Raw genomic sequence first — 65,666 nt, 5'->3', positions numbered from 1 at the left:
ATCCAACATACACTTAGTTACAAAAAGAGAATTCTAACCTTAAGGCTCAGTCTCTAGGACTCCTTGCTATATGCATGCTACATGTAAGAACACAAGTTCGTCTAAGCTTGGACGAATTTTGGCTTGATCCCTCTTTAACTTCTTATAAAAAAATTTATAACTGGAAAACATAACAAAATCTAAGTTTAAATGAACTTAGTGAGTTTTCAATATAATATACCATTTATGAATTATAAGTAAGAACTTCATGGGTTTGATCTCCTGCTTGATAACACTTGCACAAGTAAGGTTCACACAATCTTCCTGGCATACTTTTGTCCTTCATTATATTAGCTCATCTTCAGAATTTGTACAGTTTCTGCATTGACAGAATCCTCCATTTCTATAGGTCATGCTATAGGCTAAAATGCCAATTGATTTTTTACTTACTTATTTGTATTGATTTTCTACAAGATGAAATATTGCCTCTTTTTCTAGCAGAACATATGTGAATTACGTTAACATTCATTGTTATTCTGGATTCACTTACAGTGTATTAATTCTAGAAAACTCATGTATAGAGATTCACATTTGGAGAATTTCTCTTACATGCAGATTTACATTTAAAGTCTTATATACGCGGACTCTAGCTTGGTGAACAAATACCTGCAGACCTTACTACAAACCTTTATAAGCAGAATCATAATCGCAGATTCATACATATAGGTTCCTACTTGGAAACTCCATATTAAATAATAACTACTTCTAGACTCTCGATTTAAAAGATAATCCTTGACGAACTCCTATATGAAAGAAGATCATTGCGGTTTTGGCTTAAGAAAAATAACTTATACAAATTCTAGTAGCTTGAACATAAAGTCGAGCCCATGCAAATTCTTCTTTAGATAATAGTCCATACCAATTTTTATGAAAAATAGCCTCTTTGAACACTCAACTTGAATCATAGATATAAGATCAGCAGATTACTATAACTTGAATCATAAATATACATCTAGTGGATTGTAAACATATAGATTCATACTGAAGATTCATGGGTGCAAACTCATACATGCGGATCTATAAATGAATATTTATATATATATGCGAATTCTTGTACACGGGCTATTCTGTGGATTTTCGCATGAAGGAATTCCATGTAAAACTTTATCATGAAACATAAAGAACAAGTCCAACAGACTTTCATAACTTACATATGTCATGGGCGTGGACTTGCTTACACATATGAGGATTTAAGCCTTAGACATCATAAAGTCTCATGTTTTGGTACCAAAAACTGTGGTTTCAAAACCTTGTTCTTTGATGATCGAGTCCATAAATATTAATATTTAATAACCATTGGTTTAGAGAATTAAATTAATTAGAGAATTGATCATAGTACAGGGATGAAATAGTAAAGGAGGTAAAAGTTGACTATTATGGATTTCTATTTGCTAATACGCTAATTGATTAGGAATTAAAATGATAATTTAACCATTTTTTATAAATAGTGGCCAGACAAGTGTTGGTTTTACCTATAATAATGTTAATTTTAATTAATAGTTAGATTAGATATATATATCATAACATAGTGGATGGAAAGAGGGAGTTCATTTTCTTTCTTTCATCCTCTCTATCACTTTTTTTCTTCTTGGTTGAGCTGGAAAAGTTCAACCAAGTTTTGCGCTCTTGCATGGTAAGTTAATTCTAGCCCCTTTTTGCATGGATTTTGTGTTTTTTGAGATTGTTGTGCTTCAATCTAGCTAACAATGGTGTTTGTTTCTAAAACTATTAAAGATTTCATGAGATTTCCATTGTTGAATGCTTGAAATTGTAGTGTTAAATGATTAGATTAGAAGAGAGGTTATGAAAAAGGATCACTTGGTAAAATGAAAATTTGTTAGTTTCGAATATCAGGACTAAAGTGCAAACATTTCAAAACCAGTTTAAGAGTTCTATAAACTTTGTTATAAAAGGGCTTAACTGTATAATGTGTTAGGTTTAAGGGAATTTCGAGTGATAGAATTGAACTGGCTTATATGCTTCATAAGTTGATGAATAATATTGGTTGATAAAAATTGAATTAAATTGTGTTATAGATCAAGGTTTGAATCTGCCAAAAGAAGATCGTGGGAAAGGAAAAGTTGTTGAGTAGACTCTACCGTGGCGTGTTAACATTCCACTAGTTAAGTTCATACTATAAACATCGTTTAACTTTCTTTTCTTTTGTTCTTTAATTGTATAATTGAAAATTTGGTAAGTCAAATTTGGTTTGTTGAGTATATTCAATTATTATACCAAGGAAATGAGAATGAGTTTATAAAATGAAAGTGTCTCTATGAACCTAGTAAAAGACTCATACATATTGTTACATGTTTTTTCCTAATGATTCAGAAATCCAACATTTGTTGCGAACTTGAAGATACATGTGACACAGATTTGGCCTAGACTAGTAATCTAATGTCAAAAATACCTGAAAACTAGTACAGATTACACATGCTTAGTTTTTTCTTATCACCTGAGCTTCCTCCTTCGCGGTTAGCAGTTTACTAAATTCTTAATCACTTAAGCTAATACACTAATTTCTCCTTCCATACAGAGCACTTCTTAACTTTTCTCTCTTTTCAATCAAAGTAGAGAAGAAGATGGAAGAAAGAAAAATGAATATCATAATGAAAGAATTCCTCCATATATAATCTTTCCACTACCGTTTCTCTTAATGCCAAGTTAGTCAATATTATTAATACCCTTAATCATAATATTTCCCATTAAAAGAAAACTCTTGGTTCTAATGTAATGAGACTAAGTGATACGAGTCACAAAAGCCCAAATTCTTGAGGGCAAGGCCCAATAAGAAGATTCCAAGCCCAATCAAGAAATCCACCCATACTTAGTTGAAAATCAGGCCAAATTGTCAAAGTGGCCCAAGTTGTAAAGTTTTATTTTTATTTATTTATTTATTTATTTTATTTAGTTTAAATTTTTATATTCAGTCCAAGAGTCCCAAATAAAAGACCCTTGGCCGAATTTCCATATTAAAATAATTAGGAGTTTTTTTAGTTTTAGTTTTAGTGTTCTAATTAAATTAGGAAAACATTTGAAAGGCCTATTTATATGGCTTGGCCAGCCACCCTACATTACATTACAATTACATTGAAAATTTCAGATTTGATTTGAGTGAAAATTCTCTTTGAGTTCTTCAAGGATTTTCTCTTGAGTTTTCTTTAGAAGTTGTTTTAACAATCTTTTTGATTGTGGGAGCCATCTTCAACCTTCTTCTTGCCATTGATATTCTTTGGAGGGGAGATTAGAGCCGTTTGAAGGGAGTTGTGAGATTTTTCGAGATTTCAAGGCTTCTTAGGACTTATCTTTTAATTTCTTACTGTCAATTCTTTCTTTATTTCTACTTGTGCTGAATCATTATCTAATCTATTTTCTGTTCTTATTGTGTTTTCAGCCTTTTTCTATCTTAAGGAATGAGCCCAAAAATCCCCAATTTCTAGGGTTTTTCCATACTCTTTTTGGGTGAAATTAGATTGTCGAAATTTGGGGAAAACTATCTTGGTGTTCAATTGGGCAGAATCACAATCTCCTTGAGGGTTTCAAGAACCCTAACACTTATTTCTATTCTCAATTTGATTCTTTGCTGATTTGGGGATTTTATTTCAAATCTGAAAATTCAAAAATCTAATCTTTTAATTTTCTGTTTCGTTTCAGATCTAATTGTTTAGGGTTTTCGTAGGAGTTTCTCGTGACTTGACAACTCGATCTTGGTCCGCGCGCAACCCCGTATCATTTGGTATCAGATTTTGGGCGTTTTGGGTGTTCTTGGTTGATTTCTAAACTGATCTCTATTTTTTAAATTACAAACAGCAGTTTTACCCAGAAAAATTTTTGAAAAAAAATTCATTTGAGTGGGTAAACATTTTCTTATTGATCTGAAATTTTACATACATATTTTTGGCACTGTTATTGAATATACAAAAATATTTCCCGCAAAAAAATAAGTCGAAAAAGTCAAAAAATTGAAAAAAGACGAAATCCAATAAAAAATTTAAAAAAATATTCAGCGGGTTGAATTTGGTGCCCAAATTTTCCAGATCAAAAATTAAATATATAAGGACACTCCAGATTTAATTTCGTGATTTTTGGAGATCGGGAACACCTCGAACGAAGTTGTCAAGTTACTCCGCAGTTTTTCGGGTTTTCTGTTTTCAGCAATTTTTATTGATTCTTAGCTGTAGGTTTTCATTTGTTTACCTTTATTCTTCCTTTACGTTATCTAACACCTTCTTGTTTCTTGTGTTAGTAGGATTTAAACGTGTGCACAACTTCTTCCTCGGTGCAACACGAATCAATTGGTGTCTCGTCAGTTTTTGGCATCCTAGTGCAAATTAGGATTCTTTGGTAGTTTGGTTCACACTCTCTAATTGGTTGATATAAACTCTGATAAAGAACTCACAAGATTGAATTTGACCTCATTGAGAATTTGAATTTTCTTTTTGAGTGATTAATGGTGAGGTTTGCTAACTTTTATTTTTGAGTGTTGAGTGTTTATTTTTTACAGGTTTTGAAGATGTCTAAAGGTGATAATAATGATGCACTTATGAAAGTCCAACAACAGTTAGATGGACATACTGCTGCAATCACACAAATAAATGCTACACTTCAAGCATTGAATACTACTTTGAATGAGGTACGAGTGAATCAAAAACATCAATATCGAGATCCAATTAAGGAAGATAGGGATAACCAACCCCAAAGGCGCGGCCCTCGACGTGTCACTAGAATGGATGATGATTTTCATGATCGTGGACAATCATCTTTGGCAAAACCAAGGAGCGAGCAGCAACGAGAACATCTCTTTCATACTCGCTGCCATGTACAAGGTAAGCTTTGTAGAGTTATTATTGATGGTGAAAGTTGCTCGAACATAGCCAGCACGACGATGGTGGAAAAGCTTTGCTTAACCACTACCAAGCATCCACAACCTTATCAACTACAAGGGCTTAGCAACGAAGGCCAATTTAGGGTCACTCAACAAGTGCGCATTGCCTTTTCTATCGGTAAGTATCAAGACGAAGTTGTGTGCGACGTAATGCCTATTCAAGCCTGCCATTTGTTGCTAGGAGAACCATGGCAACTGGATCGAAAAGTCACTCACGATGGTCGTACCAATAGGTATTCTTTCAAGCATCAAGGAAAGAAACTTACCTTAGTGCCGCTCACTCCGGAACAAGTCCATGAGGACCAAATCAAACTGAGAAATTCTGTTAAAACAAGTGAGGAAAAAGAAAAAGAGAATGAAAAAGAGCAAAAAGAGATTGAGAGTGAAAAGGAATGTGAAACAGAAAAGAAAATTGAAAAAGAAGTTGAAGAAAGAAGAGAAAATGAGTTAAAAAAAGAAACAAAAGAAAAAGACGAGGAAAGGCTAGTGAGGAATGTTTCCACTAACCAAGATATGAATTTTTCTTGTGTTGCTACTTTTCAGGTTCCCGAAAGATCGAAAGATAACTTTCAACTTCAATACCTCTCAAATGAAAGACGCTTTCATACGATCAACTTAAGCAAAGATGAAATCACACTACATGATCCCGAAGGTAAGCGAGGTAAGGAAATTTTAGAAACCGAGTCCAGTGCAGATTTGAAAATTATTGATAAAACTTTTGGTGACTTAGTTCTTAAAAGATCCCATCATTTTGATCCGATTAATTGTTACTCTTCGATTGTGGTTGATAAAGTCATTACGAAAAGAAGCGTGATTTGTTATTCTCTTGATTTACCTTGTGTAAAATCCTTGAATTTGTCCAAATCTGTTTTGGAGAATAAGGTAACGAAATTTGCCAAATTTGTTTTCAATTTATATTCTTGCCTTAAACAGTTTATGTGGTTGTACATGAAGTTTGAGTTCCATTTGACAAAGGTTAACTCAACAACGGAGATTCGACTACACTATGCCCCCGATGAACGAAGGTTTGTTTTAAATGAAAAAGGTAAAATCGACCCTTATTCTTTTGCTTATCGAGGTAAGATGCTTGAAACCTTTGAAACACTTTTGTACTCCTCGGATAGTGATAAAGATCGTGTTGATGAACACTTAGATCGAAACGTGCTTGACTGTCCTATTTTATTTATTCTATCTGTTTTGATGGTTGATAAAAAGATTCTTGTTTTTGATAATGCATGTGTGAGTGAATCTATAGACCGTCGATTAATGCATGGTATGATTATGCAACTCTGTGAACCATGTGAATCTTTTCAAATACCTACTTGTGACGATTATGTTTACCATTTGATTTATTACTCGCAATTTATTCATGGTTTGTGGGAACAATGTGAGACGACTGAATGCCTTAAAACATGTCCATCTTTGTTTCAAATATTTGACGAGGCAGTGGTGAGTAAATTAGATTGTTTGCATGGTAATCTGAATCTGTCCATTCACATGCGTTATACCTGTTCTATTATGCTTATAATTGGACTACAAGCTTGTTTGTGTTGCTATTTACTATTTCATGGCTATTCTTTTCAGTGGACTCAATTGCCATTACTCCCGTTCGATAGAGGAAAGTCGAGTTCATTTGATTTTTCAGATTCGAGGACGAATCTTTTTGAGGAAGGGGGGAATGATACGAGTCACAAAAGCCCAAATTCTTGAGGGCAAGGCCCAATAAGAAGATTCCAAGCCCAATCAAGAAATCCACCCATACTTAGTTGAAAATCAGGCCAAATTGTCAAAGTGGCCCAAGTTGTAAAGTTTTATTTTTATTTATTTATTTATTTATTTTATTTAGTTTAAATTTTTATATTCAGTCCAAGAGTCCCAAATAAAAGACCCTTGGCCGAATTTCCATATTAAAATAATTAGGAGTTTTTTTAGTTTTAGTTTTAGTGTTCTAATTAAATTAGGAAAACATTTGAAAGGCCTATTTATATGGCTTGGCCAGCCACCCTACATTACATTACAATTACATTGAAAATTTCAGATTTGATTTGAGTGAAAATTCTCTTTGAGTTCTTCAAGGATTTTCTCTTGAGTTTTCTTTAGAAGTTGTTTTAACAATCTTTTTGATTGTGGGAGCCATCTTCAACCTTCTTCTTGCCATTGATATTCTTTGGAGGGGAGATTAGAGCCGTTTGAAGGGAGTTGTGAGATTTTTCGAGATTTCAAGGCTTCTTAGGACTTATCTTTTAATTTCTTACTGTCAATTCTTTCTTTATTTCTACTTGTGCTGAATCATTATCTAATCTATTTTCTGTTCTTATTGTGTTTTCAGCCTTTTTCTATCTTAAGGAATGAGCCCAAAAATCCCCAATTTCTAGGGTTTTTCCATACTCTTTTTGGGTGAAATTAGATTGTCGAAATTTGGGGAAAACTATCTTGGTGTTCAATTGGGCAGAATCACAATCTCCTTGAGGGTTTCAAGAACCCTAACACTTATTTCTATTCTCAATTTGATTCTTTGCTGATTTGGGGATTTTATTTCAAATCTGAAAATTCAAAAATCTAATCTTTTAATTTTCTGTTTCGTTTCAGATCTAATTGTTTAGGGTTTTCGTAGGAGTTTCTCGTGACTTGACAACTCGATCTTGGTCCACGCGCAACCCCGTATCACTAAGCTTGAATTCTAACTATTTACCAATCAGTCTGTAAGATTCTCATAATCATACTAGAACTCGCTTAAACAGAAAGTTTTTTTTTAATTTAATTCCCATAACTATCATGGAACTTAACCTTTAACATTTTCGGGTGTGACAATGACTTGATGATAAACCGTAATTTATACATATTTTTATCCTATACTTAGCACATTTATGGATGATTTCTCCTTAGATTTGGTGAATTCGACGCTCCTAATTCTTTACTTTCATGTTTTATACTTAGGTGAGCATAGGAGAGTAAAAAGAGCGAGAAATGGGCCAAAAACGGAGAAAATAGACCCACGTGAGAAATCAATATGGCCTGGACTTCCTTACACGGGCGTGTCACACGGTCGTGTCTATTTGGCAGGATCAAAGCACGACTTACACGGGTAGATTATACGCCCGTGCCTATTCAACAGCCTTGACCACAGGCTGGAGTAATAGCACATGGGCGTGTCCCTGCCGAGCCCAAGTATAGTCCTATTCGAAAAAGGCCACTTTTGAGGGCTTTTAGGCATTCTAAAGCCTATTTAAACACCGAAGAAGGCACTTAGAAGACACACGGAGTAGGAGGCAAGGAATTACTCAAGGGAAGCCGATTGATCCATCTCAGAAGCCGGATTCATCGTCAAGACTGAAGATCTCCTTTCAATTTCTATTTAGGGGTTTTGGGTTTTCTTTATGTTTTGTTATCTTTATTCTTTTGAGATGTTTTCTTTCATAATTATGAACTAAACCCCTTAAATACCTAAACGGAATGAAACCTAAGACAGATCTTGTTATTATTATCTGAATTGTATGATAAATATTTGGCTTGTTATTAATTATGTGTTCTTAATTCTTGTTTTAATATTCCAGAAGAGGAAAAGACCCTGTCTAAGAGTAAATTTGTCGTAATTAAGTGGAGTTGATTGCACGCCTAGAGATAGGGTGATAAGATTTTGCCGGATTAGGGTGAAACCTAATAAGGGGATCCATAGATCGAGTTAATGCAACACTAGGACGTTAATTAGAAAGAGATTTCAATTAATCAACCTAGGGTTAGACGTTATTAGTCTCAAGAAAGATAATAATATAACTTAGGGATTTCTACGGATCAAGTCAGATTAATAAATCGTCTGATTCAGAGTCAAATAACAAGTGAAGTCTGGGTAGATTTTTCCTTGGGTATTGTCTTAATCAATCGAGTTCTCCCAAAAGTTTTTCCCAATTTTCTATCTGTGCACCCTTAGTTTAGTTAATTAGTTTAGATAAACAAACCCCTTAATTTTTAGGCTAGATAATAAAAAAGAAGTAATTACTGGTACTCTTGGTTCCTTTTTTGTTCGACAATTCGGTCTTGCTAAAGCTATACTATTGTTCGATGGTACACTTGCCTTCATCGTGATAATAGTTAGTTTCAAGAATGATTAATTATAAATTTTTAAAACCTGTCGTGAATATCACGTATCACTTAATATAATATAAATATAAATGTTGGTATTCAACAATGAGGAAAAAGTAGTGGTGATGGAAAAGTTGGTTCACCTATGACAGACGGAGAGTTAGAGTTAAGGAGTTCAAGGAAAAAGAGAAGGAGAAGAATGAGAAAGGGGGAGGAAGTTAGGTTGATACTTAGGTTTTTCTTAGGGAAAAAAAAGGAGATCCTTGGTCTCTCTTTTTTAGTTAAATTTGACCATCAACCTTTAAAAAAAGTCAAATCATTTAAAAAAATAAAAATGTTGACTAAAACATTAATTTTTGTAATAATGTTGGTGTGCTAAATTGCATGGTAGTTCACGTGTACTTTATGTTGATATGACATTATTTTTTATATATGACACGTCAACAAATAATTTTAAAAAAAAAGAATAATCAAAAAATAAAAATTATAAAAAAAAGTTAATAAAATTTTAAATAATAGCACGAAGTACACATGGATTTCCATGCGGGCATATTTAAAAATTTAACATTTTAATTAGTATTTTCAATGAAAAACAACAATTCAACTTTTTTCAAACGGTTGATGGTCAAATTCGATTCTTTTTTAAAGGTCTAGGGCGAAATTCAATTCAAAAAGAAGAATAAGAGGCAAATTGACAAAAGATGTAAATATTAAGAGCTAAATTTGACATTATAGCTTAATTTAATATAGTTATAAATGTTAGTATTCAATAAGGAGGAAAATGTGGCGGTGATGGAAAAGTCGGTTCACTTGTGACAAGTGAGAGTTAGAGTTAAGGAGTTCAATGAGAAAGAGGATAAGGAGAAAGGAAGAGGAAGTTAGGCTGATACTTAGGTTTTTCTTAGGGAAGAAAGGCAGATCCTTGGTCTCTTGTGCTCTGGGGTATATATAAGGGCTACCCCTTGTGCTATAATGCCACGTAGCCCACAATGTGGAGGGTAGGCATGATTGTGTGGTCAGTTAATTGGAAGTTGTTGCCATATGGTGTACTATATGGTCATACTCTAACATTCTCTTTCCTAGGGCTGTACAAGGTTGTTGCACCTTAGTGGTCCTAAAGAGGGTAAACATCAAGTGGTTCCTTAGTGGTCCCTGGGGGGTGTGCAGTGGATCATCTCGAAGTTGATTTAAATAACAACATCGAGGGTTTTTATGGATCGTACTAGGAAATAGGTTGTTATAGATGGTACCTAATGGGAGGTTATGTATGGATAGTTCTTAGTAAGGGTCATCTGTAAGTTGTTCCATGTCTTGCCACGTGTCTTTTTCTTGTGGGGGTACAACAATTGCCCCTTGACTGAGAGGTATGTTATAAAGTGGTCTAACTCGAGACCTTTCAGATAGCTACTAGGCATGAGGGGTTAAACAATTGAGTTACATTATAGAAAGTTCAACAAGTGAAAACTTGTATCGTTTGTGTGTGTGTTGGAGACGTTTCAAGGAAAAGGGAGGTGCATCGAAGGTTCTAGAATGGATGCATTAATGATGGAGTGTTATAGTTGTGCATTAGGAAACAATGCCAATGATGGAGCTGGAACGTGTCCAGTTGAAGTTGGCCCGTGAACCATTGGGTCTATTATGCTCAAAACATAATGTTTTGAAGAGTCCTTTTAAACAACCTTGTTTTTAGAGTTTTAGGGTTCATTTGCTTTAGTTTAAGAATTTTCTAAGTGTTGGAAGCTTGACTTTCCAAGTTTCTTCTAAGCTTTTCTCTGGCTTTCTTCCTTTTTGCTAAAAGGTTTCTTCCTTACTCTTTAGATTTCTTCTACATTTTTTTCAATTTATTCTTCGCCAGTGTTCTTTGTTTGATGTTGAGGCTTTAATCAAGGTAAGGATTCAATTTTTAAGCTCTTTTCATTCTTATTTTTTTTCTTTTGTTCTCATTGTTCTGATGGTAAAAAATAATATAGGTGGTGAAGATAACACTTCATAGGTAGCTAAGAAGGTGAGGAAGGACCCTAGATTGGAGAGGGAGTAAATGGTGGGTGACACTTTTGAGTGCACCACTAAGAAGAAAGAGATGACTCAACTGCTTCGGTGTGGATTGTTCTAGGCAAGGGGTCATTATGGACTATTCCCAACAAAAGGTTGTGTGTGGATTGTTTTCAGTGAAAGGTCATCTATAGGCTATTCCACGTCCTTCCATATGTCATGTTCTTGTGGGGGTATAACAATAAATAAGGGTAAACTACAGTAAAAATCACCCAACTATAAAAAGTTACAAAGTGTTCACCCAACTATTAGTAAATTTCTTTTTTGGTCATCCAACTATGAAAAGTTACAAAATGGTCACCCAACTATTAAATTGTGTCTTTTTTATCACCTAGTAGTTAACATAAAAATAGAAACACTTAAAAATCCAATATAATTAGGTGACCAAAAAAGACAAAATTAAATAGTTAAGTAATCATTTTGTAACTTTTGACAGTTGGATGACTACTAATGTAGTTTACTCATAACACAAATACACCTACTTACATAATTGAAGAGAAAAAAAAATTAATCTTTGTATGATTACGGGATGCATGACAGGAATTAAAGAAAGTTCGATAGGTTAAATCATACGAAACTGAATGAGAAGTACAGCCAACTGGCAATTTAATGGCTGTCCATGAATCTCTAGAGAAAGGCATCAAATTGGGGGAGATTGAGGTTTGCTTGCCAACAGCACACGAAATGAGAAAAGAGTTTAATGTTGGTTGATGCACGTTAGAGTGTCTGTCGACCAGACTAGCCCAGCTGATTAATGTTGTTTGTTTCTGTCTTCTTGTTTTACGACAAAATATTGGGCAGGCTTGGAACATACCCGCTGTTTTCCTGCTCTTTCTAACAAACTTGGACGCTATTTGTATATTTCATCAATTGAATTTGGCATTGGGTTCATTGCTAGCTGGTAAGTGCAGTAAATATTCCATTCGACTACTTAATTAATCAGGGATCTAATAGAATTAGAATCAACTCAATACAAAGCATAATCGATTTGAAAATAGAAATATAATTAAATTTAATTCACATGTAGTTTTGCATAAGATGAAACTTAAAATTGAACACTTAAAATCTTAAAATCTTAAAACCTACCAAAACCTCTAATCTTAGATAAAATTTAGCCAAACATTCCAAATTTAATCACGATTTTGAATGATCGAGATATCAACTAGTTTTTTTGTAGGAGTTTTAACTATACTTTTCAATTTTGATCCGAACTTAAAAAGTTAGTTTATTAATTTGAATCTAAATTGATCATAAAATATTAACAATTCAAATCCAACCTAACTTGAAAAAAAATGACCCAAATTTAGAATGGCGTGAGTACATAATTTGAATAAAAAAAAGTAAGAAGAATTTGAATCTAACTTGAAAAAGAAAACCGATTGACAAACCTAAATAACTTGAAACTAGAATTACTTAAATTAATCTAATCTAAATTCACTGAATCCAAAATCAACCCAACTTACCTAATTTATCAATGTGGTTTTAATCTTTTAGGTGATGGAGGAGAGTAGCTTTTGGTACACGAAACAATTGATTTTAGTTAAAGAGAAGATGAAATTAGATGACGTCTTCACCATGATTGGAAGATTAAAGAGGATGATGACCTTGTGGCATAATCCAAGAATTGAACTAATATATCATTAACCAATAAACCAAATGCTGGATTGAATATTATTGGTAAAGGAAAATTAAGATCCCAAAGGCAAAGCCAAATTTGGAGCTTTTGGACATCGGATAAGTATCACGTGCATATACATTAATGTGATATACATGAATAGGGTTATGTCATAACTTAAGCGGTAAGAAGATTTGGTATGGGTTAGATCATTGCCTAGTATCCTTTTTCATTTATTAGAAGCATTTGAGGAAAGAGCTTTCCAATGCAAATACGACAATAACCCAACAAGGTCACTATGCTATTCCCCTCCAAATGTTGAACCACACAGGCTCTATTATTTGCCACCCAAGTGCCTTTTCAGAAAAGAAAAGGCTCAAATTCACCCAACCCCAAGTTGGAAATTTTTAATTTCGAGTTTAAGTGGACAACAATTTCTCCCTTTTCCTTTGCCTTTCCCTTTAAGTAAGTTATTCTACCTTATCCAATCCAAGACCCTGTTAAACAAGATTAAGATTATAGTGGGGTATTGCTATGCTGCCCCTTTCATTTGGGTCAATTCCAAACTCAAGCTTTTAGGATTGAGTATTTTTAGCTTAGTTCATGTTAATTTCAGGTTTGAGCAATGTTAGTTTTGGAACAATAGATCAAACGAGTCTGGGTTGATTTTTATAGGTTGAATCATATTGAAATTTTAACTTCGAGTCAATATCAACATGCCTATGATTCCATTTATCATTGATGTTAAAAAGTCAAACTATGATTTCGAACAAAAAAAAAGGTAAACAGAGAGTTTTTCAAACCAAATCATGTCTGTAAACTATGATTTTAACCTAATCAATCACAAAAGTACTTTCTACTGGAATTACATTTTTATCTTCGTTTAAAGAATCCAACATACACCCAATCTTACAAAACTCCTTTTAACCTTAATGGTATACTCACACAAGTAAAATAGTTAACTAATAAGAGTAGAGAGACATTGATGAGGGGGTGGGGGTCAAAACATGGTATGTCCTTAGGTCCACAGACTTTTTGACAAATCATTCAAAAGAACTAAAAAATTGAAAAAGAAGCACCTTTCCTAATGAATGATGATCTCAATTCACAAATGCAGGGTCTACTCTTCAAATAGCATCACCATATAGCAAAGGCAAAACCAAAATAATCTAATGTTCTAAAACAATGGGTATCCTAAATTTTTTTGAGCTAAATTTTTTTGACTGTCACCATCCTACTTACATGACCTGAATCTAGGCAAAATATCATTACAAAATACTTGATTTTCTGGGGCAATGCCAAAAAGGGTATCTTCATTTATCGATTAAAATTTCCTTTTAATCCTATCTCACTTGACCCTTAATTCATCTAGTAGCTAACTTGGTGTTACTTCTTTTATTAGTTAAAAAAAAGGAGATTAGACATTCCACTAATAACTCTTCACTGCAAAAGACAAACGCAAGCATCTTTGGGAACCAACATCCTCATGTTTTCCTTTCTTATTGGTGCCACGTGTACGTACATTTTTTGACACGTAATCTGATAGTTAGACCCGACATTTATATTTGGGGGGTGTGGAACCCATACTGTGTCCCATTCCCATCTAGTGGACTTGCATTGTTTTACGGTTTCGGCCACCAAGCTTCAACTTGGGGCACCTCCTAAATATTATATTCCCATTGTTAAATCTTCTTACTCCACAACCACATGTAACTTCACCAATCATCTTCAATTTTTTAGCTTGTTAGGTAAATTTTTTAAATGGTTAAACTACTTTGTGCTTTCCCATACTTGGTCAAAATAAATCCTAGATAAATTCACTTAAATTTGAGACTTCAAAATTCTCAAAGCTTTTTTTTCTTTTTCTTTTCATTAAGCTAATGTTTTATAGACAACAATTAAACATTTTTTAACCATAAATATTAGTACTTTGTACATAATCATTACTTGAGTTATGGGTGTATTTAGTTAGGTGGAAAAGTGAAAAAAAAAATTTAAGTACACTTGAAAGAGAGGGACAATTATTTTTTATTTTAATATATAAAAACCAGTCCTTCCAAATTTGAATGATGAGAAGAGAAAAAATAAACGAGAAGTGTATACTGGTTTAAGATTATATATTTTTCAAATGTTTTGTTTTTTATTCATTTCTCAAGTCTATCTAGTAATGGAAAGAAAATTATTTTTGTCCTTACAATTTTTTCATCTTTCTTACCAAACACTACCTATGGAAAGTAAATTATGTTTTCCATCTTTTCATTTTTCCAGCCATTTAATTTTTCATCTTTTCAATTTTTTTTCACTCTATCAAGTAAAGCCTAAAAGCATGCTCTCTCAACTAAGAATTATCACAAAGATCCTATTGAGGTCCGTGTCACATTCATTAGGTCCCAACACACATTACAAAAGACGTTGCCACTAGCGACCAACAACATTGTCCATCGTATCCTAGAAAGGTTGGATTATATTTTGGTAAGACAATTCATATCTCTCTACCTAATAGAACTACTACTCGCAATTTCGGGGATAAATTTGACAACAAACACTTTGCTTATATAAGAGGGATTAAAGACATTTCTACCACTCTTTGCTCTTTAAACTTGCTCATGCAACTCTCGACATTATCATGTGAACATTTTAATTTTATTTTGAAATAAAATAATTTTGCTATACACTAATGATCACCAACTTGAAACCTGGATAAGATCCAAGTTGCCTACCCATGACCTAACTAGGCCCCACCAAATGGATATATGTGAGGCGTACAACGAAAGGACAACCAAGGGAGCTCGCGCTCGCATACACCCGAGAAGTTCACATGTAGGGGCTGCGAGGTCTACCAAGCAACCCAGAACGGTACACGTGTTCAACATGCCCTATGCTTGCTTAAAATGTTAGTTCTATGAATAGTAGGGTCAAGTCCATGAACAATAAAATCAAATTATAAATAGTAATAATATGTATAAATATTTGAATATTCCTTTTAAGGAGAAAAAAAAATTACTCTAACAAACTTAATAATCAAAAGCAAAATCACCCCAACTAAAACAAGGGGGTAGATGAAGTAGAATTGGGTGTGGGATAAGGATAAAAGCCAGAATCATCGTCAACTCTTCCCAGTTCCCACTGTCGTTGATATGTCAAAACACATGCCCAGTTCCTAACTCAAATAATAATATAATAATAACAAAGTGACATAATCAAACAGTTTTCCCATTTATCTATCTATAAATTCCACGTAGGACTCAATATCATTCTAGTTTACTCGGATATAAATACCCGCATTTGGGCCCTCGAAAAAACAGAGAACCATAAAAAAGAAAATAAAAATTTGAGTTTCGAAAAATGGAGAAACAGAGCCATACCCAGAAAACTTCATGGACACGAGGCAAGTGTATAGGCAAAGGCTCCTTTGGTACCGTTAGCTTAGCGATCAACGAACTTAACGGCGCCGTTTCCGCGGTCAAGTCCGTCGACTTAGCAACGTGTCTTCCCAGCCAGTTGGAGTCTTTGGAGAATGAAATTCGGATCCTCCGTTCGCTTTCCTCTCCTTACGTCGTTAATTACCTCGGCGATGACGTCTCTCCGGCGAATTCTTTCCGTAATCTTCACGTGGAGTATTTGCCGGGCGGCACCGTTGCTGACGTGGAGATTGTTAAGCGGCGGGCTGCTGACTTGGACGAGAGGCTTTTGCGGTGGCACACGCGGTGCTTGATTTCGGGTTTGAAGTACGTGCACGACGAAGGCATTGTTCACTGTGATGTGAAAGGAAAGAATGTTTTGCTTGGATCGGATTCCAGTTCCGTAAAGCTCGCGGATTTCGGCTCGGCGATTGAGATCAAAAAGGGAAGGTCGCTGATTAAGCCACGTGGAAGCCCTTTATGGATGGCGCCAGAGGTGGTTTGCGGCGAGTATCAAGGGCCGGAGAGCGATATTTGGTCACTAGGATGCACTGTCGTCGAGATGATTACCGGGAAGCCAGCTTGGGAGGATCACGGTTTCGACTCGCTACGTCGAATTGCTTACTCGGAGGAACTCCCCGAGTTGCCGACTCAGTTATCCAAACTTGGTAAGGATTTCGTGGAGAAGTGTTTGAGAAGGGATCCAAATCGAAGGTGGAGCTGCGATCAGCTGCTGCAGCATCCATTTATATCATCGGCATCGCCGCCGAAAATGATAGGAGAATCATCTCCGCGTTGCGTTCTCGATTTCGCCGGGTCGGATTTCGAAGAGGACGAAAACACTGCGAATTTCGAATCGTCGGCGAAGGAGAGGATCAGTAAATTAGCGAATGAAGCAGGGGCAATTTGGGAATCGGATGGTTGGGCGACGGTAAGGAGTTACGCTCGTGAATCACGTGTGAATTGCGAGGAAGGGACAAGTACGGAATATCCGGAGTTGACGAGGACGCATTTGGAAATTTTCAATTGGCGGCAGTGTGGTAAATACGTGCGTCTTAGAGGGCTAAAATCGTCGTTTGGTGGCCAACGGTGCGATCCGTTGGCTGGTTCAAGCTGTCGGTGTTGGCCACAAAAGGAAAAGGTGGAGTTTGCGGTGGAGAAGGGAAAGTTGATATTCTGCAGATTTTGTAATTTATTATTACAATTAATTTTGTGTGATTTCAAATTATTCCTATATATTTTATTGATGTTTTTAAATTACTTCTTTCTTCCTTCATTACTTTTATCCTTTACCTCCACCATTCTTTTTGGTCCAACCTCCAATCGTTGCAACTTAAATTTTCAATCTCCGGTACAACCTGATTGTTGCAATAACAACAACCATCAACTGAATTAATAATAAACTATTCAATATTTAAGCTAGTTATAAACTTACCAAGAGTATATATACAGGTTGTTACAGATGCTATTACAGCTCATGATAGGACCTCCACTATTTTGTCTTGATTCTACTGCCTCTAGTACTGATATTCTCTGCGGAATTCAGGCCTGCTGGACACATGTCTACGGAACAAGCGGTCATTTCTGTTCTTGGGACTGACGTTCCAAGTGGGTTTTGTATCTGCTAGACATGTGTCCGGGTGACTGCGAGCTCCTTAGATATATGCAAACTGAAACTGTGATAAGTTGAATCCATGAGTTCCTTGAGTATATGCGAACTAAGACTGTAGCAAGCTGGATTGGTGAACTTATCCTTTCTGCGAACTCCTTAAATATATGTGAACTCACATTGTTATCCTATCGCGATTGGTTTTAAACTTAATATTCTCGTAAAACCTATCTAAATTATATATTGATAATCTAGATCCTGTATAAAATAATTAATATATTTAAAGATGCTAAAAACTCACATCCTCTATATTCAATGAGCTTCAATAAATACTTTTATTTAATGTACATAAAAAAAATCAGACTCTAATGCCTTAAGATATTTTCTAATGCTATGCACATCAAATTCAATATTGGTATCTCCATGTCCATAAAAGACATCATGGAATTCAAACTGTGTTTTTTTTTCTAGGACATTTAGAATGACGTGTAAGACTTAAAAAATCTTATGCATCAAAATCCTCTATCATTTGTCTCCTAGTTATATTTATTATTAAAGCTAAAGCTAGTAAGGATTTAGGGTTAGTGTTGTATTGACGGCTACTTTTTGGTCATTGAGAAAGACACCTAAAAGATGGCATCTGTTCAATGCACAAGTTGCTGTGTGGGATATAACACAAACTCCATTACTTTAATTTCATATTTCACAATTTTGATTAAACAAATTAAATATCAATTGCATTTTACAGATTCTTATCCTTTTAACAATATGCTTGGTTCTATTAGTCAATGTTGAATCAATGTTGTCAATTTTTCCATTTTGTTTTAGCATTCATATGTATTAATATGATGTGTTTTACTATATTATTTTGAATTTATTAATATTTATTAATTCTTTTCTTATAATATAATTTCATCATACATTTTTAGACTTTAAAAAAATTCAATTTTATCTTTAAACTGAAGTAACGTTTCGTGGAGTGCGACTTATATTTTTTTGTTAAACTAGAAATAAAGTAGAGGCGACGTTGTGATCAGAAATCACGTGACGTCACAATAACAAGAAGAAGTTTGAAGTGAATACAAAACAGAGACAACGTCCTAACAACGCGACACAGGATGTCATCACAACAGATGACGTCCCAACGATGCGACCCATGACGTTGTGGCGATGCAACGAATTCTATCTCAAAACAACTGCGTAATTAGACTTTTAGCAAGATTATTTTTCCCAGTAAAATTCTGATTATACCAGTGATATTTTAGTCTAATTAGAACTCTAATCTTAACCTATAAAAGGAGGGCTTTAGTAACCCTAGAATAACATCTTCATCATCATAATACAACATTAGAGAGAAAATTAAGAGAAAGCTTTAAGGAAATTTCTCCATCTTGTACTCTTCGGTTATTTGCTCATTAGTGAAATCTTCTTTTCTCCGTGATTTTTTATCCTCTTCATTGGAGGAGTTTTTTCACGTAAATTTATGTGCTCAATTTTCTCTATTCCTTTTTTTTCTTTGTTTATACAGGTCAATCCCCAAAATGTTCTAATGATATCACTCAATAAGTTTAACTATCAGTTCGGATTTGACATGAGTTATTTTTATTAATCATGTATAGAGTAATAAATATTTTTATACACCTCATATTCAACCTAACATTTAATATCAAGATTAAGTGAAAAAATAATCAGAAAAGTTAGAAAACCAATTTAGATTTTGACCAAAAGTTGAGCACATCCGGTTGAATTAACCCTTCAATTTAAAATTTCACAATTGATTAAAAAAAAGCATAAATTGGCATTTACATATTCTTATCCATTAAGATATCTTAGGTTGATAAGAAACAATTGTAATGAAAGATTAACAAAATAAAGAAAGAAAATGACCCAATTTTGCTTAGAAAAATGAAGGACTTTTGATTCTCTAAAATCTTTTCAAGGTCATATGGTAAGCTACCAAGAAGACGTTCAACACTTTTTCTAGAAATTTAGATATATTTGCTCTTCATAGTCTCTCCTACAAGATTATTAATTTGTCAACAAACGACATGGAAAAGTTTCAAATGTGAAACCACAAACTAATCCGACAAGTTCTTAGGATGCTATGCTACATTCCTTCCTTGGTTTGGATTCTCATTCTCAATTCGAAGCTTCCCACGAATTTGCCATGTTTTTTCTTTCTTTTGGAAGATTCAATGTATTCCGTAGAAACACAGCATACTTTCTGAAAACAAAACTGTAGTAGGATTAAAGAGGTTATAGGACAGAGACAAATATAACCCCATTATAGATGACTGAATTAAATGGTAAAATTATTGATTGAGTCTTAGTTGGATTGGTATTGATTGGGTTTGAGTGCGCTGAAGCGCATTATCCTCTTATTTAAAAATTTAGGAAGAATTATAAATAATTCTAAATATTGTATAAAAAACAAAAATGATAAGAACGAGGATTTTGTTGATAATTATATGTCTCCATGTTGAGGCTTCTAGAATAAAATTAAGGGGAAGAAAGGTACGCGGAATGGAGGTTTCCTATGATCACATTTGCATTGAAAATGAAAATTATTAATTTCTTTTTCTTCTAGGTACAATGTATTAATTTCTATATCATGGAAGTTTTCAAATATATTTCTTCTAATTTTCATCCTTTAAATAAAATTTTAATTATGTTATTAGTCCTTGTATTTTATAGAAGTTGTGAATTTAATTTTTATACTTTAATTTACTCATTTTTAATTTTTGTACTTTTCAAATTTTGAAATTTCAGTCCTTATCAAAAGATTTTTTTTTGTATTCTTTATATCCATTTTGTATTCAACTTTCAAGATTTGTGACCACTCTTTTCAACAATGTTACCTCCAAAGTTCGAAATCGTGTCTCTCCTTATGAATGCAATGTGCCATTTCGAAAAACATAGAGACCAATGTTTTCAGAACCGATCAAGCCATCGGTGTCTGATTTGATTGGTCCAACTGACAGGGCCGAAGCCAGGGGGGCTGGCATGGGCCTCGGCCCCCCCTAAAATGTAAATTTGCTATTTTGGCCCTTAAAATTTTTTAAAAATTTTAAATCAGTAAAGGTAAAATTATACTTTGGCTCCCCTAAAATTATAAAAATTCGATTTAATCCTTTACAAATTATAAAGATATAAACTATAAAAAATTAAAATTTATCCGCCACCCCTAAATATTTATTCTGGCTTCGCCCCTGCCAACTGATCCAACCATCAATCTAACCAATTCATTCTCTAATAATATAAAATAATAATAATTAAAAAACAGTTTAAAAAAATAAACTTAACAAGAAAGTTGGACCTGACTGCAAATCTATAAAATACATTTAAGCCCGTCTATCTATTTTAAGCCCATAATACTAATGGTAATAAACCCTAGAAGAATAATGTCAACTACTCAGCCTTACTTTCCTATTTTCCCTTTGCCGTAGTTGTTGTTCATTAGTTTTTTTTCTTCTTAATTTTCCTATTTTTCTATCTATTTTAAGCCCATAACCAAATAATAATAATTTTAAACCCTAGAAAATTATATGATTTGTGCATAAAAGAGAGGAATGGGTTAACGGAAATGTACGTGAGTACGTGAATATATACAAAAAAATGTATGTGACTATGAAAATGTGAAATGTGAGATATGTGAATATAAAAGGTTTAAATTATTACATAAATGGGTTAACAAAATTTTATTGGTAATAGTGAATCAGGTGTGAAATTTTATTTAAATCATTTCTAAGCCCATGTAAGCTTGGTAGAAATGTTAGGATATGATTGGCATGCCAATTAAGATCATATGTATATGATTTTCATCGTAGTTCGATATTGGTGATATGTGGATTCGGAGTTCTGTAATGATACCCTTGGTCGAGCATTTGTTGTTGACCATTGGGCTCATATGATCTGGAACTTTGTTGTCTCAAGCATTCCACTTTATATTTATGGGAGTATGTGTATCTCATAATATCCAAGTCTTATTTTATTATGATTGCAGTGGACATAAATCTAAAATTTGTCAAATACGATAGAAAGAAATAATGGAATATGTATTTTATAAGGAAATCTAGAGGCCATAAGTTATAAGTGGATTAAAGCAAACTTATAAGAGATTATAAAATTCAAGCATGAAATGAACTCTAAGGGATTAAGGATGACATTACAATAGGCCATGTTAAAAGTAAGTTAATAATAAAGACATATGAATTTAAGTAGATGAAGAATGAATTCTAAAGGCTAATTTAATTGCTCAAAATAAAAATTGAGTACAAGGAATATGTAAATTTGTATTTAAATTATCTATCTAATAGTGTTAATGATAGAGTTATTTGGTAATGAAAGTAATAAGTCTTTAATATGAGTAAATCGTTCCATGAGACAAGGTAAGTTGAATATGAGTTTAACACATTAATGGTTTAAAACACGTAGGTAAAGAATTTGACGAAAAGTTTAAAGTCCGAGCTTGGGAGCTTCACATTACCCCTCGTTAAAGGATGTTATGTATGTATAATGTTTGTAATGGTATGAGAATTCTGACATGGACATAAAGATTCAGTTTTGAATAATATTTGAAAAATCGAATTGTAACTTGAATTCTAGTACCTATAGGCGAAAGCTTTGACCGCCTAAGTAGGGGCGGAGCCAGGGGGCTGGCATGGGCCTCGACCCCCCTAAAATGTAAAATTATTATTTTGGTCCTTAAATTTTTTAAAAAATTTTAAATTAGTTACGATAAAATTACACTTTGCCCCCCCTAAAATTATAAAAATTCAATTTAATCTTTTACAAATTATAATAAACTATAAAAAATTAAAATTTCATCCGGCCTCCCCCTACAAAAATTTTCTGGCTTCGCCCTTGCGCCTGAGCAGCAACTTGATGATGATATTACTTAATTTCTTAAAAATCCTTTAAAGATTTGAATAACTTTTAACAAATTAAATAATATTTTTATATTTTGCAGGTTACTAAATTCTTTTTATTCAAATGGACACTAAGATTTTTTAACTTTGTTTTGAAAAACATAAAATTACAAAAATGTTTTCAAGTTTAAAATTTATTAAATAAATCAAAAGCATTTGTTTCATTAAAACTCTGATAGTAACTTTCATTTATACGGTACATCAAGACGGGTGAGGGGTATTATAGATGAAGATGGTCGAGTTTATGGTTATAAAGACTGACCCGACAGAGTATTGTGTCGTTGCCGCAGATACCGAAATTTTTTGCAAGGGGGAACCTATTAGAAGAGAAGACGAGGATAGGTTGGATGAAGTTGGTTATGATTATGTGGGTGGCATTAGGAAGCAAATATTCGTGAGTTGATGGAATTGCCATTAAGGCATCCTCAACTTTTCAAATCAATCGGTGTTAAGCCACCTAAAGGATTCTGCTTTACGGTCCTCCGGGTTCTGGCAAGACATTAATAGGCAGAGTTGTTGCTAATGAGACCGGAGCTTTCTTCTTTTGTATTAATGGACCGGAAATTTGTCCAAAATTGGCGGGAGAGAGTGGAAGCAACCTTAGGAAGGCTTTTGAAGAAGCTGAGAAGAATGCTCCATCTATCTTTATGGATGAGATTGATTCGACTGCTCCTAAGCGTGAGAAGACCAATGGTAAGTCGAGTGGAGGATCGTTTCATAGCTTTTGACTCTCATGGATGGATTGAAATCAAGGGCTCATGTGATTGTTATTCGAGCTACTAATTGTCCAAATAGCATTGATCCTGCTTTGAGAAGAGTCGGCTGGTTTGATAAGGAGATAGACATTGGTGTTCCGTATGAAGTCGGTCGTCTTGAAGTGCTTCGCATCCATACCAAGAACATGAAGCTTTCCGATGAGGTTGATCTAGAACGGATTGCAAAAGACACGCAAGGTAATGTCGGTGCCGACCTTGCTGCTTTCTGCACAGAAGCTGCGCTGCAATGCCTCAGAGAGAAGATGGATGTGATTGACTTGGAGGATGATTCCATTGATGCGGACATACTTAACTCAATGGCGGTTACAAACGAGCATTTCCAAACTACACATGGAACTAGCAATCCCTCTGCTCTACGTGAAACAGTAAGTGATTTACTTTCCTTTGAACTGTCATTGTCAACTGTGCTAAATTGGGTGCTTGATTTGGTGACTCAGGTGGTTGAAGTGCCTAATGTGAGCTAGGAGGAGATTGGACGCCTTGAGAAGGTTAAACGAGAACTTCAAGAGGTATTTATCATTACTTCATCACTTTGTAGCCTTAACTATTTCTTAATTTGTCTTCAAGCTTGTCGCCAAAACTTTTGTTTGAGTGTTTCTTTTTGTTGTGGCAGACGGTGCAATATCCAGTGGAGCACCCAGAGAAGTTTGAGAAATTCGATATGTCGCCTTCAATAGGGGTCCTTTTCTACGGTCCTCACGGATGAGGTAAAATTCTCTTCGCAAAGGCTATTGCAAATGAATGCCAAGCAAACTTCATCAGTGTCAAAGTCCCTGAACTGCTCACCATGTGGTTCGGTGAGAGCGAAGGCAATGTTAGAGAAGTATTTGACAAGGCCCGACAGTCAGCACCTCGATTCCATTGCTACACAGGTCGTTTATCTGCTCCATCAATGACTTGTATCTTATATGCATATGTTTTGGGGATATTTGTACCTCGTTTGATGACATTATGTAATTGGTGCAGAGAGGAAGAAGCGTTGGGGACGCAGATGGAGCAGCTGATAGGGTTCTAAACCAACTTCTAACTGAAATGGATGGCATGTCAGCCAAAAAGATTGTCGACCTTATCGATTAACAGACCCGACATTATCGACCTGCCACTTTTACGGCCTGAAAGGCTCGACCAGTTAATCTACATTCCTCTTCCAGACGTCATAAGACCTCAATGGTATCTTGTTGAAGTTTAAAGTAGACGGTTTTTGTTGTTGAAATTACACGTTCTAAAATCGGCCAGAAAGTCTTAATATAGAAAAATGAGATTAGTTGCATTGGGCATGTGAGCTGGCTGGCCTTTCCCCAATCTTTCTATTAGTACACACTCTTTACACAGCTCCACAATCTCTCTTTTAATCCTCACACAGCCAGAAAACACAAGCCTCCTCATTGAAAAGAAAAAAGAAAACACCAAAATCTTCAACTACCAAAACAGGTAGCTATTCAAAGCCTCTTCGTGTCTCTGTAAGTCTTTTTATCCTACAAATCTTATTTTATATATATATAATATAACTTTTCTTATTCCTCAGCGAGAAAATACTTTTTCTGGGTTCTTGAAATCGAGGATCATTACGTGATGTTTTAGATTTGGGCTGCCATTTTCATCATATTATTCGCCATGTTTATATTCATTTCCATCGAATACATTTTGTTCTCTCTGATTTTGATTTTCTTCTTCTGAGCCATTCCCCTTCGTAAAATTTGTCTCTTTTTTTTGTATTTGTTATTTTTCATGTTTTTGAATTTAAATTCTCTATTTCTAATTTCAGAATTTTTAAAAAATCTTCTTATTTGATTTAAAAGTTAAAATTTAATCAATATTGAGATGAAAAGTTTGATTTAATGGAGTGGAAAAGAAATCAATTGAATCATTTGTTTAATTATTAGAAGTGTTTAAATTTCGGTTAAAATCAAATTAATAGGCCGAATTGATCTAATTTGGTTAATAGATAAGTTATTTAATCTAGTTCGGTTGGAAGTCATTTAAAAGTTTTTTAGACTTTTGGTTAAAACGGTTAATTCAATTCGAAATCGAGTAATTAACCCAACTAAATAAATAATACTATATATTATAAGTATTAGGCTATTATTAATTCGGTTAATTCGGATAGTTTACTCAAATGAATATTATCAAAAAAAATTATATATTTTATATTTGTTTTAATTAAAAAAACATAACATATAAATTCTGGTTTATTCGGTTGACCGATCGAATTAATCGAAATATTTCGATTCAATTAAATTTTTTGATTAAAAAAATTAATTAATATTAATTCGATTATGTTAGATTAACCGTTTAAAATCACCTAACCATAACCGCAAGTTGAGGTTATAGTGGCCTCACCTGAGAACACAAGTTAATGGTTTGGGGATACCCTATTTTTATGCACACAAAAAGTATCATAATCACATGCATTTGGAACATTTGATTCAATAATTGATGAAGGATTGATGAATAGACGGGGAATCATACAACTGGTATTTGCACTATTTCTTTGAACACAGGTATTTTGTACCTGATTCATCATCATTTATTTTCAAAAGAATGGCAAAATCTTCGGTAAGAAATCAATCCCTTCCTTGATCTAAATCTAGATTTTTCTGTAAAATATGAAATGAGCTTTACATAGACATGTCAATTAGGCGGTTCAGATCATTTTTGAATCATTTTAATTTGTATTAAATCAGTTTGGGTAATTTGTCATTGGAATTTTTCAAATAACGTCATATTAAGTTCAAAATAATTTTGGGTTTCGATCATTTTTGTTTGTTTGTTTTGGTTGCATGGGTTCGAGTCGTTGAGTTTTTACTATCAAACCGGGTTGATTTTGTATGATCTATATTCTTTTACCTTGTGTTTCATTTTCTAATGGAGGTTTATGCATAGTTTCCTCTGCTTTTAGGCTAATAACCTAGAGATAAATTTCAGTATTTGCTCATCAATTCCAGTGACAAAAGTAAACAACATAAGCATTTTGATAGGAATAATCAATACAATATCTACTTGTCTGGACGAAATAGAAATCCGTAGGCAACACTTGATGCAGTCAGTTGTAATCAGTCACTTGATGCATAGTTGCCTTGCTTGCCAAGTAACTGTCGAAATCAACCACAATGAACTAAGCACTGCCATGGGTAATACACGTGCGCACATGCAAAAAAAACTGAACAAATTGGTAGGCAATATGTCCTAGAAATACCACCCCACGAAGAAAAATCACAATCTCGAGTTATCTCATTATCATTGTACAGTGAAGATCTCTACTGGTTGCATAATTTTGTTTTCTTCTCTTTCCAGGCTCAGCTAACTAGAAGTATGAAGAGAATAGAATCCAGAAAGTCACATTCATGGTGGTGGGATAGCCACAGCAGCCCCAAGAACTCAAAGTGGCTTGCAGAAAATCTCGAGGGTGAGTAAGATGCTGCTGTATATATGTTACATATATATATATTATGATGGTGGTGATCTTGCTATGGTTAAAGAAGCAAATATTAGTACAAGATAAAAGCGCGGTAGTATGATATTAGCCAAAGCACTGATTTTGTTTGTACCCTCATGAAGGATTTTGTTTCTGAAATGATTTGAATTGCTTAAATGTCGAACGAGAAAATATAACAGTAAGATTGCTGACTACAGAAATGGACCGTAGAGTCAAACATATGCTGAAGCTGATTGAAGAAGACGGGGACTCCTTTGCGAAAAAGGCCGAGATGTATTATCAGAAGAGGCCAGAACTTGTATCTCAGGTTGAGGGGTTCTACCGCATGTATCGTTCTTTGGCGGAGCGTCATGATCTTCTGACGGCAGAGTGGAGGAAGAATATTCTGTCGGACCTTCAATCACAGGATTCCGGCATCTCCGACGTCAGCTCTGATCTTCCCTCTATTTGTACCTCCCCTGATCAAAGGCCAAGACGTCGTAAATCCCACCAACTAGCAGCCGGTGGGAGCAGTTCTGATGTGCGTCCGAAAGGAGATAAGCCATCTTCTCCAACAGATTCTGAACTGGAATCTGAGGATTCATCGATAAATATTCACTCGGTTTTATCAGGGAATGAGGATGATCAAGAGGTGAGTGGGCATATGGTTTTATTGGAGATTGAGCTCCACGAAGCGAAAGAGAAGCTACTGATGCTAGAGGATGAGAACACTGATCTTCTTGCTAGAATTAGAGAACACGAAGAGCGAGCAAAAACAGCGAACTCGGCATTAGGACTTCAAAACAAGATTGGTGCATTGGAGAAAGAAAATGAACATGAAGATAGCAAGATGGAGGCATTGTTGGAAGAGTTGAGAATTGCTAAAGAAATGCTAGAGGGTTCCGAGAAAGAAATCGCTACTTTGAAGCTTGAAAAGAAGCAGCTTGATGATAAAATTCAAGATTTGCACGGTCAAATCGATACGGCTCAAAGGGAGATAATGACATGGAAAACCAAACTGGATACGGAGAAACAAGAGGTCTCCAAGCTGCAGGAAAGACTTGCTATGGCAAAGAATAGTTTATCAGACAGGGATCACGAGATTCATCATTTAAAGAAAGCCGTATCCGATGCAGAGCAGAAGAATTTTCCCAAAAAAGCTAATACCAATGCTGAAATGTCAAGATCGTCCGAGGAACAGATTTGTTTGGAAGAACGGCTGAGAGGATGGGAATCATGTGGCCACTCCTTGGAGGAGGAGATCCGAAAAACTGCGAATGAAAAAAGAGAATCAGAGGAGAGTCTTCAAAGTGAAATTGAAGTGTTGAAACTGGAGATTGCTAAGAGAAGTGATTGCATTGAAGTTTTACATGATAACCTTGAGTATGTAAAATCAGAGAGAGATGAGCTTAAGGGTTATATCATTTCACTCAAGGCCAAGGTTAATTCGAGGGAAGACCGGATTGTTCGAATGAAGAAGCATCTACACCACTTATATATGGAACATGTGAAGGTAACTGCTGAAGCCGAAGGAGCACACAGATTGGTGGATGAGTTGCTATCGAAAGGCAAGGAACTTGAGGATGAAATTGAGCAGCAAAGAACCATGATACTCGAGCGAGATGAAGAGAAACGAGAAGCTATAAGGCAGCTTTGCTTCTCCCTCGAGCATTACAGGTACGAGAATCGTACGCTTTGGCAAGCAGTTATCGATCACAAGAGAATTCCGGTTTTGACAACATAAAATATTATTATGAAAAAGGATATGAAGTTGCTTCAATTTGAAGTTGGAAATGTTTGAATAGTTTTCCCTGTTACCTTAGCATAGTGCATGCTTGAAAAAGATCAATCAGCATCCTAAGTTATACTATTGATTTAAGTCTTGTAACTAAAGTAAGATTTATGTCATAATCTGGTCTATGATGCAAGTATTCTTACAAGCTTAAGTACCTATAAAATTATGCATATACATTCAATACATCTTGATGAGTAATCTTCTAATTGTCCATCAGCTTTGTTATACATATATATTTATATTGTAAATTGAATTAGTGGGAACAGCGTTGTAATATACATATAGATTTTGTTCTAAACTCGAAAACCTAACTCAATTAATTCGAATCAAAATTGATTTAACTTGATTTTATTATAAAAAGTTAATAATCTCAACCCATCTAATACAAACCCTAATTGAACCAAACTCAACATAATTTGAATAACTTAAAGTAATTTGATCCCAAAAAATTTAGGGTATTATATCATTAGTCACTAAAATATTACTAATTTTCATTTTAGCCACTTAACTAAAAAAAGTTACAATTTGGCTCATGAATTATTCGAAAGTTTTCATTTAAGTCATTAAACTATTCAAGAGTTTTTATTTAAGTCACTGGGCTGTTAAGTTTTTTTTTTTAAAGTTCCAACAGTCATTCAACATTAGTACAGTGGATTAGTAACATATCTTAAATCCAAATCAATTTGACAATCAGTGTCAGATATCGGAGAAAAAAGTTGTTTGAATTTTAGTTCGTAGATTCATGATGTCCAAAAATGTTTTATGAAAAAAAACTGAACCATTCAAGAGAAGGAGGAAGAGAGCTTTCGATTGGTGTAGGCAGTGCGAACACAGAAAGCTATATAGCGTCGATTTTAAAAATCCAATTACTTAAATGAAAATTATTGAATAGTTTAGTGGCCAAATTACCACTTCTTTTAGTTAAGTGACCAAAATAAAAAAACTTACCCATAATTTAGTGATTAATAATGCAGTTTACCCAAAATTAACCCAATCAATTAGAACTCAAATTTGATTTTATCATAAAAAGTCAATAACTTGAATTCGAACAGATCCAAACTGAAATCCATTTGAACTTGAATCGATTTGAATAAATATCTTAAAATGATCCTATCTAAAGAAGCAAACTTGAATGATTCAAACTCGAAATGATTTAAACCCAAAATCAATTTTAATCGAAATAATTTAAAAACTTTTTAAAATCTGAATTGATGTGATGACACAGCTAGATGGCATGTTGCAAGTTGTCTCATATTCCCCTTGTTATATGCCATAGTTCAACAAGTTTCCCTAGTCTTTAGGGAACTAATTTATGACCTAAAGATGGTGATGGGAAGCATGGACCCTGTGGAAATTTAGGGCATCCCTGAAGGTAAAGCTGCCTACAATATCTTTCAAGTCTTATGCCAGCTATTGCATGCCTCTTGGGTGTGTTTCTTTTTCTTTATATAGCATCTGAAATATTAACCCCCCAAGCCATGCAGTAAATTCAAGTTTTCAAAAAGGGTAATTTGTATTTTAGGTCACTTAATTTAGCATCAATTTTCATTTAAGTCACCAACCTTGAATTCATTAAATTACATACTGCACTTATATTATTAAAGTTATGACTTATATCACCCATTATAAGCATTATACTAAATAACTAACTTAAATAATCTAGATGAGAATCTACAAATAAGTTATACATGAGAAAGCTCGAACCTGTGTGCTCAAAGTATCTGAATCTAAGCCTTGTCAATATAACCAACATCTAGTTCGATGCTATAATTTGATTAAATCAAAAGATTATAACATAAATGAAAATTGATGTTAAGTTTAAACACCTAACATATAAATTACCCTTAGAAAAAGGCTTAGAGGAGAATAAAGAGATTCAACTACCCCCGAAAACAAAACCTTGCCATTTCACATAATTTCTATTTCCTCTACCTCAATAATAATAGCCTTTATATTTATGTAAGTAACAATAAGGACTTCATTGAGAGATTAACCATGTTTTTAAATATTTAGCAAAAAACCCAACAAAGTTAAGATCTGTGAGAACAAATCCTCATAGACCCAACTTCTTTTTTCTCTATCTAAAAGCAATATAGAGGCAGGTGTATGCGTCACTTATGGATTTAATTCATGTACTTTTTTAATCATTTTTAGTTATTGTATCTTTTAAATTTCGAAATCTCAATTTTGGGTCTATTTCTAAAATTTTACGTGGCAAAATATTATCACATATACAATATCATAAGAACTTACTATTTCTATGTAATACTCGCAGAAAAAAATGATGTTATTTTAGTTAATGGATTTAAAGGTTGTCATTTGGATTAAGATTAAAATTTTGAAATTCGAAAAGTATAGAAACTAAAAATTATCAAATCGGATAACAATGAATTGCATCCACAATTAACGAGATCAACTGCAAAATTTGACTCATTGTATTTAACTATAACCGTTTGGTTAAAGACTAAAGTTTTTTCAAAAATTTATAAAATTAGGGTATAGAAATTAAATTCATAATTTATACATAATATAAGGACTAATAACAAAATTTGACAAAAAAACATAGTAACTATGTTAAAAGACAAAAGAACTTATTCTGGTAAGCTGTAATAATCAACACTTTCTTTAATTTTGCACTGTCAGCATCCTTCACCGTCCTTCATTGATTCACCCCCTTTTCTTACCCTTGAGAATCAAGCAAACTCCAGCCAATTGCAGCTCAATGTAAACAATGAACTTTACAAATAGTAAGTAGCTAAAGATCTTGGACCTATGGATTTCCAATGTTCCAATTGAAGGCTAACACCTGGATGATTAAGGGTTTGAAGGGAAAGCTCTAGAAATGGAAGTTGGCAATTTGCAATCAATCTTCGGTTGAAACAATTGGATCGAGAATCAATTTAAAAATAAATTAAACTGATTTTTGAATCAATCAATTGGAACTAGTAAAAAAAACTAAAAATTAAAATAAAGTATTGACAGTTAAAAGAATTTATAAATTTTTAATTATTTATTCAATCATCATTGAATCGATAATTAAATCAAGAATTAATGATCTAATCAATTTAACCATTGTAATCTCTTGTCTCACAAATACTAAATCCTAGTTTTAGGCCATACGGCCATACTAACGTTTAAAACATGGAATAATCTGTTTGCTAAAATATCTACTTTCCCAAGTAAACTATGTTGAAAAATAAAAGTGAAATTGAGATTTTATTCTTTTTTTATTGAAAATTTGCGATTTAGTCCATATACTTTAATTTAACATAATTTAATATTTATATTTTTTATAATTTTATTAGCTATTTTATAATTAGGAATAAGGATGAAGTTGTTAGGGATTGAACCCAAGCTATCATGCCACAACAATACAAATACTCTTTTCATGTATAATAATTTTGAAAAACGAATAAAAAAACTTTAATAGGAATAGTTAATGGTGCCAATAGTTTGGACTAACTAAAAATATTCTAAAAGTAAAAGTACTGAATTAAAGTATAGGGACTATATCGCAGACTTTTAGCATAATAGATGGACCAAAATTGAAAATAAACAAATTTCAATATAATATGTACGGATTATAATGAATTAAACAATAGGAGAGGTAAAATTTGACCAGAATTTAATGGTGCACCTAACATGGCTTGTAAAGGACACCTACAAAGCAGTAGCCACTTAAACTTTGGTGCCAGCAAAGCTCAACCAAATCTCTTTACTACATTCTCTATATATAGGCGAGGATTGTATTAAATTGAGTTTTCACGTTATTTTTATTTTTTTAATAGAATAATTAAATTAGATTTTTTTTAAAATTTTTAGTATTTTTAGTTAAATTTATTTTTTTTTAAAATTAAAAATTAAAATAAAAAATTTGATTTAAAATGCTTATATTGAAAAGAAATAAAAATAATTTAGAATCATAATTTAATGCAATTCCTTGTTATATATACAATATATAAAATTGCAAATAGCAAAGCACAGAATGGGGCATTTTGTAAAGTGTTCCACTCATCAGGCTTAGGTAAAGTGCAACTAAGCATATTATATAGCTTGCTTCAAAAGTAATAAAATAATATATAGATATAAAAGGTGAGAGAGATTATAGCAAAAAAGAACATCCATATATTCTCTCATCATCCTTTGATGAAATCTGAAAAAAATGCCACGCGAAGACGATGAAACGGAGCTCCGCCACTCGGTCGGCGTCATCGGGGGTCTCAAGAAACAATTGGAGGCTGTTGTGGCTGCAAATGAGACATTGATGAAGGAAAACCAAGAACTAAAACAAGAGGTGGGTCGTTTGAGAGCACAAATCAGTGCTCTTAAGGCACATGACAATGAGAGGAAATCATTGCTTTGGAAGAAGTTGCATAGTAACCCTGACGACCGCAATACGGGATCGTCGGGTTTTGTGGATTCAGAAAATGGATACCCGAAGCCGAGTTTTCACGAGTTGGCTATGAGGAAAGATAGGCAATTGGAAGCACCAAAACCACCACCACCATCATCAAGGTCTCATCAAAAGGAAGTGACTGAAAACAAAGCTAAAATCCCGGCACTGGCACCGGCACCACCACCATTGCCAACGAAGTTGTTAGCTGGTTCGAGATCAGTCCGGCGCGTACCCGAAGTCGGGGAGCTTTACCGTTCTCTAACGAGGAAAGATGCCAACATTGAAAACAAAAGCAACATGACAACAACCCCATTGCTTGCATTCACTAGGAACATGATTGGCGAAATCGAAAACCGATCAACATATGTTTCAGCTGTAAGTATACATCATCACTTCTAAATTCAAAACCCACATTTCTTTTGGCTTTATTGGTAAATTGACCCTTGAACCATACCCCAATTCTCAGGGTTTTTTTTGTCAGCAATGATACTTAAACTATCAATTTTATCTTAATTTTGTGACAAAATTGATAGTTTAGATATAATTTCTAACAAAAAGAAACTTTAAGGACTAGTTTGAGAATTGAGGTATAGCTATTTTAGCCTTTAATCAAAAAGAAAAATTGCATTTTTAACTCCTCTAAAAATTTTAATAACTCAATTTAAACTTTTTTAACACAAGTTTTCTAGTTTCAACCCTCGAAATTTTGTATTTTTATCTCGAACCCTAAACGAGATTCCCGGCTTATGCATGTTTTTCAATTGAGGAACAGATCAAATCCGACGTGGAGAAACAAAAGGAGTTCATAAATTTCTTAATCTCAGAGGTCCAATCTGCAACGTTCAAAGACATAACAGATGTGGAAGGATTTGTGAAATGGTTAGATGGAGAGCTATCATCCCTTGTTGATGAAAGGGCCGTTCTGAAGCATTTCCCACAGTGGCCGGAGAGAAAAGCCGACGCCATGAGAGAAGCTGCTTTTAGCTACAGAGACTTGAAGAACCTTGAAGCTGAAGTGACGTCGTTTAAGGTCAATCCCAAAGAGTCTTTTAATTCAGAGCTTAAAAAGATGCAAGCATTGCAAGACAGGCGAACATGTATAAACTGAATTTCTTGGGTTGAATTCCATTTTAGTCCATCTAACATACTCGACTTTGGTATTTAGTCCACCTAATTTGATCACTCTACTTTTATAACATCATTAGTTAGTCCAAATAGTACTTTAATGGCAAACAGTTAAGAGCAAATGATTTTCTGGACTAACTAATCATGTTATAAAAAAGGATAAAGCAATATTTAATCTATGATATTTTTCACTTTAGTCCTTGAGTTTTTTATATCACCTTAATGACATGGCACTATGAGATTATACAACATTATCACATTGATCTTTTTAGAAAAAAATCTTTTATAGTTTCTATAATTTTTTACTCTTTTTCTTTTTTTAGATTTTATGTAACTTTTTCAAAAAAACTTAGGTGATGACATGATACTCTAAGAGGATATCATGTCATCACACCATAATAAATTTAAGTTTAAGGACCAAATTAGAAAAAAGCTACCTAGATCTGTGACTAAAGTGAACTAAGAAAATGTTTAAGAATAAAATTGAAAAAAGTTACCAAATTCATTTGTAGGTTGCTTTATCACCTATCAAATGTAGATGAGACAAAATAAAGTGACAGGACTAAATCTCAAAATCAAGCATAGTAAAAGGACCAAAACTGAAATTTGACTGATTCCTTACTATAACTTGATATGTTGAATGAGTGGTATAAATTAATGCATGATGGTTGTTTTTTGGACTAAAATTTTTCAGGTTGGAACAAAGTGTGAATAACATAGAAAGGGTAAGAGAAAGCAGTGGGAAAAGATACAGAGAATTGCAGATCCCATGGGAATGGATGTTGGATACAGGTTTTATTGGTCAGGTTGGTACATCCTATACTTTATATGACTTTAATTTCAAAAACTGACCAATATTTTTTTCTCATTTTACCTAATATTCAACTAAAGAGTGCATTTAAAGGGATCATCAAATTTATGAAATTAACCTTGCTAACCAAACGCTAAAAATTCATGTTAATTCATCATGTAATAGTTTAGGGTTTAAAGTTTAGATTTAAGTTTGTGAATTAGAGTTTTGACGTTATATCATTTTGGGATCTCTTATTTAGATTTAATAGTTGAGTTTAAATTATTTTAGATTTTTATTTAAATTATTTCGAGTTTAGATTATTTAAGTTTGTCAATTGAATTTTTTAAGTAGAATCATTTTAAATTTTGTCATTTAGGTTTGTTATGGAGATAATATCAAGGGGCGAACCGGGGCTTTGGCCTCACTTTAACTAAATGATGCTAGGGATGAATTTGTCAATTCATCCATTGAAGATGTTTTTAAGTTAATCAATTCAAGTCTTAAAATTTTTGGATCATTTCGGGTTTTGGTTGGTTTTGAGTTGAAGTCATTTGAGTTTGTTAATCTTGGCTCATTTTGGATTTTACCACTCTAGTTAGATGGTTAAATTTAGATGATTTTAAGTTACTTATTTAAATCATTTTAGATTTGAATAGTTAAGAGTTTGTTGGTTAGGTTTTTGTGGTTATATCATTTCAAGTTTGATACATGGAAGGGGCAAGAGCTTTGTCCCCACCTTGATTATATGGTATAATTCCCTTTTTAGTCCCTCTTGAAATGAAGAGCTCAATTTTAATCCCTTTTAGCTTTGGCTAGATGAAAAGAATGCATTTTTGGCCCCTCCAAATAATTATTTATTCAATTTAGACTAATTTAAAACAAAAATTTTCAGCTTTATCCCTTTTTTTTTTTAATTTTATCCCGTTCCCTCACTATAAAATTCCTATCTTCATCCCTGGTTTGACAATTGTATTCCGATGTCAAGTTGGAATTTAGATCAACATATCCAGCGAAGATATAATACACCAAAAACAATCCATGATTTTGCCTGCAAATTTTTGCAGATGAAATTCAGCTCATTGAAGCTAGCCCAAGAATACATGAAAAGGACAGCTAAAGAACTGCAATCCAATTAATGCTCTCAAGTAAACAATCTCTTGCTTCAAGGAGTTCGATTTGCATACAGAGTTCACCAGGTAACCCATCATTTCGTCTTAAAAAAAAGGGCTTAATTGCATCAGACATCCACCAAATGTTACCCTAATTCTAAATTAGTCTATAACTTTCAAAACATTCTAATTGGGTCATAAAAATATCAGTATTGCATCAACCAAGTATTTCTGTGAATTTAGCCGTAAATTTAGGTGGAAAATGCTAATTAGATCTATCATGAAGCATATTTAAAATATATAAATCGATATTGTATTGTAAATATATGTATACTTATCGCCAAGGGCAAAACTAGAACTTTCTTTTTGGGGAGAGCAAAATTAAATTATAAAATTTTAAGAGCTAAAATGTAATTTTATTATTTTTTTATAAGGATTAACCTATAATTTTATCATTTTTGAAAGTCAATGTGTATTTTTATCATATATTAACTTATAACTGTACTAATTCGAAAGGTTTTAGAGGAGAATTTTCTCATTTGAGGGAGGGGAGCAAGGCCCTGCTTGCCCCTACCTTACACATAAACAGTTTAGATCTAATGTGTTTAAAAGATAAATGAAAATTGTGTCAAATTTTAGAAGGGCTATTTTTATAATAAATTGTTCGTGTAGTAGATAGACAAGTGTTTACAATTTAATTAACCTGCTTTAAATATGCTTTTATATCATATTAGAGTTATAATTTAACATCTAAGCTAATGAATTACCGAAAGAACATAATTGATATAATATTAATACTTTGAGAATTAACTCAATCCGAACGTTTTGAAATTTAGGACCAATTTAAAATTTAGGCCATGGTTTGAGCACATTCAATACATTTAATCTGTAAAAATTAGTATCTTAAGAATCAAACATGTAATCAAACCAATTAGACTATCAATTTCCGATTTAATAAATTCAACAATATTTAATTAAAATTATAAATTATAAAAAAAAAGCCCATAATCTGTTGAAAAGTAATTCTTTTTATCTCAATTTTTATTTATTATCGATCTATAATGATTTGCTCTAATTTCAGTTCGCAGGTGGGTTTGATGCAGACACCATTCGAGCATTCGAAGATTTAAAGAAGATCAGCAACATTAATAGTAACCCTAAACAATAGCCTGAGACAAATGGAAATGCTTTGTTTAAAATATCCTCTAAGTTGATCTACTTTTATAGATTTGAAATTTAGCTTTTCTATTTTATTTAATTTAATTTTTTTATTTTTCGGATTTCAAAATTTAAGTCTAATTATTCTTCTGTTAATTCTGTTGATGTGACATTTTAAAATAAGAAAATACTTAATTGATAATCATGTAACAGAAAATGGCGTTATAATAAACTTGAATTTAACAGAAAAATTTTAATGATATTAACAATTGGACGTATATTTTCAAATCCGAAAAATATAGGGATTAAATTCTTTAAAATAAAATTAAGAAACTAAATTCCAAATGTATAAAAAAGTATAGAGACTTGAATCACATATTAACTAAATGTTTTTTTTAATTGGTTGTTAATTAGCCTTTAAAAGAATACTTAGTAATAGAATTATTCAATATCTGCAATTTGTTTAGTTTATACATATAAAATAGATTTTGATTTCGGTTTAGTAGATAATACAAATTAACCAAAATAGTAGCTTCATTAAAATTAAGCATAAATTTCTATAATTATGTAAATGTTAATTTCATTCATAATAAATCTCGATTTTGTTTAATTATGTTCATAAAACTTTTAATTTTAACTTAGATTTTCACAAAAGCGATATTGCTAGTAGTCTAGTTAGAAAAGTTTTCTAAGCACAAATTCGGCTTGACCTAATTTGATGGTTAATTTCACTATTCATATATATGTATAAAGAGGAAGAATCAAGTATAGAATTAAAATAGTTTTTAAACTTTAATAGCTTTTTATATGACTAATATTTTAAGAACACAATAGTTAGAGGTAAAGATGAATCCAGAATATTTTCCAAAGAGCTAAATTGAGTTATAAATTTTTGGAGGGTTGAAATTTTAAAAAAATTGAAGGCAAAAATATAAATTTTGTAATTAGAAGACTTAAATAAAATTATATTTGTTTGCAAAGACTAGAAAAGTAATTTAACCATTTAAACCAAAGGCCAAGGCCTAATGGTTTGTTCCCCTTGGCCTTAAATGCATATTAATAAACACGATATTTTTTATAAATATGATAAACAAATTATATCAATTTAAAATTTTACATGCATGATAAATACAAATACAAATATAGATAAATTTAAGGATTAGATTGTTAAAATATAAATATTATGTAATTGAAGTTATAGTAACCCAATTTTGCCCGGCCTAAAACATAAATCCAAACAAAAATAAAATAAAAATAAAATAAATAAAACCCAAATTACAGGCCCAAACCAATACAAAACCCTAAAAGCCAAATCAACTAAATCCTAAAACCTTAAATTTTTCAAAAAACCCTAGCCACTCTAAAGCTTCCAACCACTGCTATTCGCCATGTCAACGGGCATGCTTCCCAAAGTCCCCTCACCTCGAGGTCTGCCTTTTCTGCCGCCATTTCACCAAAATGGCAAGGGTATGCTTCTCCCATCGTCGTTGACCACAAACATCAGCAAAGAAAAAAAAACAAGACAGATGATAAAAATAGCAAAAACAATAAAAGAAAGAAAAGAAAATATATGTGTAATCGACTATAAAAGCTAAAAGATTGAGATGTATTGGTTGCAAAAAGAAAAAGGGTAAATTACACCAACAGTCACTCAACTTTGGGATAGCTGACAAAACAGTTACTCAGGTTTCAATTCAATCACTCAACTATCAAAAATAACAAAATAGTCACCACAAACCATTTTCCGTTGCGTCTGTAACGGAGCTATCCTTTTCCATTATTCACTCAACAGAAAAGGCCATTTTCCATCCCTCTCCCATCCCCCTCCCTCGATCACAAACCCCTTTACTTTTTTCAGACCTCCCTACGATCATTTCTCTCACCCTCGGCAAAGCTGCCATGTCCAAAGGAATGTACCAGACTGTACTTTGAAATTTGTTGCTCAAACTCTCATAATTTCATCTTCCCTCAAGGTTTCTGAAGATTGTCAATTTTACCCCCCAAAAAAAAGAAACCTAAAATTTCCTTTATTTTCTTCTGAGCCAATGAATTGAAGAGTTTCTTTGCTCTCCCCCCCCCCTTTTTTCAGGGAAGAAAATTGGTAGAAACACCAAGCTATTAGAGCCTGAGGAATTGATGGAAGCATTAGAAGCCTTTTTCGGTTAATATGCTAAGGTATTTTTGCTCAACGGTATCAAAATATTTGATTGTCTAATTGCAATGTAAAATGGTGGTCTTTCTGTAGGGTTTAATGTAAACTCGTCATTTTATTTACTTGTTTTAGGTTAATAGTGTGAGATTGCCTTGTCATGTGGTGCAAAGAAAGTATTTTTGCTGCACGGCTTTGATCAAATTCTTGGCTGCGGAAGATACCTAAACAATTTTGGAGCAAAGCTTGGTTTTTGCAGGTGCTAAACTGAAATTAAAACCAAAGTAAGCTATTGTTGGCAGTTGCTTGTTTAAGCAATTTCAGTGTAGAGTTCATGTCATCTAATACCAAATATGGTTTTTGAGTTGGAATTAGATACTGGTTTTGACTAAATGGTTTAATGTTTTAGTTCTCACATTTTCCTTTTCAGGAAGGATTTTGATGTTATAAGAGAAAAAGAAGTAGAGGAGTTTGAACGCAATCATTCAATCACAACTTCAAACGGCTCGAATGCTGAAGAAAAGTAAGTAATTTACCACAATTTTCTGATGGGATTACTTTTTTTTTCTTGTGGTATGTTTGTAATCAAATTTGATGTAATGATGATCGCAAACACCCGAAGGGCTTACTTGTTGCGTTTAAATTAAAGAGTGCTTCAGCTGGGGACTCTACTGAGCAAAATGGTCCTGATGAAAAGAAGACTACAGAAAATGAAAATGACAAAGAAAATGTTGATGATAAACATGAAAGTCTCATTGACAAGGTTGTTGAGAAGGAAAACAAATCAAATATATTCCTTTGGACATGGCAACTTTGTTGAGGGTGAGAGAAATAATACATAGTGGGGAGGTTTGGAAAAAAGTAAAAGGGTTTGTGATAGGGGGAGGGATGGTAAGGAAGAGGGAGGGGGATGGAAAATGGCCTTTTCTGTTAAGTGAATAACGGAAAAGGATAGATCTGTTACGGACGTAACGGAAAATGGTTAATGGTGACTATTTTCTTATTTTTTGAAAGTAGAGTGACTGAATTGAAACCTGAGCGATATTTTGTCAGCTACCCCAAAGTTGAGTGACTATTGTTGTAATTTATCCAAAAGAAAAAAAGCAAACAAGTTTTAAAAAAAAGGTAATTTGTTTTTATCTATTTTATTTTTGCGAAAATAAAAATAAAATAATATCTTCTTAACTGAGTCGTTTGTTTTTCGCCGTGTGAGGCTGAGGTCACTGTCTCCGATGAAAGACAATATCGTCGTCAGATGAGAAACCGAAAGGTTTCTTAAAGATTTCTGATTTTTCGTCATTTTTACTTCAAATCGGGGTTAAAAAGGTTTAAAAAGGTTCTAAAAAGGGTTTTTTTTTATAGATTCTAGCCACTGGAGGTGACGACAGTTGCTGCCGGTGATCGGTGGCCATGGCGGATCGGTGACGACCCCTATGGCTGGACCAAGGAAGCATTGAGAGAAAAAAAATAAGAGAGCAAAGGTTTTTTTTTCAAAAACAAGTACAAATGATTTTTTAATTATTTTTTAGTTTATATAGCCCTATAAAACGGCGTCGTTTTGGGCTTAACTTTCAGATGCCAAAATGGCGTCATTTCAAGCCACCCGCTAACCCGACCTGGATCCCCTAGGATCCCCGTGTTTTTGCTACAAGGGTCTAATTACGGCCCTAGTCCTTCCGCTTTTTAAATGCTTTTCAATATAGTTCTATTTTTGGTCTTTTTTCTTTTTAAAATTTTATACCATTTAATTTTAGATTTTTTTTATTTTGATCCCTCTTGAAAACGGTGCGTTTAATGGGTTTGGGAATAATATCCCATTTGATCCCTGCTCATTTTCGCACGTTATGTTTTGGTCCTTTATTCTGCCTTATTAATTAATTAATTTATTTTATTATAATTTATGCTTTTAATTTCATTTAAATTCCAATTCAATCCTTCATTTATTTAATATCACCCTTTTGTGAATTATTTTTTTATCTATTTATTTATTATTATTTTTACCTATGCTAATACTTAAAGTTCATATTATTTATATTCCTTTTTATTGTGCATTTTTTACCTTCTAAATTAAACAAATTTTACTTTATCATTGATTCATTACTACTATCATTTTTATTATTATTAAACACGACATTAATTAAATCATTATCGTCACTATTATTATTATCATCACCAATTTATTATTAAAGTTGTTTCATCACCATTTGATAATGGCACCTACTATTATTTTGTTCTTATATTATTATTTTAACCATTATGCTTAGATATATTTATTCATTCCTGCATTATGCTCAATCGCATATCATATTAAGTGATGCATTTGTTTTTACATAATTCATGAGAAGAAATTAAAACCAATGTGATATTCTTTATTTTGAGGATTCGTTAAATTGTGCCCCTAAATTACGAGGTATGGTTTTTCCTTGAACTAAAATAATTGAATATCCCTCCCTTTAATAAGATTGTAAGATTTAGGTTATAATTAAACGAAAAGCGTCCTTATTTTCGAGAATTCGAGATTTTATGCCCCAACTTACGGGACATGATTTTTCATTTTGATCAACTCAAAATGAGAACGCATCCTCATTAAAATTCAATTTAGATCGGATTTCTTTCAATACCACCAAGTAACACAATGCAAAGAGAGATCGTATTTTAAATTCCCTTCGAATTTTTAATTTTCGTCATCAAAACATCAGGTAATTAACTAGGTACAAGTTTTGGGCGTTATGAGGGTGTTAATCCTTCCTCACAGGTAACTGACTCTCGAACCTATTTTCTTAGATTTTTGTAGGCCAAAAATCATTGTTCAGTAAACTAATCTTTTATGATTAAATTTTGAGGTGATACAATCACATCTAAATAAAAAAAGATTAGTGGCGACTCCATTTTCATTTTCAAAATAAAGTCAATTTCAAAAAAAAAAGTTTCGACAGAAGTGTATAGAATTAGTTTAGTTATATATTAGTGTAAGTAGATCCCTCCCCTAATATAACAAATTGAAAAATTATGTTCTTATATTGATATAATTAAATTTAGGGTAAATTGCACTGAACGTCACTAAACTATTAGTAAGTTTATGCTTTGGTTACTCAACTTCAAAAAGTTATAAAATGGCTACTGGGCTATTTAAAAATTTTCATTTAAGTCATTGGATTGTTAAGATCGTTGTTATATGGCCTTATTTGTTTGCACCGCCAACATCAATTGAAAGATCTCCTTCTCATTTTCTTTTAAAGCTCAGTTTTTTTTTCTTGAAATAACTTTGAATGTCATGAATTTATGAACCAAAATTCAAATAGCTTTCTTCTTTGATCCTTGACATTAGCCGTTAGATCAACTTGGATATAAGGTGTGTTATTCTACTCGTCAATAGGTATTAGTCCGCTGTATTGATCATCAAATTGTCGCTTGGAGCTCGCTAGCAAGGCTTTTTAAAACAAAAAACCTTAACAACCTAATGAATTAAATAAAAACTTTTGAATAGTTCAGTGATTTCAATGAAAACTTTCGAATAATTTAATGACTATTTTGTAACTTTTTGAAGTTGAATGATCAAAATGTAACTTACTAATAATTTAGTAACCTTAGGTGCAATTTACCCTTAAATTTAAATAAAAAGTTTATTATTTAATTTGAATTCTAGTCTACCCAAAGTAAAAGTTTTTCTTATCAAATTTAGCCTAGATTGAGTCAGGCCGTCCAGATCACCCAAAGTAAATCCAAAAGACGCATGCATTCTGTTTTTTGTAGGGAAAGTTGCGACCTCTCAGCTCATCACTAGCTGTGGCTGTCAAGTCATGGCGGAAACCTTCGTTCACTTTCAGCATTTCAGGTATGCCTTTCTACATGCTAGAATTCAATATTTACATAAACATAGGTGGTTATTTATTAGGTTTATGTCACGATTTGGCATCTGAACTATATCCGTTTTTCTATGGTGATACTTAAAAAAACTTTTTTTTTCATTTTTGTATTTAAACTATCATTTCGTTATAGTTTTTGGTCCTACAACCAGCCAATGAGAATGTGTCAAGTGGCGTTCTTTTACATATAACAACTGGTGTTGTGTCATTCATTAAAAACATTCAAATTTAAAAAAAAGTATATAAAAATATTAACTAAAAAATGTAAATTTTAATAAGAAAATATATAAAAATGTTCTGATCCATAAGGCATTGCAGTTTGAAGTATAAAGTTTCGCTTTCTTTCCACATTTCTTCTGGTTTTTGCACAATTCATGGTGAGCTTTCGCTTCAGTGTTTTACGGATGAGGTCCTGCACTTACTTTCCGAGATATGGTTTTGGGTATCTGGTATTTTGCCATTGCTGTTAAAGAAAAAGTAAATCATATTTTTTAAGCACACTTTCATGGTATTTCCTGCTTCCACTTTTGCCACGTTTATCACATTGATTCTGCTGATGAAATCTATAACTCCCCGGCAGAGTAACTGCTGAAGACTACGGTGTCATGGGATTGAAATATGGATCAGGATGGTTATCAGCTGGAGTCACAGTTATGCCCTTTGCCAGTATATGTTTTGGATTCATTGTAGTAACTAATAAATCCCTGCTTTTAAATTTGGATTGTTATTATCACTCAAGGTTCCTTATGTTACGAATTTCTTCATAAGGAATGAAAGTGTATGGAAACAAACTTATATTTCAAAAGTTTCTATCATCTGCAGTTGAAGACCAATTGCTAAGGAGTGCATGGCTCATAAGCAAGTTGGGAAGGTTGACTTTTGGGGTTCAGTACGAGCCACAATGTAAGTTGCTCGTAATCATATGCATTTTGCAAATTGAGGGCTTAGCTCATAAAAACTTATGATGCACTGCTAAATCACTCCTTTAATTTGAGAGCTTGTGTGCTTGTTTGTCTTTTTGATAAACTTTAACAAACGTATATCTGTTTTTCTTCTGCATAACTAGTTTTCAAATAAAAAAAGTTCAGGGGAGTATTGATTGGTAGATTTAGTGAGATGTAAAATCTCTTACTAGGGAGTTAAAATTGGGAAGACTGCCGTTTTTACTTATACTGACAAAATCTGGACATCAGCCATTAGTATCTACTGTACTTTGCAGCCATGAGAATTTGGAAGGATTTAACATGTCCTTTATATGAGAATGCTTTAAGTAGTGTGATCGTTTATGTGAAAAATCTGTAACTTCTTGATTGTTCCGAATATGTTGATTCTTGAATGTCAGCATGTGTTTCTTCTTTTGCATAATTCTTGTGTGATTATATTATAAATGAAACTAAATGTTACTTTTGAGTCTTCTATATTCAGATGGAAGCGAAGATGAGATGAGATATAAAAATAAATTAAACTGGAAGGCTGTGCCATTGGTTATGGAGTAGGACCAGGCTGTCCCTTGAGTCCCATCATTTACTTTTGGCCTTGAACTTGCCAAAACTTCTCAGGTTTGTTCACAGTTTAATATTCTGACAGATGTGTCTCATGGAGAACTGGCAATTGCTTCATTCCCTAAAGCTTTTAGATTACTATTTAGGGTGGAAGGCCTTTTGATGGACCTGTTTTGTAAATTTAGTCAGATATCTTTTTCTGTTTTTAGAGCCAAGATTGCTGCACATCCAGTCACTCACTTTGGTCATATTATAGGAACTTAAACCTTCGAACCATTTCACTGTAAAACTGTTTGATCAGTAAGGACCCAAAGCTTGAATTGCAGAAAAATGCATTGGGCATTACATGTTGACAACTTGGCATCTGTCCTTTTCTAACAATATGTATTCGTGTTAAACGTAGAAAGCAAGATTAAGATAATGTCACTTAAAGCAAAGGGAATATCTAAGCAAAAAGACAACCACGGCCCAAAGGTGGCCAGCAAAATTGTTGTTCTTATTTTAAAAAATATAAATAAAAAAGAAAAGATAAACTTGTTATGTTTGAAGAATTTAATTGTTAGTGATTTGTTTGTTTCGAATTATATTTTAGTTACTTAAATTTGAAGTGTTATATTTTAATTATTTATATTATTGTTTTGTTACGAAGTGGTCACTCTACCGTTAAATTCCGTTACCTCCCTAACGGCCGTCCTACATGGAAGTCCAAATAGATTTTAAATACAAATTTAGATGTCTTACATAGCAATCCAAATTAAATTTATTTAATTAAAAATATATTTTTATCTCAGCAATTAGACATCTAAGTTGATATTTAAAATCTATTTGGATTGCTACGTAGGACTGTCGTTAAGAAGGTAATGGAGTTCAGTGGTAGAGTAACCACTTCGTAACAAAACGATAACGTAAATAACTAAAACATAATATTTTTAAACATAAGTGACTAAAATATAGTCTGAGGCAAATAAAAATGATTATTTTTATAGTTTACCCTAATTGTTAATATGAATTGGTGATGAGGTATTATCAATTTCCAAGTGAATATAAGTATCAAAATTACATCCACTTTAAGTATTCTCATCTTTGAATGTGAATGTAATTATCAAATTGTATTCGTGATTAGATTTTTTGCTTCAAAGGTTAGGACCATCCTAGTAAATATTTTCCTTTTGAAAAATTAGGAAAATGTGATTCTTATTATATAGACACGGTTAGATTTGATTATAGATTGGGTTGAATCGGATTCAGATCGGGTCAATGTAAAATTTTAGATTTATTTTTAGGCTTGAGCTTGGCTCGATCTGAAAATGGATCTAAAATTTTGCTCAAGTTTGATTTAGATTAAAAATATTAAACTCGAGCCTAATCCGGCTAGTTTGTATTAATTTTTTATATATAAAAGTAAATTTAAAAAATATAATATATCAAATACAAAAATAAATGTTGGGAAGAAAAACACTAAGTTAGTTGCAACTTAACAAATAAATACCTCTAAAATAGTAACAAATTTAACCATAAAATAATAGTTATACAATATTCAAATCATAACAATAAAATAATAAAATGACAACAAAAAATAACAGAAAAGAAAGTTTAGGCTAATTTGAGTTGGGTCGAGCTTAAAAAATCTTACTCGAGGCTCGATTCGTTTAAAAAATAAACATTAATTTTTTATCAAAATTTATTTTTCGAGCCTATATTTTTATTCAAATCCTTTCACATGAGTGAAACTTTCGAAACTGATCAAGGAACCAAACCCAATTTTAGGCAAATGGCTTGGTTGTATTTTTTGAGGGTCGAACATATTTAGAACGTGTTTACACAATAATTGTAGGCTTACGCACGATAATCCTTACGTACAAAAGTATACAATAAATTGAAATAATGTCATAACAATAACGCTCTCATTTGTTTGCGAAAAGTAAATTAAAATTAAAATTAAATGTTTATATAAAATCAAAATGTATATGTTATATTATGAATTAAAAGGGTAAATAGGTTTTTTTTAATTTATAAAATTGGCTTTAATGTTAAAATTAATATATATATTTATTTAGATTAGTATCTGAAATTGGACGATGTTAACCAATCATGGTGTTAATTGTCACAATTGCATTAACAAATAATGTGCCACATGTGTAACTTTTATAAACCCGTTGTCCATGTTATCTAATTTTAATAGAGTTACAATTAGATCTTATTTATGAGTCGGATAATTTAGTCTTCTCGAAGGTCTATTCAAAAAGTGAGAGGGTTCTAATAAAAATTATAGGTCTGAAAAATGAGTTTGGAAAAAAAAAGGCCTATTTAGACGGGCTAGGCCTCGAGTAAAGCTTTTTTGGCCTGACCCGACCTAAATATGTAAAAAACTATAATTTTTTTAAATTTTTTTTACTATTTTTTTCCACTATTTTACTACCATTTCACTATTATGTTGTTACTATTTTATGATTATTGTATAACTCTTATTTTATTATTAATTTTATTACTATTTCAGAGGTATTTACTTAATTAAATTTATTTTCAATTTGTTGAGAAATATTGATTTTAATGTTTTTAGTATTTTTAATATATTATATAATTTTTTAAAATTTTATATATAAAAATTTAATACTGACCGGGATGAGCCCGGATTTTATTCGGATCAAGCCCAAATCTAACAAATGAGCCTAAAATTTTGATTGGACCTAACTCGGTGTATGAACGCCTCTAGTAATAATAAATATCAATATCAGACAAAACACTAAAATATGTGATGAAAATTAAATTCAGTTATTAATCTAAATAAAAATATATATAGACAACAATTTAAAATATAATAAAAAAATAAAATTAGGAAATTTATAAAAAAAATGAAAAAGAAAATGCCAAAAGTGATGAATGCAGACAAACAATTCTGGACTCTCCATTTTATTTTCTTATAATAATAAATATAAATCTCTGGATTCAATCTTCTTTCTTATCCATCCAAACAATAAAAATAAGAAAAAAAAGAAAAACTAGGAATATACTTCCTTCAGTATTTACTCAACCATGAAAGCAGCTGAACCTAAATTTTGAAGTGCCGCTTACATCTATTAAAAATTTTTAATTATTGGAATAAGAAAAGAGAGAGGCGAATTGAATGGGGACGGGAACATCGAGGAACGCCGATGGAGGGTTGCATGGAGGTGAAGAACGAGAGGAGAGCCTTGACCAAGCCGGTGGCCAACTCTACGTTTCGTTGAAGATGGAGAATTACAAGAAGAAAGGAGACCTTATCCCTCATATTTATGGCTCTGTTCCTCTGGTTGGTTCTTGGGATTCAACCAAAGCTGTAATCTCTCTCTCTCTCTCTAGTTTCATTTTTTTTGAATTAATTTTTAGTTATGTAATTGTAATTTTGTTTTTTTTTTAAATGGTGATAGCTTTCAATGGAGCGAGAATCGGCTTCGATGTGGGAGCTGAGCTTCGTTGTTCCTCCTAATCATGGTAAAGTGTGTTGCTAGGGTTGCTACTCTTTTTTTTTTTTCTGTTCTTTCATTTTTGGATATGGTTTTGTTTGGTTACTGGGAAAACTAAATAGAATATGGGTGTTGGGAAAATTAAGATTATCCTTTAACTTACCAACTTTTTAGAAGATGTTATCATTAAATTTTTTATTGAAGCTGAAAAAAACTCCATTGCACTATTGAATTAATACTGTATAGTCTACTAGTCCTCTACGTTTTTAAGAATCAGGTTTCCAAATTTAGAGATTACCTTTGGGGTTTCTGATGTAAAATTTTAAGGCTCTGTTTGGGTTTCTGCTTTTGCTACTTCTATTTTTATTTTTTTTATTTTTGTTGGATTCAAAAATAGTAGCTAAAGTGAATCTTAGGAATTCATTGGAGTTTTCTACTTATTTGTGTGTTTTACCTGTTTAAATTTAGAAACTTTGGATTTCAAGTTCTTGTTGAAGCCTAAGCATGGTTACATGCCTTGTATTGTCGAGGAGGGTCCAAACCGGTTGCTTACTGGGGGTACTTTACAAGGGGATGCTAGACATGCTAGACTGGCACTATTTAAGCTAGATAATGAGGAGGTTCTTGAGTATCGGGTGTTCATTAAAGCAGACAGGGTATCACCCTTTGATCTTGCGGCAAGTTGGAGAGCTTATCAAGATAATCTCCGGCCTTCGACTGTTCGTGGCATTCCTGATGTTAGCATCAATGCAGCTCCAGAGACAGGTCATGAGGTATGTCCTATTTGGTCCATGTTCTCTCAATCTTTTATTTTTAAGAGAAAAGTGCTTTTCAACCTGCGGTATGTATTGAAAAGATGGGTTCATGTGTAAATTATCATTTCTGAATTATCAGCTCTACAGCTGATTGGAGCTTTGCCTTGATTCTTGAGCCTTATGTTTGTTAAGGTACTTGAATGTAAAATTCCTTTGTTTTACTGTACAGAACGGCTCTTCTGCTAGTTTGGAGCTTGACCTTGAACATTATGTTGTACCTGCTCCATCCACTTCTGCAAACTCAGGGCTCGTTTATGCAGCCAACTTGGCAGAAAATCCACGGTCTCTAACCTCTTCTGGGGTTTCTGGCGATCGACCTGCAACTATAAAGGTTTATCTTGGTAACCCATCTTGCAAATGTGTAAGCTAGATTGTCTTATGGGCCTTGAAAAAGATATTTACATATTATCAGTTTAAGGATGTTAACGCACAATGTTGTCCTGCTACTCTGACACTTTATTTTCTTGAAGTGCCTGTGTCTGACACTTTGGACGGACATGGGCATGGATGTTCAACTCTCCAAATGCGTGGAAAAGTTTAGACTTGTGTTAGACAGAGACCCTTATCTGACACTCAAGCCCCAGCCTGTATAACATAGGTTTTCTGGTATTCCATGCTGTGTAATTTTTTAGATCATATTATTTAGTAAACATAAATCTTAATTCTAAATGTAATGGCAAGTTCCAGAGGCCTATCCATCAAGTGATATGTAAGCAAATTGTTGTTCACATTGCATCTTAGATTGCATACTTAATAGGCAGAGATCATTTACAAAGGTTACCAAGCTCCATGGCTTTTATGATAGTTTGCATCTAATGCTATGTACTTACTTTTTCATAGGAGATGGAGGTTATCATACCGGACCCTTCTAAGGTATATTCAGGATCCGGGATGGTTGAATCAAAATCTGTGGGGACCTTTTCACCTTTGCAAAAGCAAGACAGTCACAGGGGGCTGTTCGTGGATAGGGGTGTTGGATCTCCCAGACTGGTCAAATCTTCTAGTTCAAGTACTTTTAGTTTTGATCTTAAATTGGACAGTAAAAATAAGGTTGGATGACATATGTTTCCTCATAGTAACGTATGAGTTGTTCTCTCTTTCTGGTGGTGTTCTTATATTTACTTCTTTTTCTTTTATTTTTAGAATTCGATGCCAGCAGCTGCTGGAGCTGTTGCAGCTGCAGCTGTAGCTGATCAGATGCTTGGACCAAAGGAGGATAGACATCTAGCCATTGTCCTGGTATTCTTCTTTATAAGTAATTTGTGAGCTTTTTATATGTTATCATCTTTCACCTCCTTTACTATAATTTAGTTGTCACATCTGTGATATCTAGACTTTAAAATGTTAATCATCTTCATATTCCTAAAATAGAACCATATGGCATGTATTCTACTAATTACTTGAAAGAGAATCAGCTGAAGTTTTTAAGAATAAGTGGTGCTAATTAGTTGCTTGACTCTCAGGTTGGTTTGCCAGCTCGAGGAAAGACCTTCACTGCTGTTAAACTTACACGATATCTTCGCTGGTTGGGACATGATACTAAGCATTTTAATGTTGGCAAGGTTAGTGCATTTTACCTTGAATGGTCTTTTTGCTTTGACTTGTTTCAAATGAAAGAAGAATAACTTGGATCTTTCTTTGTCCATAACAGTATCGACGACTCAAACATGGTACAAACCAGGTAAGTCTGAGTACCTCTGTTCAAGTTTATCTTCTGGGAGAATCTCTTGTGAAGCTGCTAGTAAAATTTGTGCTGTTGCTTTGCAGCTTAACAAACTCACTTTCTGTTAATGGCTTTATCTAGTAACTTGATAATTAAAATGGGATATGGTGCGAACTTTTTTTTTTCCGAAATGATTTTTGGTTGGTTATTCACTCTTTCATGCAGAGTGCTGACTTTTTCCGAGCAGACAATCCTGAAGGCATGGAGGCACGTAATGAGGTGAGCGTCTCTGGAAGAGTCTTTGTTTTTTTCTCCAGAATTGAGTTATTTGTTTCAAGGGCCCAAGTTGATGCCATTTATGTCGATGGTTTAATAATTGTTTATGTGGACTAAATTAGTATTAAATTTCTTGGTGTTGTTGAAATTAGTAATGTCTAATAATTGCTTTTAAATTGGGAGGCAACTGAGTTTTGGATGTTATGGATGTATTTCAATTTTTAAGAATCCAGTTTACGGTATTAGTGCTCCTTAGAAGATAGTAGATTTGGAATTTTATTTTATTTTCAAGAGCAGTTTTAGTCATTAAACACTTTCAGGAAACATTCTGTGGCACCTAAGTAGAAGCTGGCAATTTTTTCCCTATTATATGCACATCTAGTAAAAACTTCTAACCCATCTTGAAGTTATGTAAATGAAATATTTGTAGGCAGATACCACAAGAGTAAGAGTCACAAGAGGTAGTTTTGAAGTAATTGCATGATCCAAAGCAATTTGTGGTTTTCATCTCTTCATGGCTGGAATTGCCATTGACAAATATACTTTTTCTAATGAAGTTGGTTTTTCTTTGATGATTGATTGATGGTAACCATATTAGTCTTCTGTTTTGTACGTAGTTTTAATAAGTCACTTGCTACTAGGTAGCAGCCCTGGCAATGGATGATATGATAGCCTGGATGCAAGAAGGTGGCCAGGTAAGTTCTTATGTGACAATTATTTTCTCCCTCGTTCTGCTGACAAATTTACTGTATTAAATCCCTTTTTAAGTGTAGGTTGGAATATTTGATGCAACTAACAGTAGCAGGAGTAGACGGAATATGCTGATGAAAATGGCTGAAGGAAGATGTAAGGTACTGTTATTACATGGCAAGGAACCAGCTATTTGTATCCTAGTAGAGCTGATATGGTTATTGGGTGGAGCATGTATGATATATTACAGATGAAAAGAAAAAGCTAATATAACTTAAGGGCGTGACACCTTACTTTTTCTGGTTACTTGGGTCATATACTTGTTGATTTACTCAGGTGGCCATACACAAATATTTGGGTATGAATTAATGCACTTTAGTTAGGTTGGTTAGGACTGCATTCAGGACCTAATAGGGGGCTCATATTTTGTGCTATTCATGATTTTGCATATGCTGTTTTACTAGAATCATGATTAACAAATGTACATGTGATGTATTGCTTAATGATATAATAAATTAAGCCAGAATTAAATATATCTAGTTTTGATTTTCTAATACGTTTATCTTTGCTTTTGATTGTAGATTATTTTTCTAGAAACAATATGCAATGATGAAAGGATTATTGAAAGAAATATTCGCCTTAAAATTCAACAAAGTCCTGACTATGCAGAAGAGTAAGGCTATTATCAATAACCTTTTACTTCTTGCTCAGATGAAAAGTTTTAGACTTGCTTATCAATCTAGTTTTGTAGGCCAGATTTCGAAGCTGGATTACAAGACTTTACAACCCGGTTAGCTAATTACGAAAAGGTAGTTCCTGAATTGCTTTTGTAGTTCTTCGTTAACATGTTTGCTTCGGATGCGGATTACCATTCTAAGGTGTACCTTTGTGCTTATTGTTACTAGGTTTATGAACCAGTTGATGAAGGGTCGTACATCAAAATGATTGATATGGCTAGTGGGCATGGTGGACAAATACAAGTTAAGTTCAAATCTCCTTCTTTTATATGGCTTTTGTGCTTCATGCATATGCATGTGGGATCAATGTTCATTGTGGCCATAACATGGTTTAACTAGTCTGTATTGTTGTACTTTTCGTTAAAAGTAGTTTGTGTATTTGGTCCTGTCTTGTTTGGCCAATATATGGAGAAAGTTGTCATTATAATGGCATTGTTGTTCTTAAAGCTTTTTCTAGCATATCTTTTGTTTCTTATTTCCTTAAGTATTAATTCTTAAATGTTTACCCCTTCTCTTTCTCAACTTCTTAGATGATTTAATGGCTTTGCAATATGATCTAAGATTTTGCATGTTTTAACTGGATTCAGGTTAACAACATCAGTGGCTATCTTCCTGGACGAATCGTCTTCTTCTTGGTATGGTATACAATAAGAAATGAGCTTCAATTATGTCACATTATAAAGTCTACTTATTAAGTCCCTTTTCTCAGTTCCTTGTGTTTGTTATATTGGATGCAAAACATTTTTTTGGTTAAAGGAACGACAACCCTTTTAATAAATTGGAGCTTTGAAAAATTTGGAGTCTCTTTGGTATTCTTTTTTCTTCTTGATATGGCTTAAATCATGATTAACAGATCAAGTCTGGGTGAAATTATATCTGACAACATTTGGCAACTGCTCTTTTGTCTGCGTTATGTTGCAAGATATGGAAGGAAGCTTGAGACTTGTAACATTCAGATTCTACACCTGTTACATTAATTATTCTATATGTATCTTTTGTGACTATTACTCATCTCAGAAGTGCCCTTTTTTTTTCTTCTTTTTTTTTAATTTCTCTAGGAAGGCATCTGAACCTTCAATGAAATCTTAGCATCTACCATTTCTGGAGTGATACTTGATTTAAATGTTTACATTTACAATTTTCATATTATGATTTGCAGGTTAATACACATCTGACACCTCGCCCAATACTACTTACCAGGCATGGAGAGAGTCGTGATAATGTTAGAGGCAGAATTGGTGGTGACAGTGTATTGAGGTAAGCCTTTTCTATTATTTTGATGGCATTATATAACAGGTGGTTGCAAATTGTTTTCATCTTTCTTTTCTTCATGATATACTTTTATCAGAAGACTTATGTAATCGATATTTGTTTAATATCCTGTCAGGAGAGATATCCTCTTATCTTTGCTATTATTGTTCTGATTTCATTGTGCTTGTTGGATTAGCATATGCCAGTATCCAGTTTTAACTTACCAGGAAATTTCTTTTCCTGTTGCAACAGTGATACCGGAGAAATTTATATGAAGAAACTCGCAAACTTTGTTGAGAAGCGACTGAAATCTGAAAGGACTGCTTCTGTAAGCTTCACCTATTTGTTTACATTTATACCAAGCAAAGTTAATCACTTCTTTCAGAATTCAATTGCATCAATTTTACATTTCTTCCCCGTTCCATGTCCTGGTCCTTCTTTACATTTGGAAACCTGCTTTATGTACTTGAAAAGTGGAGTTATCCCCTGTTGGTTGTTATTTCTTTTGCTTGAGATAGTGTCATTTGGTAGTCTATTGATCTAAATTCAAAAAAAAAAAAGAAAGAAAAGAAAAGAAAAAGAAAATGCATGCAAACTGTAGATCAGTTGAGTATATGTCAAAGATCTACATTTTGGTATCATCTGTTTCTTTTTTATCAATTGGCATCATGGTTTGAGTAAATCAAATTGAATAGATGTTATGGGATACTGTTTCTTCAGATGTTATATATTTTGCAGCCTCTGTACTTGAAATAGGCATAGATAACTGAAACTTTATCAAGCTTTACGTGTGCAGAATATGTATAAGCATTATTTATTTTTTGTGATTTTGTTGTAATCTAGATATGGACCAGCACCCTACAGAGAACGATTCTGACAGCAAGTCCAATTGTTGGATTTCCAAAGGTTAGTGGGAAACCATAAGAAAGTAACTTTTACGTCCTTTCTTTCATATTCTAGCCCATTCTGGCTGCTGAATGAAGTATATATTGATATGTTAACAGACATATAATTCTTCACACTTTTGATAGATACAATGGCGTGCACTGGATGAGATAAACGCTGGAGTATGTGATGGAATGACTTATGAAGAAATAAAGAAGAATATGCCAGAGGAATATGAGTAAGGCTTCCTCATCACCCTCATGCTACATTTCTCTTCTTGTTGGTTAAGAAAATTGAATGCAAGAGAATCTAATGTTGTTAATAAGCTCTTATTGTTGGCCTTCAAAATTTTGTTATGTCACATTCACTCAGTTATGGATATTGGATATGAGTATGTATCCTAGTGTTTTGACTCTCCTTTCATAAAAAATATTGGATTTGCCGAATTGGCTGAGAAGTGTCTGGAAATAGGATGTAGGAACGGGGATTCATTCTCCTTTTCTTTTTTTTTTCTTTTTTTTTTTAATTTTTCTACAGTTCTAACCTCTTAGGGGATATTACCTTTTATAATTGAATGGCTAATGAACATATTTTTGGAATTATTGTCTTATAGATTACATAAAACTAACTTGAGGCTTTTGTCTAGGTGGATTTTTTTAATCATATTGAAGGTAATGCGACTTATATCCTAATGGGGGGCCATAACTGAAATGGTTTTATATTATCACATATGTAATTAGGCTTGTATTGTAATTGGGATTTTTTTCTTTTACATTTCTAGAAGACAAGTTAGTTGAAGACCACAAAATCCTATAACGTGGACTTGTCTAGATGCTTCCATTATTCTAGTCTTCCTCTCTTTTTTATTCATCAAAGTGGACCGGGATCTCTATTGGAAACCCAATGGAAGAAGGTAGAAAGCAGATGACAATGTAAGACAACAAAAGGTTCACACCGAAGCTGGTTTCTAGTTTCAAACCCGTCATCCTTCTCATCTCTATCAAAATTTAATTTTCTTCTTATTTTACTCTTTATCCACCCTCCTTAAAATCTTTGGTCCTAGACCAGAACTTTCTCAATTCCTCCTCCACCTCATTTTTGTCAACATATAGATTAAGTTGCTTTAATTTGATGTCCGTATAACCCAGCATCATCTATTGTCTCTGCCATTCACTTTCTTCATTGCTGATTCAGAATTGCAATTTCTGTAGGAGATGCATATTCTACACCCATAAAGGTGTTGTGTCGAAGATATAATTGATATAATTGAAGCCAATCCATTTGGTACAAAAATAAATAAGTCCTATTCAATTTAACTGAACTAGTTCCTTAATTTCATCTAGTTTAGAAATGGTTGTCACAAATGATAGAAAAAGAAGGCAGAAAAAAAGTTGGAGAATAAGTTGTAATAGACCAAATTTATAAAAAGATAGGGTAAATTTGACATTATATTGAGAATCTTACATTACCTAAGGAAGAGGTGGTAATGAGATTACTCTATATATTACCAAATCTTAAGCACAGCTAGGAATGTAAGATTCCCAACTCAAGGTAATCTTCAAAATCCAAACAAGGGGATGGAAATTCAGAATCTTACATTACCACGGATTCCTGTGAATCAAACGCCCCTTAAGGGTTTTGGTGCTCTAATATATTGGGTCCCTCTAACCGTGCTTGTGATGTATCAAAAAAGCTTGTAATGATTTTTTGCCCCTCGATTGCGGTTTGCTTTCTTCATTACTGCAGTCTTAGGTGATTATGTCTTATTGTTGTTATAGATCTCGCAAGAAAGACAAGCTTAGATATCGGTATCCTCGTGGAGAATCTTACCTGGATGTTATTCAAAGGTTAAGAGTTTCTCGACATTCTGAACTTTCAATTGTTTGCAAATAATGTTTTACATTTGAACTTGTGAGATTTAATTCATTTTCCACATTAATGCAGGCTTGAACCTGTAATTATTGAGCTTGAACGACAAAGAGCACCCGTTGTAGTGATATCTCACCAGGTTATATTTAACAGCAAAATCTTGTGCTTTATATAATTTCTCATCTTCTGAATTTATTATACATCTTGAATGATTTGTTTTTGGTTTCAATTTGCAGGCTGTGTTGAGAGCATTATACGCTTATTTTGCTGATAGGCCCCTCAAAGAAATTCCTCACATTGAGGTAACTAATAGACAAATTGAAATTGGTGTATCTATACTTATTTCTTCTTGTGGGTGACTTATCGTTTGCTTCTCTCTGATCCACGAAGTGGAAAAAGAAAACAGAATCATATCTTAGTTTCTCTACTTGATTTTTACCATCGAGATAGAGCTATATTACTTGAACTCAAGGATACAGATGTGTTCGAAATGGGTATATTCAACTTTTTCGAAGTTCTGATGCTTCCTTCTCTCTCTGATGATATCGATAGAACATCATCTATGATCCACAAAATGGAAAAAGAACACAGAATCATATCTTAGCATCTCTACCTTGATTTTTACCGTTGGGGGTAGAGCTATATATTACTTGAACTCAGGTACAAGTGTCGAGTACAATTGTGCTCTTGTCTCCTTATGCATGACCGAATATGCTTTTGGATATGGGCACTTTGAGAGAAATAGAGTCAAAGCAAGATAGGGATTGAAAGCTCTCCCATAATAGAATTGGAAAAAGAAAAGCTACAAAAAAGTAGGATGAGTTATGGGAACTTGCGTTTTTGAGTTCTTACATCTGTTATGGTTCCAATTTGCAGGTGCCACTTCATACTATCATAGAAATACAAATGGGAGTAACAGGCGTTCAAGAGAAAAGATACAAACTAATGGATTGATCCTATTTTCAAGAAATTCGTTTTTCTTGATATTGGACTTTTCCAAAAGAAAAAACCCATTAAGATGAAATTTTCATTCATTGTATTTCAATTCTTTGTCAAAATATAACATTAGTAATAATCTAACTGTTGTAACAATAATTACTAATAAAACATGTATAAGTTTTGCTCTGAACAATTTCAGGTCTCAACCTAGACTTGTATAATGCCCACAATGGCTTGTTGCCAGACTTGTCAATTAGCGTGTGGGGTTAATATGGGTCACGTTAATTTAGATTTTAAATTTTTTTGGTTATTTTGTTTGATTTGGATTTTTCCTAAGTTCAGGTCTTTTTAGGCGTATAATAATTTTGGGTTTAGATAATTATAAAAAATAAATCAAGTTTATTATATTGAATTATTTTTTTCCAGTTTTCAAAATATATTATGGTCTATAACTACAAATTTTAGTTATATTGTCAACAAATATTTAAATTTTTTATTTTAGCTCTAACAAAAATTTTTGGTTTGACTTAATTTTATTTAATTTTATTTGAAAGACTCTTAAAGGATGATTAAATATGATTCGTTAATTTAACTAATTTGAAATTTTTGTCAGTTGATTTGATCAAGTCTTTAACTTAGTTTAAGGGTTGGGCACTTGGGCTATTTCGATTTGGCTCGAGTTTGAGCCATTTTGAATTATTTATCTGAAGTATTTTGGGTTTGAGTCATTTTTATTCAAGTTATTTCTAGTTTAAGTCATTTTAAATTAGTGCTATTTTGAATTTGATACTTGAATTCGGGTTATTTTAGGTTACTTCTATAATAACTAGGTTACTTCTATAAGTTTTATAATAACAAATCATTCTAAGATAGAATCATATTTTATTCCAATTATTTTCTAATTTGAGGTTGGACAAGCTTAGAGTCTGACATTTTATTGTTAATAGTTGAATAAAATTGAGTTAGAATTTTTGTAGTTTTTCAATTGTTGGTAAGTTTTTCTTATGGTCATTTAACTATGAAAAGTTATAAAATGGTCACTTTATAATTTAATTTTTTTTGTTTTGATCACCAACTGTTAAATAGTTGATAAAAAGATAGCATGGTAGCTTTTAAAATTGATATAATAGCAACTTTAACTCTCAATATTTATATATTGTGTCCATTTAGTCTTAATTCTAAAAAAAATTAACTCTCAATATTTACACATTGAGTAATTTGGGTTTTTTTTTGTCAAATTTGTTTTTCTTTGTGACTTTCACTTAAAAAAAGCAAAACAAAAAAACAAATTATCAACTAAATCTAATTGGTACTATACAAAAAACAGAAACACCCAGAAATCTAATATAATAAATTTTATTTTTTTATTCTTTTAGGATTACCTCTTATTGTCATAAATAAAAGTAAAACTACAAAAAAGAAGAAGACCAAATAACATAATGTGTAAATGTTGAGGGTTAATTTTCTCAAAAACAAGACTAAATTGTCACAATGTATAAATATTGAGAGTTAATGTTATTATTATGCTAATTTTAAAATCTGCCAAGTTTTCTTTCCATTTGTAATTTAATGACTGACCAAAAAAGAAAAATTTAAATAATTGAGTGACTAATTTGTAACTATTCATAATTGGATTACCACAAAATATATTTACTAATAATTGGATAACTGCCATTATAGTTTACCCTAAAATTAATTTTGACGGGTTACCTCCCTAGAATAAATACTGAAATTACATTATTACATATTTTCCAAAAGCGTAAACTACAACCAATGTGACTAAATTATTAGTAAGTTTACGTTTTAGTCATTCAACTTCAAAAAGTTACAAAATGATCATTGAACTATTGGAATGATTTCATTTAAATCACTGGATTGTTAATATTGTTGCTTTATGGTCTTCTCTGTTCGCACTACTTGCACCAATCAAAAGCTCTCCTTTCTCTTTTCTTTTATAATTTAGTTTTTTTTATGTAGCAACTTTGAATGACACGAATCTGCGAACAAAAATTTAAACCGACACTAACCGTCAGATCGATTTGGATTTAGTGTATGTTCTTCTATTGGTTGAAAGGTACTAATTTACTGTACTGGTCATCGAATCATTACTTGAAACTCACTAGCTTGACTTTAAAAAAATTAAGGACCTTAACAGTTTAATAACTTAAATAAAAATTTTCGAATAGTTTAGTGACTTGAATGAAAATTTTCGAGTAAATTAATGATCATTTTATAACTTTTTGAAGTTGAGTGTTAAAAACTAATTTATTTAGTAAACTTTGCTGTAGTATACCCTTTCCAAAATAACTTTGGATGTGAAGATCATCATCCCGACACTAAAAAATTGTCTTGACCGATGCCCTGACTAAAACACAGGATAATCCATTGCCTTTAGAGGAATGGGTACATTGCTAGTGGGCTTGAGTCAACGAGTCACGAGCGACGAGCCTTGCTTGCATAAAAGTTGGATAACTTGCCCCAAACATGCACCCAAAAAAGGTGAAAACATAGCAAGTTCAAGTTCAAGTTATTGGAAACTCAGTCTGGTTGGGTTCACGTGTAGCTTCTGATCCGAAAAAGGAATTGACCCTTCTCCCTCACTTGTGTTAGGTTACCCACCCCTACCTTTTTTTGCCTTGCCCTTCCCCAATTATGTAATCCAAAAAAAAGAAAAGAAAAAAGGGTAATCAAACTTTGGGGTTAATTTGATCAAAACTCTAAAGCCATCATTCGGATTTTAATTTGGTCCCTGATCTTCAAACAGTACCCTTTGAATCTTTAAAGTATCAGTACTAGTATCATATCAATCAAGTTCTTTTGTTAGCCTAATTCTAACGTGGAGTATATTTAAAATAAGTGGATCAAATTATAAAAATATGTATCTATATCGCATAGACAATTTAGATTTCATGGATAACAAAAGTATTTAATGCTAATAAAATTCAAGAGTATTAATTTTTTCAATATGTTAAATTTACTTCTCCCAAAATGGAAAAAATAGCTTTTTAGTCCCCTCATAAATGATAAAATTAGAAGTTAATATATAGTAAAATTGCACTTTAACCTTCTAAAATAAATTTTTTTTGTTTAGTCATTAAAAAATGATGAAACCATAAGCTAATAAATTATAAAATTACACTCCAACCTCCCGAAAATTTATAATTTAATTTTGCCCCTTAAAAGGTTTCTAGCTTCACCCTTGAGTACACACATGTTTATAATTTAATTTGAGTCGGCATTTAATGCCCAAATTAATGTCTAAGTTTATAAAAAAGATCTACTTGATTACCTAATTCAAAATTTGGGTAATAATTTGAGGATATTTGATGCAATTGCCCCTTAAACTTTGATGTCGTAGGCATTGGGGATGGGTTCCCCTAAAACAATCACATGAAGAATCCTATAAACCGATTGCCTCACCTAAGCTGCCGTCGCCTTCACGAGCCCTTCATTTCATAACCCTTTTTTCTCACCAATGCACCGCTCTCATCTCATTTGCTCCTTGGATTATGGGATTCTCCTTTGACTTAATTACACCATCAATATTATCATATACGTATATAGGTTAGATTGTGGTTTTAGTCCTTCTACTATGGTCAAATTTTAGATTTAGTTAATATACTCTATTTTGACATTATTTGGTCCCTTTATTTTTTTTAATGTCATTAGTTAATGAAAATAATTAATGTCATCAATTATTAGTAGCTGATCTTGGCATCAAGTTTTAGGAGGGAGCTAACTTAAATTTTAAAATTTTTGAGGAATTTAATGAAAATTATCAAAAAATTTGGAGGGGCTTGATTAAAAAAATTGAAGTATCTAATGAAAATTTTCAAAATCTTTTTGGAGGCCAAGGCCCTTGGCTCTAGTGATCATCCATCCTTGTTAAGTATTCCGATTAAATTTCTAACATGGAATTTCCTTAAAAAAAGTTCTTCCAACACAAAAAAGGAAAATTTATGTCAACATGACAAATTGGAAGAAATTTTTTTAAGAAAAACCAAACATTTTTTTTCTCAAGATATCCACTGGAGCAAACCCAATGATTAATCCTCCGTGTTCTGTAGGCCCGTTAAAGGATAAATGCTGATCACAAATTTTAAAGCTGTTTTATATTCAATACGAGGATCAAATCCTCGACTACTAGTTAAAGTAAGAGAAACTCTTGCCATATCACATAATCTCGTGATTAAAATCTATACAGAAAAGTTAATAATATTAACAATTTGAATTTAACTAAAGACATTGACATCAAAAGTAAATGACTAAATTATGAGAAATTAAAATTTAGGGACCAAAACTAAAGGTGTACCTACATATTAAGAAAGGAGAGAGAGAGAGAGAGAGGTAGTGTTGTTGACTAACACACGCAAATGCTTAAAAAGGAAGAATCCCCAAAACCCAACAAACAACTTGACTTTCACGGAAACATTTCTTAATAGTACTATTTTATATTTATAGAAGATTCCAATTCCATTCATTTCATATTCTTCTTCTTCTTCACTTATTAATCATCATTTAATATTTTATCACAAGTAATTATTCGGTGCACTCTTAAGTATTATTATATCAGTGTTATTAAAATCGTGTTGGTCGAATCGGGTGGATTAAAAATCTATCAATGCATCAATTTAGATATAAAAGTTGAACTGATTTATAAGTAAATCTTTCGGGAGAAGTGAAAGTTCAAAAACTAGGACAATGTTAATAGTTGAATCGGTTGAATTAGCTTTTAAAAGATATTTCTATTAGTTTTTTTATAAATTTTTAATTATTTTTAAAGCGACAATCAACCTGTTTGATTCGAGAACTGATGATTTAACTGGTTCAACTGATTATTAAGACAATACATTATACTCTTAAGTAGGGAATTCATGTTTAAATTCCGAAAAAGATTAAAGATGACAATGAAAAGACATAGTCTTTTTACGGGATTTGACCCCAATCCGATATACCCTTCATATAACATCCATTTCAAACTAGACTAAAAATATTAAACTTATACCCAATTTTAACTTAATATGCCTTTTTATCAAAATAAAATAATAATTTTAAATTATTATTTTAACTGTTAATTAAATGTTAATATAAATTTTATTATTATATATTTTAAATTAATATTATATAAAAAATGAAAAAAATAACTACAAACCTCGAAAATATTAACCTAAATAAATCATAAAACAGAGATTAAGGATTACATGAGGTCCAAATAGATGATATATATAAAGGCATTTCCATCCCCATCACTCAAATAATTCCAAACCCCATCTGCATATTTGCAGCTCACTAATCTTCAAAAAAGAAAAAAAAAATGTCAGCTACCATTGAGTCAGAACAGCAAACCCCAAACCCACCATTATCAAATCTCGTGAGCACCATTTCCTCCTACGATGGCAACGTGCTGCTGGCTGCCATCATCTCATTGCTTCTCGTCATCCTCTTCGTCCTCCTCCTCCATCTCTACGCCAAGTGGTTCTTGGCTCATGCTCGCCAAAGAAGCCGATCTTCCTCCACTCTTTCTCACGTCTTCCCCCACGACCGCTTCCGCCATTTCCACGCCTTCTCCTTTGACAACAACGCCTCCGCCTCCTCCCCATCCAAGGGTCTCGATCCTTCCCTCATTTCCTCCATCCCCTTGTTCGTTTTCAAACTAGATGAACACAGCAACAACAACAAGAAGCATGGGTTACACAACTTAGACTGTGTCGTGTGTTTAAGTCCGTTCGAGGATAACGATGTTGGAAGGAACTTGCCCAAGTGCGGCCATGGTTTCCACCTCGAATGCATTGATATGTGGCTCCACTCTCACTCCAATTGCCCCATTTGCAGAGCGCCTGTGTTGTTGACCAATGATGCTGAATCTCAAGTCAGTTCATCGGAGACTGTGGGGGAATCATTAGATTCTGGTCGTCATCATCAAATTGCGGCACCCATTGACGATGACGATGACGATCTTTCAGCTTCGTCTTCCATTGGTTGTTCTTTGAAGACAATGTTGAGTAGGAACAGATCAGAGAGGAAAGTTTTTCCCACATCAAACGGCGGTGATCTTCAAGTTTGAGGCTGATGAACAGAGTGATTTACTTGCTCTCTTTTTCTTTTTTCATGTTCATAAATTACATCACTTTTTTGTGTATAGATGTCGGAAAACTTGTTTATCATCTTTCTCCTACATTGAGCCACATAATTTTAATCTTGTTTTCCATTCATCCGAAAATCCATTCAATCCAAACCCTTAAACTCCTAAAATTCAATGATTCAAACCCAATGAATCGAAAATGAGGTGATGAGAACTTGAAAAGAAGGAGATTGAGATGGAGCATGGTGGCCGCATATGGTTGTCGCAAAAGCAATAGTATAATAAACCCAGGACCATAAAAAAAAAAAAAAGATTGTCTGAAATGCAAAAGAGGACAAAAGTCTTTCCTTGTTTTGTGGTCAATGTTAATTAATCAATCATGTGATGTGAGGGACATGAATGGTCAAACAACTGCTGCACATATATTTATTAGATAATCCAAATCCTTGGTCGGATTTTTGGACCATTTGCTTCTACTCAGGCCCATTCATTTCACTTCATTGTCCTATGCTGCTTTTCTCTGTTCTTTTTATTAATATAACTCGTAGTCCCTCAATTTCCGAATTAACTCCATTTTCATACCTTCACATTTTTGTGTAAGGACTAAATTGAACCCATTCGATAATTGTTGATCATAATGGCTTTCGATTAAATCTAAAAGATGAAAGCCATATATAGCAAACCTGCAGAATCCATGCATAAAACGTTTAACTCATGCCAATGGATTGAATAATTGTTACCATTTGCTCAATTTTGGCATCTGCTTCAGTGTCTAATTTGTTGCAGCAGACAACAGTGCACCATCTGTGACTGAAGGACAAACATGAGTCAGAATCACTGTTAAAATTATTTTTGCTTTGCTGTTCTTTTTCTTGGGCAGAATAGGGGTAAAATAATTCCCAACTCCTCAGCTTCCCATCCAATCTGAATTTATAAGGACAAATTCTTGAAATAACCCCTAACTTGATGGGTTATCTTTTTATTTTTATTTTGAAAATAACATGATGGGTTTAGAAATTTTATCACACGTACGCACGTGGAAACTAAAAATATAGAATATAAATATGAGTTTAAAAATAATATATAATAAATGATGAAATGTATGACATATAACTAATTAATTGAATGATAAATTAAAAGTTTTATTAATGTAATTGGTTTGAGTTCAAGTCCTACCATATGCATATTTCTATTGTTTTTTTTAAATTAAAAATACTAAATTACCCTCAAATAATATACTTTACTTTAATTAAGGACATTTCCGTAATTTTTCTAGCCAAGTTGATGATCTGGTTGAGGTTAATATCAACTCAATCAGAAACTTAAATAATAATATATATTTTCTACATTTTTCAATTAGATTTTTTTTTGAATTTTTATAAGTTTTTATAACTTTTTTACTAACTTTTATATATTTTAATTTTTTATAAGATTTTATAATATTATTTTTATAATATTATAAAAATCAATATAATATAATATAATATGTTTTAATTAAATTATATTTAATTATTTCTTAAAATTTTTAATAGATTTTGTAACATTTTGTTAATAAAATGGTTAAGAAATTAAAACATAATATATACATTTAATTTTAAAAATACAGTAATTGATATTAGACTGAATTTAATAAACAATATTTCAAAATATAAATATTATAATAGTAGATTGTGTGGATTTTAATTTTTATATATAGTTTCTAATTTAATTTTAATTATTAATCTGTTAATGTAGATTGTAAGACCTAATTTTAGCTCGGGCCCATATACATACAATCGACAAAAGACAACAGTCCAAACCTAAACTACAGAAGGCCCAATTCATAAAAATAAAGACTTGGGTCCAAAAAAATAAAGGCCTGATAGGCCCAAAGTTTTGGGGTTTTTGGGAAACCCTATGTCTCCATGCGCCGCACAAATGCAACCACCACGCTCTCCACCTCGCACGTCCGGCCAACTCGCGTGTAGCACGACCCACGCCCCACGTTCACCATACCTGCAACTAGTAGAAGCAAAGAAACCATTGTAAAGTTGGCTATAAAAGGCTACGAATTTTCATTTGTTAGGGGATTTTTTTTTTAGAATATAAAATACACAAAGAATCCAAGAGCAGTTAAAAGAATACTTCAAGGTGGTTCATCATTATTTTATTTTGTTATTTTTATTTTTATTTTTATTTGAGTCCACGAAATACAAAATAATATATCGTAGAAGGGAGAGGAGTCGTACCTTTTGATTCGCTAGCAAAAGTGGGAAAATTTCGGCCTTCCGATGGCCGTCTACAGCAGTGAGCGAGGTGGCAGAAGAGGGCCTGGGTTTTTGCC

The 65,666-nt window shown here is 32.8% G+C and overlaps 5 protein-coding genes, 1 long non-coding RNA gene and 1 pseudogene across 11 annotated transcripts in view; 6 read left to right on the top strand and 1 right to left on the bottom strand.

Moving 5' to 3' along the window:
* Positions 1-15,303: 15,303 nt before the first annotated feature.
* Positions 15,304-17,494, top strand: LOC107887511 (mitogen-activated protein kinase kinase kinase 18). The gene has a single exon (XM_016811772.2). It carries the CDS (start codon positions 16,017-16,019, stop codon positions 17,466-17,468), a length of 1,452 nt encoding a protein of 483 aa, XP_016667261.2. The 5' UTR covers positions 15,304-16,016; the 3' UTR covers positions 17,469-17,494.
* Positions 17,495-22,835: 5,341 nt separating this feature from the next.
* On the top strand, positions 22,836-24,649 carry LOC107887512 (cell division cycle protein 48 homolog; annotated as a pseudogene).
* Positions 24,650-24,729: 80 nt separating this feature from the next.
* LOC107963837 (protein NETWORKED 4B) lies at positions 24,730-28,778 on the top strand. Of its 3 annotated transcripts, XM_041106594.1 has the most exons (4): positions 24,730-24,845; positions 25,887-25,941; positions 26,680-26,791; positions 27,019-28,778. In XM_041106594.1, the coding sequence occupies exons 2-4, from the start codon at positions 25,927-25,929 to the stop codon at positions 28,542-28,544; spliced, it is 1,653 nt and encodes a 550-aa protein (XP_040962528.1). In that variant the 5' UTR covers positions 24,730-24,845; positions 25,887-25,926; the 3' UTR covers positions 28,545-28,778. The 3 variants fall into 3 exon arrangements, with proteins under 3 accessions (XP_040962528.1, XP_040962531.1, XP_016755821.1); XM_041106597.1 differs by lacking the exon at positions 25,887-25,941 and having other exon boundaries at positions 24,746-24,845; XM_016900332.2 differs by lacking the exon at positions 24,730-24,845 and having other exon boundaries at positions 25,529-25,941.
* A 3,872-nt stretch (positions 28,779-32,650) lies between these two features.
* LOC107963838 (protein CHUP1, chloroplastic) lies at positions 32,651-37,325 on the top strand. Of its 3 annotated transcripts, XM_016900333.2 has the most exons (5): positions 32,662-33,366; positions 33,764-34,080; positions 34,811-34,922; positions 35,974-36,105; positions 37,100-37,325. In XM_016900333.2, exons 1-4 carry the CDS (start codon positions 32,758-32,760, stop codon positions 36,043-36,045), a joined length of 1,110 nt encoding a protein of 369 aa, XP_016755822.2. In that variant the 5' UTR covers positions 32,662-32,757; the 3' UTR covers positions 36,046-36,105; positions 37,100-37,325. The 3 variants fall into 3 exon arrangements, with proteins under 3 accessions (XP_016755823.2, XP_016755824.2, XP_016755822.2); XM_016900334.2 differs by lacking the exon at positions 37,100-37,325 and having other exon boundaries at positions 32,651-33,366; positions 33,764-34,088; XM_016900335.2 differs by lacking the exon at positions 37,100-37,325 and having other exon boundaries at positions 32,653-33,366; positions 33,764-34,021.
* A 10,261-nt stretch (positions 37,326-47,586) lies between these two features.
* Positions 47,587-57,454, top strand: LOC107963840 (6-phosphofructo-2-kinase/fructose-2,6-bisphosphatase). Of its 2 annotated transcripts, XM_016900336.2 has the most exons (23): positions 47,587-48,009; positions 48,101-48,164; positions 48,605-48,909; positions 49,121-49,282; positions 49,792-50,001; positions 50,095-50,190; positions 50,415-50,513; positions 50,603-50,632; positions 50,840-50,893; positions 51,532-51,585; positions 51,664-51,741; positions 52,162-52,253; positions 52,332-52,389; positions 52,486-52,560; positions 52,905-52,952; positions 53,477-53,574; positions 53,821-53,896; positions 54,412-54,474; positions 54,600-54,691; positions 56,232-56,300; positions 56,398-56,461; positions 56,559-56,624; positions 57,199-57,454. In XM_016900336.2, exons 1-23 carry the CDS (start codon positions 47,818-47,820, stop codon positions 57,274-57,276), a joined length of 2,223 nt encoding a protein of 740 aa, XP_016755825.2. In that variant the 5' UTR covers positions 47,587-47,817; the 3' UTR covers positions 57,277-57,454. The 2 variants fall into 2 exon arrangements, with proteins under 2 accessions (XP_016755825.2, XP_040962511.1); XM_041106577.1 differs by lacking the exons at positions 56,232-56,300; positions 56,398-56,461; positions 56,559-56,624; positions 57,199-57,454 and having other exon boundaries at positions 54,573-54,652.
* Positions 57,455-62,426: 4,972 nt separating this feature from the next.
* Positions 62,427-63,473, top strand: LOC107887513 (RING-H2 finger protein ATL63). The gene has a single exon (XM_016811774.2). It carries the CDS (start codon positions 62,576-62,578, stop codon positions 63,323-63,325), a length of 750 nt encoding a protein of 249 aa, XP_016667263.2. The 5' UTR covers positions 62,427-62,575; the 3' UTR covers positions 63,326-63,473.
* A 1,545-nt stretch (positions 63,474-65,018) lies between these two features.
* LOC121224076 (uncharacterized) overlaps positions 65,019-65,666 on the bottom strand; it is a 1,123-nt gene continuing 475 nt past the window's right edge. Inside the window, exons 1-2 of the long non-coding RNA XR_005921522.1 lie at positions 65,572-65,666; positions 65,019-65,344 (exon numbers count right to left, since the gene is read on the bottom strand). The exon at positions 65,572-65,666 is cut by the window's right edge and continues 475 nt beyond it. This is a non-coding gene — a long non-coding RNA (uncharacterized lncRNA). The remainder of the gene's footprint in view (positions 65,345-65,571) is intronic.

The sequence above is a fragment of the Gossypium hirsutum genome, chromosome A03 (genome assembly GCF_007990345.1).
Source record: "Gossypium hirsutum isolate 1008001.06 chromosome A03, Gossypium_hirsutum_v2.1, whole genome shotgun sequence".
In the NCBI taxonomy this organism is placed as follows: domain Eukaryota; kingdom Viridiplantae; phylum Streptophyta; class Magnoliopsida; order Malvales; family Malvaceae; genus Gossypium; species Gossypium hirsutum.
The sequence above is the reverse complement of the archived record's forward strand: the minus strand, read 5'-3'. Positions and strand labels throughout refer to the sequence as shown.

Excerpts from the sequence above, each read along its gene's own strand:
- LOC107887511 (XM_016811772.2), top strand. The coding sequence starts at position 16,017 with ATGGAGAAACAGAGCCATACCCAGAAAACTTCATGGACACGAGGCAAG.
- LOC107963837 (XM_041106594.1), top strand. Across the intron at positions 26,792-27,018 it reads GCTTGCAGAAAATCTCGAGG|AAATGGACCGTAGAGTCAAA; the intron begins GTGAGTAAGATG and ends TGCTGACTACAG.
- LOC107963838 (XM_016900333.2), top strand. The coding sequence starts at position 32,758 with ATGCCACGCGAAGACGATGAAACGGAGCTCCGCCACTCGGTCGGCGTC. Across the intron at positions 33,367-33,763 it reads GATCAACATATGTTTCAGCT|ATCAAATCCGACGTGGAGAA; the intron begins GTAAGTATACAT and ends ATTGAGGAACAG. Across the intron at positions 34,923-35,973 it reads ATACAGGTTTTATTGGTCAG|ATGAAATTCAGCTCATTGAA; the intron begins GTTGGTACATCC and ends AAATTTTTGCAG.
- LOC107963840 (XM_016900336.2), top strand. The coding sequence starts at position 47,818 with ATGGGGACGGGAACATCGAGGAACGCCGATGGAGGGTTGCATGGAGGT. Across the intron at positions 51,586-51,663 it reads GGATGCAAGAAGGTGGCCAG|GTTGGAATATTTGATGCAAC; the intron begins GTAAGTTCTTAT and ends TTTTAAGTGTAG. Across the intron at positions 56,462-56,558 it reads TTGTAGTGATATCTCACCAG|GCTGTGTTGAGAGCATTATA; the intron begins GTTATATTTAAC and ends TTCAATTTGCAG.
- LOC107887513 (XM_016811774.2), top strand. The coding sequence starts at position 62,576 with ATGTCAGCTACCATTGAGTCAGAACAGCAAACCCCAAACCCACCATTA.